The sequence below is a fragment of the Tiliqua scincoides genome, chromosome 3 (assembly GCF_035046505.1).
Source record: "Tiliqua scincoides isolate rTilSci1 chromosome 3, rTilSci1.hap2, whole genome shotgun sequence".
Classification (NCBI taxonomy): Eukaryota; Metazoa; Chordata; class Lepidosauria; order Squamata; family Scincidae; genus Tiliqua; species Tiliqua scincoides.
In genome coordinates, this window is record NC_089823.1 from 10526541 (window position 1) to 10586460 (window position 59920).

Below are 59920 nucleotides of genomic sequence, written 5' to 3' on the forward strand. Positions count from 1 at the left end.
AATGCTTCTGGGGGCTGCGTCCGGCCTGTGGGTCTTATGTTCCACACCCCTGCCTTAGAGGCTGCTACCTGATTTATAAATGCCAAGGGGTGTGACTATAATGGTGATTGGGCAGCAGTGCTCCCCCCCAAGTAGCAGTTTGTTTAAGCCTTGATGCACAGAGCCTAATCTGCCTTGTCAGTTTTGCAAAGAATCAAAAATTGAGTCATGACCCACTGGTGGGTTCCGGATCCACAGTTTGAGAATCGCTGCACTAGCTTGATGTAGCATGGTGGTTATGACTGCAAGACTATGCATGGCTACTCAGAAGTAAGTCCACCTGTGCTCAGTGGAACTTACTCTCAGGAAAACATGTTTAGAACTGCTGTCCAAGAGCACAAAAGAGGGACATGCCCTGGTCCCCTGGGGAAGTTAGTATCTCTGGGTTTAACATTCCTCAAGGAGATGTTATGAAGTTGTAGTGGGATAAGTGTCATGTACAAGCTCCGGTGTACAGGAGGTCAGGCTGAATGATGTTTTATGTAAACAGGAGGTCAGACCTCCTGTGCCCTTAAATAACTGGTTCCCAACTTGTGGTCTGTGAACCACAGGTGGTCCATGAGATCCTGAGAAGTGGTCTAGAGGTATCAGAAAAAAATTGCTTTCAGTTACTTCCAGCATCTCGCCAAGCAAGTGCTCCCCCATTGACCATTAGAAACAGCAGAGAACGGACTGTTCACAGCTGCAGCCAGCACTGAAGTGTCAGCTGCAGCTGTGGGGAGTTCATTCTCCATCCTCTCTGGTAGTCTGTGGGGGAGTGCTCATTTGGAAGACAATTCCCCATGGATTACCAGAGAGGGAGGAGAACAGACCGCGTACAGCTGCAGCTGGCAACAAAAGCAGCTACCCACAGATCTCGATAAATAATAAATCTAATCTCTAATAAATCTCCTCTAATTATTACAAATTTAACTGTACTTTGTGTGTGCGGGGGGGGGAATTCATGTGGCTCACAACAATTCCAATTTTTGCCTTGGTGGTCCGTGGACTCCAAAAGGTTGGGAACGAAGGCTTTAAATAATGGGGGAAGAAGTGCAGCTTTCTGCTGCACCTGACAAAATTTGTCCCTCTACACAACTTTGAAAAGTACAGAAGGTGTGTCCTTCCTTGCACCCTGGAGCAGTAATTCTCATATGATTGTGCCAGAAGAAATAGATTAATTAAAGCCACTTGTGAGCCCCGAAAAACCCAATGAAGGCTTCTGTGTGACTGTGTGACTAGCAGCATGTCAGTGCAGAGTGAATGGCATTGATGAGGACCAGCCCATGTCCTTCCTTGACCTGGGGCACTTGTAGCATAGCCTCATAATGGCTGAATGATGTTTTATGTAAACTGCTTTCGCCCCATGGAGCGAGGGGCCGAGATAGTTCAGCTGTTCACTTTGTTGCCTGGTCAGTCCTCCTACATATAATTGGTGCTGAGCATGCTAATTAGTTTTAATTGGCCAGTTTGCATTTCGGTTGTCAGGAGTTGTAATCATTATGCGTAATGGCTTCATGTAAGAAGTGTGGCAAGGAGCTGGCTGTGCTGTGGTCTTAATCCGATGTGCACAAACCGGATATCGTAGAGACCGGGCTGGCAACAGCACGCTAAAAACCATGTTTTCTTGCCTGAATCGACAGACAGTGAAGCCAGCCCAAGACATTTTGGTGAATTAAAATGGCCCCTTCTTCCCTGTGATCACCATAAGGGACAATCCAGTATTTGTTCTGCACAAACACAATTGCAATGAATTGGAACTGTGCAAGAGCAGAGCAAGACAGAGCAGTGGCGTACAAAGAAGATGGACAGGGAAGGGGGTCCAGCCCCAGGTGCCAGGCTGCAGGGGGGTGTCCAAGAGGCTGCCCCAAGATGGCAGAGGCAGCAGGGTTGACCCTGACTCAGTCACGATTTGGTTAGTGCTGGCTGCAGCTGCCTGCAAGAAAAGCATATTTATTGGTATGATTATATATACCAAGTTATATATAAATATACAAATATAAATATACAAACTTACAAAATTAGTACATATATATGTATATAATATGCAGGGGGGTTTCAGGTAACCGCAGAGTTGGGTCGTTGCCCCATCTGTGCCCCCCACCATCCCGAGTGGAAGGAAGGGGAGCAGGTCTCCCCTCACATCCAGAGGGTCCAGACCATGGGGGTGGGCGTTTGCCCATATCTGCGGTTTTGCCTATCTAAGGGGGTTCCAGAACCAAACCCCTACAGATATGAGGGCATGCCTGTATATACAAAGTTCCATAAAAGAAAATGTTCACTGTACTTCTTCTCTCACCATTATTATTATTCATTTCATAAATAATAATAATAATAATAATAATAATAATAATAATAATAATAATAATAATAATAACTTTATTTTTAGCCCGCCTTTCTCCCCCAAGGGACTCAAGGCGGCTTACAACAGGTTAAAACAGATTAAAAACATAATTTAAAAACAGATAAAAGCATATTAACACATATCATAAAAACAGCAGTCAGATAAAAAGTAGTAAAAAGGTAAAAAGAGCATAGAGCGGCAAGTCATAAAAGAATCAGGCCTGTAAAAAATTAAAAGATGTTGAAAAGATGTTAAAAAGGCCAAGAACTCAGAAGGCTTGTTTAAACAGAAGGGTCTTCAGGCCTCGCCGAAAAGTCTCAAGAGAGGGAGCCATTCTTAAGTCAAGGGGAAGGGAGTTCCATAGCGTTGGTGCCACTACTGAGAAGGTCCTATTTCTAGCCGCCGCCCCACATACCTCCCTAGGCGGCGGCACTTGTAAAAAGGCCTTCTCTGATGACCTAAGAGGACGAGCCGGATTGTACGGGAGTAGGCAATCTCTAAGATACCCTGGCCAGAGCAGTATAGGGCTTTAAAGGTCAAAACCAGCACCTTGAATTGGGCCTGAAAACGAATGGGCAGCCAATGTAGCCGCTGGAGAAGTAGACTGACGGAGTCAAACTGCCTACCTCCAGTAACCACACGGGCTGCCGTATTCTGCACTAATTGTAGTATCTGAACCGTCTTCAAGGGCAGCCCCACACAGAGCACGTTACAATAATCTAACCTCAATGTCACCGTGGCATGGATCACCGTGGCCAGGTCTGCATGATCCAAGTATGGCCGCAGCTGGCGCACCAGCTGAAGCTGAGCGAAGGCCCCCCTAGCCACAGCTGCCACCTGGGAATCCAGGAGCAATTGCGAGTCCAGGTGGACCCCCAAGCTGCGGACCTGCTCCTTCAGGGGGAGTGCAGCCCCATTCAGCGCAAGCCGATAGTCCAGCACCTGCATCGAGGATTTCTGAACCAGGAGAGCCTCTGTTTTATCCGGATTTAATTTCAGCTTGTTAGCCCCCATCCAGATCCTCACTGCCTCCAGACAGCACTCTGTCTGGAGCCACGGAGCCATTTCATGCCATGATGATTATTACTGAAAATAATTTTGTCATGGGGGATGCCAAAATTTTATGGGCCCTGGGGGACAAATGAACTTAGTATGCCACTGGGCACATATGCTGTTATTTTTTTAAATTGAAAAGTCGTTCTTTGTAGGAAGATGTGATCTTTTAAGATCCAAATACTGGGATTTTGTTGTGATTAAAGCCATTTCTGCCCAATGTTGTGTATACACAACAGCGGCCAAATGTGTACGCCTGTGGACTGGGCAGAAATGGGTTAAGGAGTGTCTCTAATACCTGTCTGGTAGTTCTTATATAAATACTTTTCTTGTATTCTGTACGTGAATTTATCTTCAGTAGTTGAAAATTGGTTTACTTTCTATAATTCTGCTGTGTTCTTGTAACTTCTGTTTATATGATGTTCAACTTAACTTCGTAAGGTGGCTTGAATGAAACTTCTTATAGAAAAGCAGGCTATAAATAATAGTAATAAACTTTTCAGATAGCTTGCTTCTAGCCCTCTGGCTACTACAGCACTTTCATCTGTAGACATGAGCTGATGATAACGCTTATCTCTATGGCATGGAAAAGTTCACTTGCTGATTTCTATATAGTGTATCAAGGTTCGCCTGCTGACTTCTAATGGCTTTTGTCTGTTGATAACAGGACAGGAATAGTCCAGGACAAGCTTCTTGAAGAACAAAAAGAAACAGACATCCTGGCAAAAGAAATGTAATTTTGTAAGGAATATAAAAGCGCTGAAAATCAGTGATGCCAAGAAAAGAATAGAATATGAGGTGCACATGGCCAAAAGCATCAAGGCAAACAATAAAGTTTTTTTTTTTTAATACATCAAAGCATGCAACCTGCTAGGGAGGTGACTGGACTGCCAGAAAAGACAAGGGAAGCTTAAAGTGGATATGGAGATTGCAGAGAAGCAGAATGAATTCTTTGCATCTGTCTTCAGTATAGAAGTAGGGCAGATTCCTTTGCCTGAGCCAATCGTCCTCGAGAGAGAGTCTGAAGAAATGGATTAGATAACGGTGACAAGCAATGAAGTTCTGGAGTATAGTGTCAAATTTAAAAAAATAGTCAATTACTGGGTCCAGTCAGCATCCACTCAAGAGATCTTAAGGAATTCAAATGTGAAATTGTTGGTCTTCTAACAAAACTCTGTATCTTGTCTTTTCAATCAGCCTCTGTGCCAAATTACTGGAAGCTAGCCTGCGTAAGACCTCTATTTAAAAAGGGATCCAGGGCGCATCTGGGAACCCACAGGCTGGTTAGCTTAATTTTTGTTCCAGGTAAACTAGGAGAAAGCATAATTAAACTAAAATTGTTAAGCATATAGAAGAACAAGGCTTGTTGAAGCAGAATCAGTATGGTTTCTATATAGGAAAGTCCTGCCTCACTGACCTTGTAGAGTTCTTTGAGAGCGTCAGTGTGGATGGAGGTAATCTGGTTGACACTATATATTTGGATGTTCTAAAAGCTTTTGAGAAAGCCTTTTACCAATGGCTCTTGTGTAAAGTCAGCAGTCATGGCATAAGAGGCCTTTTTATGAATTGGTAACTTGCTAAGAATAGGATAATTAGTCTGTGGAACTCCTTGCCACAGGATGTGATGATGGTAGCTGGTCTAGATGCCTTTAAAAGGAGATTTGACAGATTTTTGGAGGAAAAGTCCATCACAGGTTACAAGCTGTGATGGGTCTGTGCAACCTCCTGGCTTTAGAAATAGGCGACCACAGATTGCCAGGTGGTCAATCTGTGAGTGACAACAGAATATAGGTCTCTTGTTGTCTTGGGTGCTCTCTGAGGGCCCAATCCTTTTTAAAAAATTTTTTTTATTAATTTCAAAAACAAATATAAACACACACACACACACACACACACACACACACACACACACTTCACTAAACACACACACAAAAAAGGGTGCAGGAAATCATATATCATTATTATATATCACTAAAATTAATAAATCATTACATATCTCCTAATCAATGGGGGCCCAATCCTATCTAATTTTCCAGCGCTGATACAGCTGTGCCAACAGGATGTGTGCTGCATCCTGTGGTGAGGTGATGGTCACGGAGGCTTCCTCAAACAAAGGGAACATTTGTTCCCTTACTCCTGGGCTTGCATTGTGGCTGCATCAGCACTGGAAAGTTGATTGGTCATCTGGTGGACCACTGTGAAATGCAGGAAGCTGGCCTAGATGGGCCTTTTGGGGGCTCTACATGGGGCCTATGGGGCTCTTCTTATGTTCTTATATTCTTATGATACAGAGAATAGGAACAGATGGTCAATTTTTACAATGGAGGAAAGTAAGAAGTAGCTTCCTCAAGGATTTGACATAAGATGGGTGCTCTCTCACTTTTCCACCAATGATCTGGAGTTAGGGGAAAGCATCGAGGTGGCCAAGGCTGCACAGGACACTAAACAGGGTGGCAAAAACCAAAGCAGATTATGAAAAGCTCTCAAAAGGATCTCTCCAAATGGCATGTATGGCAAATGCAGTTCAATGCCCATAAGTGAAGCACATGAGGGTTAAAAAAAATCCCAACTTCACATATAAACTGTTGGGCACCTGAGCCGTCAGTGATGAATCAAACAAGAGATCATGGAATTGTGTGAACTGCTCAGTGTGAAGCGGCAGCTACGAAGAAGGCAAATTCCACATTGGGGTAATTAGGAAAGGTATTGAGAATAAGGCTGCCAGTGTTATATTGCCCATATACTATGTTTTTTTTTTCCCCTTTACCTTGGGGCTGCCTCATCACTGGACAGTTGGTTAGAATTTGGCTGTTATGCATGGTGTAGACAGAATGGGATTTTTCTCTCTCACACAATAATGGAACAATAGGTTAGCCAATGAAATTGATGGGAGATCCAGGACAGAAAAGAGGAGGTACAGGGCCTACTGTAAGATTGTAGGGGAGCTCTGGCAACAGCAGTCCATCTTTGTCTTCCCTCAGTACTGCTTTTCAGTTCTTGGCTGGTGTGCAGTGGCATAATTTGGGGTGTGTGTGGCATAGGTCAATTTCCCTGGGTGCCACGCCTGGGTGGGTGTCAGGGGTGCCTTTCTGAGGTTCAGGGAGGCAGTGCGTGCTCAGAAGCCCTACTGGAAGTTTTGCTAAAACCACAAGTCCTTTCTAAAGCCTCCAGAAGGCCTTCTGAAGCCCAGGAATGTTGGGCATGGCCAGCCAGAGGGCTTAGAATATAACTTCTGTTTTTTGTTGGAAGTGCTTTTCTTAGACCTTCTGGGGGTATGTTAAAATTTTTGGGCCCCAGGGTGCTGGATGTTGTAGCCACGCCACTGGTGGTGTGTCATCTGATGCTGCCTCAGGGATGGAGGCATCTAGAATGATTAAATGACGTTAGGGAAATAAGGAGAGTGGGGGGAAAAAAACAGGGCAAAACTACTGTAATTAAATGTACAAAAATGTAAGTCTTACGTAAAAAGGCAGGAAGCCCTTCCGATTTCCAGTCTGCCTCTTCTTTATGCTCCCAATCAACCCACCTGGGGATTTAGGAATTATGGGCAGCAACTGGTCCTGAGCAGAAACTCAGGAGTTGGCAGAGCAGCTGCTTCAGGAAGAGAAAAGCAAATGACAAGCAAATTTGCTTTTTATGTTTACTTGCTAAGTGGAGAGGAAAGGAGGAGACAGGGGACTGGATTGGGTGGTGCTTCCTGCTTTAAGAGCCACAAGACCAAAGAGACGCACAGAGCCAGTCCATGACTGTCAATTGTGGGCTGATCTGTTAGGGGGGCTGAAAGCAGAAGCCGGGTAGGGTCACCAGTGGACAGAAATAATTGACCTGCTTGCTCCTGTGCATCTAACAGCAGCATAATCCGCAGGTGATACTTTTCAAAGCACCTTGAGAATATTAACTCCAGCCAGTGTTTGCAAGGGAGAGTGAAAAGGGTCATTAACCCAATACTGTCAAATATCCTCTTCTCCTCCCTTGGCTTTATACTTGTTATAAACATGTGGAGTTTTTCCTCCCTCCATCATCTCTAAAGAAAAGGTGTCTGGGCCCTCCTCCAGCTAATTCATCAAGTGCGTCTCTATTTAGAGGGTGAAAGCACATTCATAAATGCTCAAGCAGCATTTGACACAAGTCAACTACTAAGTTCAACAGCCTGCCACAAATAACAAACCAATCCTTAACCCTGCTGTCAAGCTCTTCTCTCAAGAACAAACATGATGGATTATGCGGAACAACTTTGAAGATCTAGCAGATGGGCAATTTGTTGGTGCAGCTGCACAAGGGGTTTCTTTCTGCTGCTTGGCCGCCAGCCGCCAGCTAAGGTGAGCTTACGCAATGGACAGGGACATATTAGCATTCAGGTACAAGAGAGAATTAAAGGTACCACAGCCATGTCCTCCTTGGCATATGCTTTCTGTATTTCCCACTGTCCCCCCCCCCCCATTATTGTAATATGCTCTGTTGGGGGGGGTCACCCTTGAAGATGGTTTGAAAGCTGGAGTAGAAAGTGGCAACCTCTCACATGATGGACAAAGGTAATTGAGATGTTACGTCATAAACAGGATCTCAAAGGGGTATGTGTGTCCCATTTTTAATTTTAAAAAATCACAACACAACTCACTTTAGCAAACTAGCCATTGTAAAGCAGGGAAGAGAGGGAAATTATATTGGCATTGACACCCCTCAGTCTCGGGAGACTATGGTATCATGCTCTGAAAAGTGGTTCTGGAACAGCATCTAGTGTGGCTGAAAAGGCCAATTCGGGAGTGACAATCCCTTCCACACTGGGAGAAAGTGCAGTCTGTCCCTGGTCTGTCTCCCTGGCTATGGGCCTTCCTTCTTTGCCTCTTAGCCTCAGACTGTTGGCCAAGTGTCTCTTCAAACTGGGAAAGGCCATGCTGCACAGCCTGCCTCCAAGCGGGACGGTCAGAGGCCAAGGTTTCCCATTTGTTGAGGTCCACTCCTAAGGCCTTCAGATCCCTCTTGCAGATGTCCTTGTATCGCAGCTGTGGTCTACCTGTAGGGCGCTTTCTCTGCATAAGTTCTCCATAGAGGAGATCCTTTGGGATCCGGCCATCGGCCATCTGTTTCAGCAGTGCATACATGCTAGAGATTCCAGCTTGTTCCAGGACTGTGTTGTTTGGAACTTTGTCCTGCCAGGTGATACCGAGGATGTGTCTGAGGCAGTGCATATGGAAAGCATTCTGTTTCCTCTCTTGTTGTAAGCAAAGAGTCCACGACTTGCTGCAGTACAGAAGTGTACTCAAGACACAAGCTCTGTAGACCTGGATCTTGGTATGTTCCATCAGCTTCTTGTTGGACCACTTTGTGAGTCTGGAAAACGTGGTAGCTGCTTTACCGATGCGCTTGTTTAGCTCGGTATCGAGAGAAAGAGTGTCGGAGATCATTGAGCCAAGGTACACAAAGTCATGGACAATCTCCAGCTTATGCACAGAGATTGTAATGCAGGGAGGTGAGTCCACATCCTGAATCATGACCTGTGTTTTCTTAAAGCTGATTGTCAGTCCAAAGTCTTGGCAGGCCTTGCTAAAACGATCCATGAGCTGCTAAAGATCTTTGGCAGAGTGGGCAGTGACAGCTGCATCGTTGGCAAAGAGGAAGTCACGCAGACATTTCAGCTGGACTTTGGACTGGAGAGGTTGAAGAGCTTTCCGTCTGATCTGGTCCGGACAGAGATACCTTCTGCTGCAGTTCCAAAGGCCTGCTTCAGCAGGACAGCGAAGAAAATCCCAAACAAGGTCAGAGCAAGAACACAGCCCTGCTTCACTCCGCTTCGGATGTGAAAGGGGTTTGATGTGGAGCCATCAAAGACTACAGTGCCCTTCATGTCCTTGTGGAAAGACCTGATGATGCTGAGGAGTCTGGGTGGACATCCGATCTTGGGGAGAATCTTGAAGAGGCCGTCCCTGCTGACCAGGTCGAAAGCCTTCGTGAGATCTATGAAGGCTATAAAGAGTGGTTGTCGTTCCCTGCATTTCTCCTGCAGCTGTCTAGGGGAGAATACCATATCAGTGGTGGACCTGTTGGCTTGGAATCCGCACTGCGATTCTGGATAGACGCTCTCTGCAAGTACCTGGAGCCTCTTCAGTGCAACTCAGGCAAACAGCTTTCCTACAGCGCTAAGGAGAGAGATGCTGCGGTAGTTATTGCATTCATCCCTTTTGCCTTTGTTCTTGTACAGCGTGCTGATGTTTGCATCCCTCATGTCCTTTGGTACTCCACCTTCTCTCCTGCAGAGTCAGAGGATTTCATGCAGCTCAGTGGCAATGATCTCTTTGCAGCACTTTAGGACCTCAGCAGGGATGCTGTCTTTCCCAGGTGCCTTGCCAGAGGCAAGGGAGTCCAGGGCCACGTGAAGTTCTTCTAGGGTTGGTTCACTGTCCAGCTCCTCCAACACAGGCAGGCACTCAATGTTGTTAAGCAATTCTTCAGTAACTACGTTTTCTCCGGAATACAGCTCAGAGTAGTGCTGCACCTAGCGTTCCATCTGCTGTGCCTGGCCCTGGATGACCTCGCCTTTGGCAAACTTCAGAGGGGCAATTCTCTTCTGCGTTGGACCTAGGGCCTGCTTGATACCATCATACATCCCCTTTATGTTGCCCATGTCAGCTGCTATCTGTATCTGGGAACAGAGTTGGAGCCAGTAGTCGTTAGCACATCTCCTGGCAGTCTGCTGGACTTTGCTGCGAGCAGCTCAGAGGACCTGCAGGTTGCGCTCACTGGGACAGGCTTTGTATGCTGCTAGAGCTCCACTCATCAGCTCCACTCATCAGCACTGTATGCTGCAGCTCCACTCATCAGCAGGACTTGTCACTCTCATCAATGCATATGTGCCAACTCTGCCATCTCCAGCAGAAGATAAAGACAAATTCTACAGCGACCTGGCCACCACTATCAAGAAAGTCCCCAAGAAAGAATCATTGTTCATCCTTGCCGACTTCAATGCTAGAGTTGGTGCTGATCACAGTTCGTGGCCCACTTGCTTAGGTCAGTTGGGCACTGGGAAGATGAATGAAAATGGCCAACACCTGCTGGAGTTTTGCTGTCATCACGGTCTCTGTGTCAGCAACACGTTCTTCAACACGAAGCTCTGACCTGGAGTGTCTTGGAGACACCCAAGATCAAAGCACTGGCACCAGCTTGACCTGATTCTCACCAGACGCTCCAGCCTTCCCAGCATCAAGATCACACGCAGTTATCAGGGTGCTGCCTGCGACACTGACCACTCCCTGGTGTGCAGCAGAGTGAAACTGCAAACAAAGTGACTGTATCACACGAAAAAGGAAGGAAGAACTCGCATTGACACCAGCAAGACCTGGGATCAGGGAAAAGTGGAGGAATTTGCACGAGCTCTTGAGGAAATTCTTCCAGGCCTGGTCAATGCAAATGCATCCAACAGATGGGAACATTTCAAGAATGCTGTTTACAACACCGCCGTGTCTGTATTTGGCAAGAAGACCAACAAGACGGCAGACTGGTTTGAAGCTCACTCTGATGAGTTGACACCAGTCGTTGAGGAAAAGAGGAAATTATATTGGACCAAACATAACAAGAGCCTTAGTGGGTCAGAGTAAGGGTCTGCCTAGTCTAGCATCCTCTTTCCAACAGTGATGGGGAGGTATCATTTAGTTCGGGGGTAGACAACCTACGGCCGTGGGCTGGATCTGGCCCACCACCAAAAATCATCTGGCCCACAATCTCAGAAAGACCCAGCCTGCGGTGATCCTAAAAAGAGCCAGGGTGGGGTAGTGGTTTGGGAGGTGGACTTAGACCTGGATGATCCAGGTTCAAATCCCCCCTTGGCCACAAAGCTTCCTGGGTGACCTTGGGCCAGTCACTTTCTCTCAGCCTCACCTACCTCACAGGGTTGTTGTGAGGACAAGAAGGAGGGGAGGAGCAGCTGTGTAAACCGCCCTGAGCTCTTTGGAGAAAGGGCGGTATAAAAATGTGAAAAAATAAAATAAATAAAAAATAAAAAGAATTCAAGTTTGTAATTCCATCTCTGTAAGACTTGCAGTGTGAGTAGAACAAGGGCAGAAGCTTCATTTGAGTGTCATTCTCTGTCTGGTCATGTGTCTCTCTGCTCCATGCGCATGTCTTTTTTCTTAGCTCTGTGGCCTAATTGGGAGGCTCATGCGTGCGTATCAAAGGCTCATTCATTCCTATTATTGGTGGACCCAGTGTCTGGCCCCTATGCAGAAGAAGACTGGCAACCTCTAATTTAGCTGTTGTATAGCAGAATTTGCTTAATCTCCTTTTCATGTCATCTAAGCGAGTGGCCATCACTGCATCTTTTGGCACGTGGTACATGTACATGGTATTTGCTTAACTGGTATTTGCTTAACTTTGGTATTTGCATGTACATGGTACATGTACATGGTATTTGCTTAACTGGTATTTGCTTAACTTTGGTATTTGCATGATATTTGCTTAACTAGTTTGACAGTGGTTGTTAGCTGCACTGCAAGTCCTGTTCTTGGGACAGAAGGGCAGGATATCACATTTAAAAGAAATAAAAAATCTGTTGTTTCCTCCAAAGGAATTGGCCTTTAAAGCCTTTCGTGAGCATCCCATTGTTTGAGATTGTTGGTATGCAACATATGTTGGTCAGCATCCTGATGCTACTCACATGGGAAATGTGCAAAGCATGGCGTCATGGAGAGAGATTAAGCAACTTGTCTAAAGGCATAAAGAGACAAGGTAGGAATAGATCCTTATAAATTCTCTCTCCTGCTTATGTCATTGAATTCCCTCATCCATACTTGATTCCATGGATGTCTTTGCTAGATAAGATTTTCACAGTCACCAGTGTATCCATCATACAGACAGAAAACAGCTGTAAGTGTTAAGTGCCTTGGCTAGACTCAGGTCTCGATTAGACACTTCCTGGCTCCGTTTGTTGTTGGTTGTTTCAAAAATACATATGCTCTTCCTTTTTGGCAGAAGAAAGAGTAAACAAGAATGATAATGATATTCAAGTAAAGTAGATAGAAACATTGCACCCTCCTTCCTGATCTTAATCATATTTAGCATTTATATAGCACTTCTCATAGGCTGCTAGGGAACCAGAGGCATGTATTGAGTGCTGCCTGATATACTGTGCACAATGATTGTTTTGGTCAGTGGGTTGCAGCAGGGAGACTCCAACTTCACAATTCTTGGGAAACCAGGGTTGGGAAATACATCCTATCAAAAAGTGTTTCCGGTTAAGGGAACCTTGGTGGAAAACCAGAGATGCAGAACCTGATGGAGAACTCCCCTGTGAAGGTTGGAGTGGAGAATCATATGATAAGGGCACACTAGTTAGTTTCCTGTCCTCAGAGGGGCAAAGCCTCAGAAGAAAGCTCCCACACTGTTTGCTACAGGGGCTCCTGGGATTCCCACAGGAAGTCTGCCAGAGGTTGACTGGCAGTGCAGGAAAAGGGACTAGCGTGGGTTCCATTGCCCTGGATTGCACAGACTGTTCTTCTCCTGTTTGCTTCCTTGCCCCTTGGCAGGGGTTCCCTAGCTGAAATGTGCTCTGCCTGCCACAACTCAGGAACAATGTAAACAGGTGTGACGAGAGTCAATGCTATCATTAGGACAGGGTGCAGACCTCAGGGGCATAGTACCGATCTTTCAGGGGCACAGTTTTATACAAATTATTTTTTAACCCATATAAAAATGCAACTGTAATAGATGCAAACTGCAAAAATGCAATAAATATATATTTTTTTATTTTACGATCAATACCACAACATACATAAAATATGTCCTGCATGTGAATTCACAACAGAAGTCAGTGATGTTAGGAATTGTTCGCAGAACAAGAAGAAGGCAAAGAATGCACTGACTCGAGACCATCAAAACATACAAAGATGAACATCCAACAACTGGAAGAAGCTGTGCTTTGCAGGGGAGCATGGAGAGCATATGCCACCAAGTCGTGAAGAGTCAGACACGACTGAATAGATAAAACACACTCACACAAGATACACAGGCGGACCTTGATTTCTGTGGATTCAGTGACCATGGTTGGGGGGAGGGGCTGTGTCCTTGTGCCTTCTGTGCCGATTCCATTACCTTATTTTTTGTGGTTTTGTCTACAAAGCGAAACAAAGCTAAATTATTGCTGAAATGAAGAGCAATTGAACCAACCTGCATGCTAGATGGAGACTAACTGAACATGAACAGGAAGTGCTTCCTGTTAATGTTGAGTAGCAGCCCAGTCCTAAAGTTGGCGGCTCCGTTGGGTGTAGTGGCGCCAAAACGGCTACCGCAGCATCCAGCAGCATCGCCTAGGCTTCTGGAGGTTTCCTGAGGGGAAGAGGACAAAAGTCCCCTGGGGAAAACCCCAAGCCCTACAGTGGGGCTTCTCAAGTCTGTGACAGCTATTTTGCTGGCACAGACTTGAGGGACACTGTGTCAGGCTGAAAGGCCCGACATGGAGTTCATGACCCTGTGGAGCAGAGCTCCAGTGGTCCCACTATAATGCGACTTCCAGGTTCTCCCCCGAAGGAGGAGGTGCTCACTGGGGCTTCTTCTTGCCCCCAAAGAAACAGGGAGCATGAAGCTGCCAGCACCTACTCCTCTGGGGAGAATCCAGAAGTGACTGCCTTGCATCACTTGCAGTGCAAGGCAGTCACTTCAGGGTTCTCCCTGTGACAGGGGGCACATTCATGGCTTCTTCATGGGGGATGCAAAGCTGCCAGCAGCACCTTCTGCAGGGAGAACCCAGAAGGACTGCCTTCTAGTCCAAGGCAGTCCCTTCTGGGTTCTCCACGGAGGAGGGGTCCTTGCTGCAGCTGCTTCTTGCACCCTTCAAGCTGCTTCTTGCTCCCTTCAAGAGGAGCTTCCACAGGAAAAGGAAAAGGGGGTCATGAAGCCACCAGCACCACCTCCTCCAGGGAGTAACCCAAAAGTGACAGTCTTCTGTCTCTTGCAGTGCAAGGCAGTCACTTCCGGATTCTTCCTGCAGAAGGGCCGCTTGCTGCAGTGGCTTCACACCTTCGCATAGCAGCCAGGGCAGGTGGCTTCACACCCCTGTTCCTTTTCCAGTGCAGAAGGAATGGCCACAGCAGCTAGGGAAGGTGCCCCTCAATCTCCACCCTAGTTATGCCTCTGGTGTCCTGCAGGTCGTGTGCAGGCTTGTTGCTTGTTGCTCTTTAGTTCAGCAAGGATTTTGCTTTGTTTAAGGCAGAATCAACAAAACTAAGGCAATGGAATGTATGTGGGGAGCCTGGGGGGGGGCTGCTTCTGTATTTGAATAGTGTCTCCAGTATCCATGGTTTCCATATCCACAATGTGTGTGTGTAAGTAGCCTTGCATAGAGCACAAAATAGCCTGGCCCCAGCCCTGATTGTGCCTCAGTGAAGCCTGGAGGCTGGAAAAGTGGCAGATCTGCCCTTCTCATGAGTCTGACTTGGGGATTGGTCAAAATTCCTTTCTAATATTAAATTTGATGAAGTGGTTGGCCATGACTTCATAGTGACTCTTGAGCCCAGTTCCAGGGGGTCTGGGAAGGCACCTCAGCCATCCAGCTGCATCTTCCATTGAGGCATCAGGGGGTGGAGATGGTGGGCTTCCAGACAGGCTGGGGATCTCATCGCCTGCCAAAGACGAAGTGCTGCTCAGAGAGCAGAGTGAGTCCAAGGGTGTTGTGGACAAACAGGACTGGCACCTGGTAGACACAAAGTTATACCAGGCATTAGAACCAACTCACTGATGAGGTGAAATGAAGCAGAGCTGAGCACTGCAGAGAGGCTTCTCCCAAGTGTGTATGCACCCCCCCTCCGAGAACCCATAATCCTATGACATGAGCTGTGAAATGGGGTTCATCCCTGCAGGTACAGGAAGTGATGTCAGGGCTGATATAGCCTCAGAAGGGGCCAAAACATGGCAGACATAAGGCTTCTGTGATGCCAGATCCCCCACACCTACGAGGAAAGCTGTGGGTCTGAGGTTGATGCTATGGGAAAGTGCTGTGGTTCCCAAACTGAGTTGTGGCTCCCCAGGCAGACATGGAAACCGGCCTAGGGAGCCTCAGAGTCCTTGTGAAAAATCCACCACTCTGTACAATGTATAGGATTGAAGCCCTAATGGGGAGGCATGGCCAATGGCCCTCCTGCTTAAGGGAGCAGCCAGTTCCAAAAATTGGGGTACCACTGGGCTAGTGGCAAGAGGGGAGAGGCTGCCACTTACTTCCCTCTTGCAGCCCACTTCTTCTCCCGCAGTATATCTTGCAGAACATGTTGCTGTAGTTTAGAATGGAGAAGACTGAACTTGCTGCAAAGACGAGACAAAGGACCAAGTGAACTGATGTGACAAAGCCAAGAAACTGGAAGACCCTCCAGTTCCCATGAGGTCTCTGACTAAGAGAGAGGCTGCTCACCAGTCCATATAACTTTCTTTGTTGAGGACCTGGTTGTGGGGCCATGAGCCTGCAACACAAACAGGAAAAGAACAAGACACTGAGGAAATGTGGGGTGGCAGGATATCTGGTCTTCTTTTCTTTTGAATTCATACGTTGTTACTTTTCAGTTTCCGACTACCACACGTATTCCACTGCTGCTTGATTCTTAGGGGGATCCCCAGATTTGGGGGCTACTTTTCATTTGGGGGAGGTTTCCTTTCTTCCATGTAGGCTCTTAACTTTGGGTGCTGGCAGTGTGAGCTACATTTTCCATGTTTATTCCCAGTTAAAAGGGTGAAGCAGAGCGATAGGTGTCAGTCATTAACTGCTTAGGCACTCCACCTTCAAGCCCTTCTCTATTCACTTACATGTGTGAACAGTCCTAGGGGATGAACCTGAAGAGTTCTGGCAACCCTCCTTTGTGGTCCTGAGGTCTAGGCTAAAAAGCTAGTTCCTACATTCAGAAGATAACACTAGTGAACAGGTTCAGGGGAGGGCACCGGGACACAGGTTGTGTCTGTTGTCTTGTGTGCTCCTTGGGGCATCTGGTGGGCCACTGTGAGATACAGGAAACTGGACTAGATGGGCCTTTGGTCTGATCCAGCAGGGCTCTTGCTATGTACTTATGTTCTAGGTTCAGTTCCTCCTCTTTGGGTGAGTATTGACTGCAGGGAGACCCCTAAGTCAGACCAGGATTCATCTTTCTTCCCACACTGAGGCTTTCCCCTTACCCAAGAGTGGTAAACCAACCTGAAACCCCAAATGGGGAAGAGAAGCAGAAACAGGAGCTGCACCAGCCATGCAACAAAGTCATGGCAGGGCATGTCTATCACAAGCACAAACATGATGCTGCCTTGTGACCAAAGACCAAGAGCTGCTCGGGCAGTTTCTGGATCAGACCTGGACTCTCCTTGGGAAAAACCTCTGGCATCACAAAGAGCCCAGCTCTGATTGGTTCAGGGGACCCTTGTGCTGAAAACACAGCAAATTGACTGCTTTTAGGTTGCCCATAAGGACCTTCACTCCTGATCAGATAGCTGGGGGAGCAAAGAAGTAAGCTCCTCAGGGCAGAGACCAGTTTGGTTTGCTTTTTGCTGTAGTTAAGCCAACTTTTGTAAAATCACCAAGCACCTTGATGGTACAGTATATAACAGTTACACAACTTTCCTCGCCTTCTGGCAGGATGATACTGGCAACCAGCTTCACAAGTGGGTAACATGTACGTACCCTTGTAGCAGGCCAAATGGCCACCTGACTTCACCCAACATTTGCAAATGAATCCACGTTGTGGGTTTTGTGAGCCCAACTCAGTTGGAAGTTTCCTTTCTGCTTGTCCCCTACTTGGCAATGCAGCACTCCACCAGCTGAGCAGTTCAGAGGAAGGCACACAAGATAAGAAAAACCCGATAAAAAGAGCAAACAAAGTGAAAGTGTGAAGTGGCTTTGGAGGTCAAATGGGTGAAACATGAGGTCTTTGCCTGATAGCAGGCCATCTTTCCTGGAACAACCTTGGCTTGGAATGCTCTCTGCCCTTTGAAGAGATAAGTCGAATCGACCCTTGATATTGTGTTTCTTTGGCCAAGGTTTGGGAAGAAGGGAAAGGCAAAAGAGGTCTTGCATGTGTATGATTGCAAATACAAATGTGTATGATTGCAAATGATTTCTAGTATATACTAGAAAACCAGGGGTGTCAAAGCATAAGGCCCAGGGGCCGGATGCGGTCAGCGGAAGCTCTTTATCTGGCCCTCGGGCTCTCAGTTGCTGAGGTGTCACTGCTGGAAGGGCAGCCCACACAGTCATTGGGCTCTCCCACATCTTGAAAATATTTCTGTCATTTGTAGCTAATGAGTTTCTAAGTGAGGAAAAAGTATTTCTGTTTAATGACGTCACTTCCTGCCTAATGACATCACTTCTGGCCCTCAGCAGGCATCATTAATGCTATTAACTGGCCCACCTCACCCCAGCAGTGTCTGTTCTGGTGGCCGTCTGCTGATATTCATTTGCATCTTTTTAGATTGTGAGCCCTTTTGGGACAGGGAGCCATTTGGTTATTTGATTTTTCTTTGTAAACCGCTTTGTGAACTTTTAGTTGAAAAGCGGTATATAAATACTGTTAATAATAATAATAATAATAATAATAATAATAATAATAATAATAATAATAATAATAATAATGAGAGTCTGGTCCAACAAGAAGCTGATGGAACATACCAAAATCCAGGTCTACAGAGCTTGCGTCCTGAGTATACTTCTGTACTGCAGCGAGTCATGGACTCTTCGCTCACAACAGGAGAGGAAACTGAACGCATTCCACATGCACTGCCTCCGACGCATCCTCGGCATCACCTGGCAGGACAAAGTTCCAAACAACACAGTCCTGGAACGTGCTGGAATCCCTAGCATGTATTCACTGCTGAAACAGAGACGCCTGCGTTGGCTTGGTCATGTTGTGAGAATGGATGATGGCCAGATCCCAAAGGATCTCCTCTATGGAGAACTCGTGCAAGGAAAGCGCCCTACAGGTAGACCACAGCTGCGATACAAGGACATCTGCAAGAGGGATCTGAAGGCCTTAGGAGTGGACCTCAACAGGTGGGAAACCCTGGCCTCTGAGCGGCCCGCTTGGAGGCAGGCTGAACAGCATGGCCTTTCCCAGTTTGAAGAGACACTTGCCCAACAGACTGAGGCAAAGAGGCAAAGAAGGAAGGCCCATAGCCAGGAAGACAGACCACGGACAGACTGCACTTGCTCCCGGTGTGGAAGGGATTGTCACTCCCGAATTGGCCTTTTCAGCCACACTAGACGCTGTTCCAGAACCACCATCCAGAGCGCGATAACATAGTATTCCAAGACCGAAGGTTGCCAACTCAATAATAATAATAATAATAATAATAATAATAATAATAATAATAATAATAATAATAATAATAATAATAAAAAATAATTCAACCCACTGTATGAAGTGAGTTTGACATTCCTGTAGTAAACCACTGCCATTAGAGCAGTGCTTCCCAAACACCTACAAGGGAGTTGGGAGCACTGAAAGTTGTTGTGGGGGAGGTAGAAGGCAACAGCACTATCCCCAGGACTGCGCTGCTGTTGAGGACAGGAGGGTTTTTTAATCTTACTTGCAGCCAGTGCTGCAGTCCAGGGAGTCCAGGGGGGTCCAGAGAGTCCTCCATAGTGCTTAAGTCTAAAGTCTGGAGGAGGAGACACTGGTGGCTTCATGCCCCCTGTTCCTTCTCCTGTGGATGCCTTACATGTTGCACACCCCCCCCCCCCGGCATAGCATATGGGGCAGGTGCCTCTCCAGTTCCATCCTAGTTACACCTCTGAGAATGGACCACCCACAGCTGGCATTTCCAGGGTCTCATCGAGCACTCCCCACGGACTACCAGATTTTTTGAGTGCAGGGGATGGGTGGGTTGCATGTGGTCCATGATGGTTCCAATTTTTGCTTCAGTGGTCTGCAGGCTCCTAAAGGTTGGGAGCCACTGCTCGAGATGCTCTCATGTTTTTACTTACCAGCCAGTGGAGGGGCTGGGAGATGCAGAGAGGGGCAAGCTCACTCTTTAACCCTGTGTCATCACAAAAGCAAACATTTTTTCCCCTTTAAAGAAAAGGGGTAGTGGTAGAAAAAAAGAAAAGTGCATGTGGTAGGAGAGTGAATATGCCTCCCCCCCAACCCCCCCACGCCTACCCCACTGTTGGCTGCTAGTAACTCAAACATGAGAGCTTCCGAGAAGAATGCAAAATTTCTTACATGCACTGAGCCACCAACAATTCTTGGAGGCCCCAAATGGGGCTAATAGGTACATTAAAATATTTTTTATTTTAAATATTTTTTTAAATATTTGATAGGCTGGTTGATAGGACAGGGAACATTTCTCCTGCAGTCCCTCCATTCCATGACGTGTGTGATTTCCTCTCTCCTGGAGTCGTAACTGCTACTATAAGGGCATTTTGATATTCTGATCACTTAATAGAAAGATAGTCCTGTTCAAGAATACTGATGATTCAACAATTTGCACACCACATTTCAACTTTTTACCTATTGTGAGGGTACTGCAAACCAGTGGTTCTCAAGTTTTTTTAGCACCAGGGCCCACTTTTTATAATGACAATCTGTCAGGATCCAGCAGAACTGATATCATTAAACTGAAGGTAATGTCATGGCTGGAAATGACACCATCAATTTAGGCTTCAAAACAAAGCCATGATCAACCAGAGGTCCCATTGCACAGTAAGCTCTTGCTGTTATTTTGCTTAGCTCAGAACTCAAACACTCCAGCTCAAAGCAGAACACGGACTTGGATACTTCTCCAGTCACACAGCCCTCCCCCTCCTTCCCAGCAACCCATCTTCCCACCAATTCAGGGCAAAGGCCCACGCGCCTCTCCCACTGGGAGCCTGCCCTGCCCAGCAGCTATGTACCCTGTATTTTCAGCTCTGTATTTTCAATGGCATCTGATCTAGGTGCTATATGGTCCACCTGAAACTGTCTGGCAACCCACCTAGTGGGTCCCAACCCACCATTTGAAAAACACTGATGTAAACCCATTTGATTGACCAATGAGTGAGATCATTTATCTATCAAAAATAGATGCACATTTGAGAAGTTATATCCCTTTTTAATTCAAAAAACGTGTAGCTCAGCAGCACGTGTAATTCAAACTGTAGCATGAGTGAGGCAAACATAGGATTTCAGGTTAAAGAACAACCAAATGGGTTCCACTCAATCCTCCCAGCCTTATGGAAGCACTTTAAGACCAATACTAAACCAATTCCAATGGCTGCTCAAAGTTTAATTAAAATCCAAAGATTCCCAATGCATTTCAAACATAGATTCTTCTGCACATGAAAGGTCTTTAAAAATTGCACAACTCGATTGCAACCGCTTGAAAAACTGCCACTGTGACTGAGTGCCAAAGGCCAATCTCTTCTGAGTTTGTGCCACAGATCAGATTCAGGCATAACAACAAACTGTGGCTTGCCTGCTGTTATAAACACAAGCCCTGGCTTAAAAGCTCTTCCCATCCTCTTAATGTGAAATCAGTGTTTTGGACAAAATTCACAATTTTTTAAAAAATTATCCACAGTTCCCCAAGTTCAGAAGAAATGGGATTTGTGGATGGGATCAAATGGCAAAAATAACCTTCAAACTCCACCCCTTACCTGCAAAAGGAATCTCCACCCCTTACCTGTTTTTGTATAGGATCCTGAGCTAACTATAATTATCCATAAAGTTTATAGTTTGGTCTTGGGCAAGCCATTACAGCCTAATTTTGTTGTGAGGCTAGGACATAGCCCAGGGGTGTCCAAAGTTTTTGGCAGGAGGGCCACATCATCTCTCTGACATTTTGTCGGGGGCCAGGGAACATTTAAAGTTTGAATAAATTTACATAAGTTTACATAAATGAATATATTAAAGATGAACTTATATGAATGAATGAAGGTCTTGCAATAGCTCAAGACCTATAAAAGGCCTTGCACAAAGCAAGGCTGGCCTTTCCTTTGCTGCCGCTACTCCATCACAGACGTGAAACAGCAAGCAGTGGAGGGAGCCGTTATCCCACAGCTCACGCGAGAGGTCAAACAGTCACCCTCACACTGAGAGCAGTTGCATCTGGCCAGTGTGGGCTCCAACAAATCTCAGGAGGGCTAGACTCTCATTGGAGACTGGGGGCTCCCTGAGGGCTGCATCGAGAGTCCTCAAGGGCCACAAGTGGCCCCAGGGCTGGGGTTTGGACACCCCTGACATAGCCCATAGACACTGGCACTTCTTGGAATATAGAAGAAGGCACTTCTGGGGCACTTCTTCATGTGCACTTCATAGGCACTTCTTGGAATATCATTTGGAAAATTTATGGGTGCTAGACTGAAATGGCCATGTGGCATTTAACAATAGAGCACATGCAGGTAGGGGAGTGATAGTAGCTCAGTGGTAGAGCACAGGTTTTGCATGCAGAAGGTCTTAGACAAAAGCCCCAGCATCTCTAACTAGGGCTGTGAAAGACCTCTGCCTGAAACCCAGGAAGCTGTTGTTAGTATAGAAAATACCGAGCTAGGTGGATCAATGGTCCAACTCAGGTGAAGCCAAGTTTGTGTATGTGCAACCTCTTGATTCTAGAAGTGGGTTACCTCAAAATGCCAGATGCAAGGGAGGCCACCAGGATGCAGGTCTCTTGTTATCTGGTGTGCTCCCTGGGGCGTTTGGTGGGGCTGCTGTGAGATACAGGAAGCTGGACTAGATGGGCCTATGGCCTGATCCAGTGGGGCTGTTCTTATGTTGTTCCTATGCATGCAAAAGGTTTCAAATTCAGTTCCTGACATTTACGGTTCCTGTGATCTGAGGCACCGTAACTAGGGCCAGGAGAAATCTCTGCTTGAAGCTTTAAGGAGCCATTCCCAGCCAGAGTTGACAGCGAGAGATTAGATGGGCAAAGGTCTAACTTAGTACTCTAGACTGGAGTGGTATAAGTAAGACCTTATAACCTCTCCAAGTGTTACACCTACAGTCAGAAAATGGTAATGAGCGTGAGGCCTTCAAAGGAAATCTGTCTAGCCTAGCATCTATTAAAAGACGTATTATTTTATTTGTACAGTATTTGAATGTAGGATAAATCTTTCTGGTCTTCTCTATTGCTGCATTTGTTTGAGAACATAATGAATTAACGAAGAGGAATCAATTTTATGAGTAGGAATGAGACAAGCGCACCACAAAGGAAAATTGAAATGCAGCACTGAGGTCCGCAACATGTGGGTGAAGTCTTGCATATTTTCTCAGCCTGCTTTGAAAGCTGCAACCATTCTATACAGCTCAGGAACTTCATTTATCTTTGACAGTCTGCAGTACTTTTTTTTTCAGTTTTGAGCAGTGTCATGAATATGTACATGTTAGGCCTAGGTGGACAGTAGAAGCCTGAACCAAACTAAGTCAGTTCCTAGCTAGCAAGAATGTGAGTAAATAAACAAAAAGATTGTTGTCTCTCCTTTGCTGGCCAGAAAGGACAAACAACAAGAATTACAACCTATTGGAATGTTTAACACCTTAGTAGCCGGAGAGGCGCCTGATCAAGCGGTTTCTCTGTAAACCACTTTGTGAACTTTTAGTTGAAAAGCGGTATATTAATACTGTTAATAATACTGTTAATCAAGCGTGTTGGAATGCAGCTATGGATCTCCAGTTGGGAGGGGTAAGAACTAGGAGGGCTAGCAACCAAGCCAACTTCGGGAAGGTTCTGTCCTCAAAAGTTTCTGGTTGGACAGCTTAAATAAGGATGAAGTCACCTCAGTACTATTAGCATAAGAAGTATACTAATAAGTGCCCCAAGGGGTGTGTGTGTTCCTTCTTGGACAGCGTTTTTGGTTGCAACATCCTGCACGCTTGTAAGCTCCAATTGTCCACCATGGGCACCTGGCCTCACAGGTAGCCTAGAGCTAAAAGATCTACAAGAGAAGCTGACTCAGGTGAGAGATAGGGATTAATAGAGATAGCCAGCCAGTTTTATTATTTTATTGCTGATATGTTTCCTAGATGTTTATGCCTCTAGCATTTGCTGTCTTACTGTAACTTTACGTAACCTTATGTACTTAAGAAACTGAAAACTGTTTTACTAAGTTGTTTCATTGCCTGTTGGGGACAAAGGTTCAGAATCCTGCCTAGCCATTCAGCTAGCTACCAAGTGCTCATTGAGGTCTAGTAACTTGAGGACTGAAGCTTTAATTGGAGAAAGAGCTCAGTGCCTGCAAGGGATAGAGTTAAGCCTAGAGGGTCTCAGTGTCCCTGGACTGAGGCACTGGCACATACAGGGTGGTGGCAGTACTACTGGACAGAGGGGCCGTGAAGGCTTTAGGGTTCGAGAACCAAGATCTCTGAGCACACCAAAACCCCCTAAGTTTGCAACAAGCAGAGAGAAAGCAAAGTGTGCCTGTCCCATTTCTTTCCTTAGAGATGGCGGGGTGGCAGGGAGCAATGACCTCCATGTGCATTTTCAATCCCATGTGAACCAGATGACAAAATTTAAGATATTAGTCACTGGGAACTTAAACCCAGGAAACTGTGGAGGTGGCCAATGTAAATGTGATCTCAAATTCTGTTGTGGTAATACCAAATGCTCCAGAGTCATCCCCACAAGCTGGCTGAGTTAAGGAGACAGGGTGTTCTTGCTTTGGGGTCTGTTTTTCAACCTTTTGGCAAATGAGCAGATAAACAGCAATTCTCTGTCCCTGAAAAGATTGCTTTCTTTTTACGCATTGTGGGGAAAAGGGGCTTTTGGATGAGAGAAGGAGAAAGGGGTTTTTTGAAAAACAACTATATCCCATATACTCTTTGCATCATGAGGTTTATATGGTGGTAAACCAAAAATACCAATGAAAAGAAGAAAAGACGGTCTTGGTTTTTCATGTGTTGTTTCTTTGGGAGACATTTAAAGGTTTAGACCAGGGGTGTCCAAAGTTTTTGGTAGGAGGGCCACATCATCTCTCTGACACTGTGTCAGGGGCCGGGGAAAAAGAATTAATTTACACTTAAAATTTGAATAAATTTACATAAGTTTACATAAATGAATATATTAAAGATGAACTTATATGAATGAATGAAGGTTGTGAAATAGCTCAAGGCCTATAAAAGGCCTTGCACAAAGCAAGGCTGGCCTTTCCTTTGCAGCTGCTACTGCATCACGTGAAACAACAAGCAGTGGAGGGAGCCCTCATCTTACAGCTCACATGAGAGGTCAAACAGTCGCCCTCACACTGAGAGCAGTTGCACTGGGCCAGTGCAGGCTCCAACAAATCTCCGGAGGGCAGAGGCTCATTGGAGACTGGGAGCTCCCTGAGGGCCGCATCGAGAGGCCTCAAGGGCCGCCCCAGGGCCGGGGTTTGGGCACCCCTGTTTTAGACTATTTTAAATAAAATAGCAGAGGGGAAAAGAGGCCTTCAGCCCACTCTCTGAAGTGACACCCTCAAATGCCGTCTCAGCAGTTCTTTTCTGCAAAGTTGTTATCTCGAACTAATGGAATGCATAAGGAATCACTCCAAGCTCAGACTTAGCATCTGCATTGTAAAAGTGGGGAGCAGAGAGTCATCAGGAAGGCCACAGACATATTGCCCACAAAGAATGTGAGGTCGTTTGTGCTTATCTTCTTATCCTCAGCCAGACGAAGTTGAAGCTCATCATTTTCCTTTGCCAGCCTGACTCGGTTAGATGCTCACTTCAGATGGTGCCACAGGGATTGTGCATATGATGGTGATAACAGTGATAAACATATGATGTATGAAGGGTGACTAGACATCTCCAAAACAAGGCTCAGCAAAAGCTGCTCTAGAGATGCTGGTGAAACTCCCTGAATATAAGACCTGGATATAGCACTTGATAAGCTTACCTTATGAATAGTCAACCCTGACTGTTCATTGGAAGGACAGATGATGAAACTGAAGCTTCAATACTTTGGTCATCTCATGAGAAGGGAGGACTCTTTAGAAAAGACTCTGATGCTGGGAAAAATGGAAGGCAAAAGGCGAAGGGGACGACAGAGGATGAGATGGTTAGATAGCGTCACCGAGGCAATGAACATGAATTTGGACGAACTCTGGAAGTCAGTGGTAGACAGGGGGGCCTGGCGTGCTGTGGTCCATGGGGGTCACAAAGTGTTGGACACAACTTAACAACTGAACAACAAGCTTACCTCAGAGAAGAGGTGACTGTTAGAAACCTTAAATTCTTCCCTGACTCTGAATAAAATCTAAGAAAAATTTCTCTTTCTGTTTTCCCTGTGCTCCACTTACAGTTTTTGAATGTCAATTTTCTACATTGGTGGCACACATAGTCCTTTCTGGTGATTTGCTTCTTGAAAAAGTGTTTACTGCTAAGGCAAGTACTGTTTACCTGACATCAACTGTGTACTGAGTAGGTACAATGGATACCATCTTTCTGTAGTGATATCAGATATGGGAGTAGCCTGCGCTATGGACATGCTGACACTGGACTGACAAAGTCCCTGATTCACATTTTACCAGGTAGTGAGGCTATCTAGTGAGGTCATAATTGAGGTAAGCAAACAAGCGAGGTGAGATTTGAACCAGAAATGGCCATGTTCATGGCTTGCTCTATTCCACACAATAGCCTGTATAGCTCTCTTGTTATGCACCATTAAACACCCTCCCGTGTTTTACTCCAGTCCTGTCATTTTGCTATGGGATCTTGGAAAGCCACTGCCAATCAGGATAGACAGTCAAATGGACTCACGGCCTGACGGAGTAGGGCAGCTCTCTGTGTTTATCTTTTCGCTGAATTTAGAGGCTGTCCATAAAATGAATACATAACATCAAAGCATTAACTGTGACAGGACTGATTAATGACAGCTTGGTTTGAAAGGGAGCTTGGCTACTCTTTTCTGCATTATCAGAGTGCGTGTGTACTTATCACCTCTCAAAAAGCCGTCTAGTCACACGTCACAAAGGGAAAGTATTGGTGTCGTTAAGTATGTCTAGACGAGGTGGGCGGGGAAGTGTTTCTATGAAAATGTTACATACAAGAACCTATCATATCTTGACATGATGATCTACATTTGGCACTCTGACTGCACATGGGCTGCTGATTCTTCTCCTGCTTTCCACTTTAGCACAAAGCATGGTTATTCTTAATGAGCATTTCCATAGCCCCGGATATTCCATATGGTAATATCTGCTATATTTATGTGTTGCTTTTTAATGTCCTGATTGGCACCCTAAGTGGCTTCCAGTTATTAAAATGTACAATATGTGATATTGTGATACAAGTGGAGCCTCAGTATCCACGGTGAATCAGTTCTCAGACCCCCCCGCGGATACCAGAAAGATATGAAACCCAGAAAGATAATGAAACCCACTGTTTCCGCCCCTTCAAATCCACCAAAGGTGACTGGAGCTGTGCTTTCTGAAGCCCAGGAGCTTTCCTTCCATTCAGGGACTTCACCCTGCCTGAGAATGCCTTATATGGGCAAAAATTGTCACATCCAGTTTCCCTCTGGGAAACTGTGTTTTTTTGGGCCAAAACGGACATTCTGAAGTCCCCAGAGGCTGTGGGCAGATGTGTGTGGCCTCTGAGGGCTTCAGAAACTGTATGCAGTACCAAAGCATCAACTCCTGAACCTGGAACCAACTAATCACATGGACTCTCTTCCCCTTCCATGAAAGTTCTGTTTCAAACATTGGAGGTTGGATTGATGTCCCTTTGTTTCACGGGGGGCTTTTGTTCGTTACTTGAATATGTTTCCAGGATCTATCCTCAACAATCTAATGTTGGTCTGTACTACTTGAGTGGTCCACTACTTACACACCAATTCTGCCCTTCCCCTGCCAATGCAGCTGTACCCAAATGGCTTCCACTACATCCTGCCGGGGGGGGGGGGCGGTCCCTTAGTTCTGCTCTGGTTAAGGCTTATCTGGGGGGGGGGAAGACATCACGGTGCAGGTGGGTCTAGTTTAATCTGTACTAGAACAATCACTGGCACAGATCCACGTGGACCTGGCCCACAAGGTTGGGGAATGCTACTGCCACCAAACTCCTGGACCTGATCCATGCTCCCCCCACCATCTCTTGCCTCCCCTGCTGACTTATCTAGGTTGGTGGGCCAGTCCTGGGCCGTCACTGTGGGTGAGGCTGCTGCAGTCTCCACAAGCTGCTGGAGGTCATTTTGCACCTGCCATCAGGCAGTCTCCACTGGCAGAATGCTTGCTTGGACAGTGGAAAAGCCCGGTAAGAGTTGGCTGTTAGTAAACATCCTGGTTTTCTTGCCTGTTGGACTTGGAAGGGTGAAACTCCCACCCACCCATGGCCACAATTCATTGATGGGGGGTTGCATTAGGCTTGGTGAATCCCATGTTGTGCAGCTCTGTTCTTACTTCACTTTGGGCTGTCTCTAGATCCAATTGAATTTGCCTTCAGCATCCCTTACATAAACTGGGGATTATCCCATTACATATCCCTTACATAATCCCCTGGGGGTTGGGGATAAGAATAGGCCCTCAGTTTGGCTGTACTTGTCGTAAGAGGCGACTAAACAGCCACCGGGTAGATGGGACTTGTTAGCCTGGAAAGGCAGCTCATCTGAGAGAAGGAAAACTCTGATCCCAAACCTCCACTGCCTTGTGGCTACATCCAGTTATGGAAAAGGCTTCAGGAGTCAACCTCGAGGCAAAATCCAGAGCCGGAGTCCCTGAGGCAGTTCATGGCTGAACACAGTTATGTTCTGGCAACTCCTGCGACGCCGCTGGAACCAACCGTATTGGCCTCTGCCTTTCCATTGGACCATTTCAGCGACGTGGAGAAGGGGGATTTTCTGCATGGGTAACAGTCTATCCTCCATATCTACTTTACCCAGGCATTGCGCACTGGAGAGAACACTGTTCCAGAACCACTATTCAGAGCGTGATACCATAGTCTTTCAAGACTGAAGGATGCCAGCACATAAGCTGGTTAAAATCAAAAGAACTGAAGTGCGCAGCTAAGCCTGTAACCAAGTTATCTACACTGACGTTTATTTGCATCCTATGGCTCTGGTTCAGCAGTCCCTTTCAGGTGACAGCTACTCAAATGTGTCATTGCTTTATCTATGTGGGCTTGCCTTGTTTCTTCAGTGGACAGTTCCACATACCCCAAACCACCTTTGTATGAGCATCATTGCACATATGGGGTTGTACCATGAATCAGAGCAATTGATAGGAATCCATCAAGCAATCACAGAAAGTCATGGCAGCAGGTAATGAAAGGCACCTGTTGTGCAAGGTGGTACAGGGCAGTTCCATGCTTATGTATCAAACTTGGCAAGGTAGACCTGCTCTGAATTCCAAAAACAAAGATATAAAGTCTGCCGAAATAAACAAAGATACACTCAAGGCTTTAGTCCTGGAACACAATGAGTGACTTTATCATGACTTTACGTTTTAAATGTTAATTTAAATATGGAAAGATTAGAAGTAATGCCAGTTCCAAGGGTTATTTTTTCTCCCCAGTTGCCTCTTAGGACTGAAGCTCTTAACATGTGTCCCAGTATACATCCCTAACCTAAAGAGGCATTTGAGCCTTGCCAACAATAACAAAGGCAAAACAAACCCTCAGGAACCATTTCCAGACACAGAACATCATTAGGCCCTTTTTGGACTTTTTTCCCCAACTGTGTGGGAATGACCACATGCTGTGGTGAGCAAGACCCACGTGAACAGGAGAAGATTCCTGTAACGTCAGTGTGGGTGCAGTATTTTCTGGGAGTTTCCTCTACAAATATTTCTGGGCGAGAGAAACATTTGTGTCAGAATTATCTCTTAGTTATTGATATAGTGACTGGTACATGGTACTTTACAATTAAAAAAACCCCTTCCAACCCAACAACTATACAGTCTGCATTTCAACAGAGTGGGAGACAGAAAGAAGGGAGGGGATGATTGCGATGATGGAGGCAAGGATAACCCTGGAAAGGGGTGCATCGCATGTAACTGTGTTCTTTGGTGTACCTTCAGAAAAGGATCAACCAAAGACTTTGTGGAAATTGGGGGAGGAGGTTTCCAAACAGGATTTGAAAGAAAGGAGAGAAATAGCACCTTTTGCCTGCTGTGAAGTGCCTTGCATTGCTGCATCACTAGTTCTCTAGAGCTGAAGGTCACAGGTCCCAACTCTACCAACACCACTTCTCTCTTCACACCCTTTGTGTCTGGAAGCCCGTTCCAGAACAGCTATACTGCCAGGACATAAGAACATAAGAACAGCCCCACTGGATCAGGCCATAGGCCCATCTAGTCCAGCTTCCTGTATCTCACAGCGGCCCACCAAATGCCCCAGGGAGCACACTAGATAACAAGAGACCTGCATCCTGGTGCCCTCCCTTGCATCTGGCATTCTGTCATAGCCCATTTCTAAAATCAGGAGGTTGCGCATACACATCATGGCTTGTACCCCGTAATGGATTTTTCCTCCAGAAACTTGTCCAATCCCCCTTTAAAGGCATCCAGGCCAGACGCCATCACCACATCCTGTGGCAAGGAGTTCCACAGACCAACCACACGCTGAGTAAAGAAATATTTTCTTTTGTCTGTTCTAACTCTCCCAACACTCAATTTTAGTGGATGTCCCCTGGTTCTGGAACTGCTTCTGGGCTGCTGGGCAGCAATCAGGCAGTGGCAAGGCACATGCAGCAGTGTCTTCAAAAGCCTCCACTGGCACTGGTAAGTTGACTGCAGAGGTATGTCATGGTTGGCAGGGGGAGTTTCAAGTTTAGGAGGACAGGGGGCATGAAGGGGGCATGAGGGGGTGGATCTTGGCAGCACTGGCTTACACCCGATCCTATCCCCTCTTTCCTAAGCTGCCCTATCCCTTTTCCGTCCTTGGTCATACAACAGCAAAATGGCTGGCATGCATCCAAGGAGACCCATAGGCAATTGGGCAACCTATTGGGGGACTGTAAAATATTTTTACTTTCATCCTTCCGGCTGTGCAATCCCCCCTCCCTCACACTATCATTAGATGCAGCACAAGCTCTGTCAACACGGCTACACTGGTACACCACTGGCTACAATGTTGGGGGATACGATTGGGCATACAGACAGAGATATATCAGGTTATGAGATACAGGGCATGATCCTCACCAGGTCTACTCAGAAGTAAGTCCTATTTTGTTTAATGGGGCTTACTCTCAGGAAAGTGTGGTTAAGATTGCAGCCATAGAGACTGACCAGGGTAATGACTTGGAGAGCTTTGAAGGTGAGGACGAGAAATTTGTGCTGGGTACGAGACTGGACAGGAAACCGACACTGTGATTTGATGTGGAGCATCACAACATGAAAAGTGATTGATTTGGGCAGTGGCATTCTGGATAGAGGTGAAAAGGAAGACCAGATGGCTGCAGAAACAGAAGATGACAGACATGAACCAGAATCTTCATGGATGGGATTGAGAGGATTGAGAGGGAGGGCTGGATTTTCACAGTGTTGTACAGATAAAAGTTGGGGAGATGGCCACTAGCCCCAACAGGTATAAGGAGTTGTGAGGACAAATCTTCCAGTAGCTGCTGGTCATGATGGCTATATATTATCTCTAGGTTCAGAAGAACCATCCATAGTTGGCAACCTTCAGTCTCGAAAGACTATGGTATCGTGCTCTGAATGGTGGTTCTGGAACAGCGTCTAGTGTGGCTGAAAAGGCCGATTCAGGAGTGACAATCCCTTCCACACCGGGAGCAAGTGCAGTCTGTCCCTGGTCTGTCTCCCTGGCTATGGGCCTTCCTTCTTTGCCTCTTAGCCTCAGACTGTTGGCCAAGTGTCTCTTCAAACTGGGAAAGGCCATGCTGCACAGCCTGCCTCCACGCGGGCTGCTCAGAGGCCAGGGTTTCCCACCTGTTGAGGTCCACTCCTAAGGCCTTCAGATCCCTCTTGCAGATGTCCTTGTATCGCAGGTGTGGTCTACCTGTAGGGCGCTTTCCTTGCAGGAGTTCTCCATAGAGGAGATCCTTTGGGATCCGGCCATCATCCATTCTCACGACATGACCGAGCCAACACAGGCATCTCTGTTTCAGCAGTGAATACATGCTAGGGATTCCAGCACATTCCAGGACTGTGTTGTTTGGAACTTTGTCCTGCCAGGTGATGCCAAGGATGCGTCGGAGGCAGCGCATGTGGAAAGTGCTCAGAAAGGTGGAAAGGTTCAGAAGAACCAGTTGCTTGAAATCAGCAATGGAGAAAAGGGGTCCAGCTTCTGGGCTTCCCAGAGGCATCTAGTTGGCCATGGTGGGAAACAAGATGCTGGACTAAATGAACCTTTGGTCTGCGCCAGCAAGCTCTGCTGTTCTTATGAAAAATAACATGATTAGTTACTATCTCTTTTATCCCAGGCTGGAATGGATGCAGATCAAGAAACGGGGAACTGAATAATGAACAAACACTTGTATGAATCATTTGTGGTCAGAAACCCTTTTTGTTGTGTTTCCCAGGGGTTGAGTGGTCAGGCTGTTTTCCTTGAGAGAGGAAATGGGAGCAAGTTTAGCTGCTCATCACTATTGGCTTTCCCTAGATTTCCCCCCCCCCCTCGCTCTGTGTTCCACATTAGCAACAGATATGAATATTATAAAATCTCCTTGGGAACACGAGAGAGCATGTATTATGTTTCTTGGCTGTGGCTGTGTTTAATAATTTAATCCACACTGAGACCATGGGGCTTCCCACATGTTCCATAGAATTTGTCATGTCAATACGTTGTGTTTGAATTGAATTCCAAGGTTTTAATGTTTCCCATTTAACCATAAATCAGATTTAGATTAAAGATACACATGCACACACGCACAGTCAAACCGGTCTGGAGCAATCTCCATCAAGTTTTACTTGCTGTAAGAAAATACCTACTAAAGGCAATGTTTTGAACAGAATTTCAGGCTAGCCAAAAATAAGGACTGTACTTCACACAAGCATATTTGGTGTGATGAATGATGTATCCAATTCCATGCAGGGTTTATGTTGACGGATCTTACAATCCATCCATGTAAGTCCTGGAATGATGGCACAGAAGTTACTCCGTGTTCTACGAGCTGCAGCTATCAGAGCAAATGGATGGAGGCGATCGTGGCCTGTTGAACCTCTTCCATCCTGCACTGCCTCTGGTTAAGTCAGCGGGGACAGAACAGGGAAGGGCAGTTTGGAGTGAGGAGTGTGCTGAGATGGGAGTACTTGGGGGGCAGGAGGGTTGGCAATTTGCAGAGGATAAGCAACTGAAAGATCTGTGGACTCAGGAGACTTCAGTTTAAGTCTAGAGGAGGGAAGGGAAAAAAGGACAGAGTTGAGGCATGCTGACAAGGGGTGAATGCAAACCAACTCAGTTACACACAAGTAGACATTTGTCCAACTGGAAGTGCCTCTTTTATCACAAACAGTCATGAGGGCCCTAGTCCTGACTGGGACTGTGGTGTGCGGGGAACACAATTATTTCCCCTGATGCCATTTTCCACTGGAAATCCCCTGAAGCAAATAGTATCTATCAGATCTGGCCAACCCAGATGCTTCATCCTGCCTGCCAATTACTCTGGTTCCTGTTGCGCTCCCTGCACCCATCTGTGCCAGAAGAGGACTCCTGAGGCCTGTGCTTCTCCCCTTGCCTCCAACAGCTTCCTAGCATAGGTCTTAGCCTCGGGGCATGAAGTGCCCGGTTCATGCCCTATTGAAGTTGCAGTTATGTCTTTAGCAGTTATGTGTCCTGGACTGTGGCCAAAATGTCTTAGTTCTGAATCACATCAGCCTAAAGTTCAGAGAACAACGTGCAATGGAAGGATCTGACTGTTCTACACTGGGTCACACCAAGGAAAGCCTATAATTGGTTTTTTCCCATACAAATATTTTAATGAATTAAGTCCTTTGAGTTCATAGGGATCAAGATACATATTTTAGTTATTTGTCAGATATGGAAAGGCATTAGTTCAGGCTTACGAACCATATGGGCTAGAATCACCATCATTTGTTTTCAATACAGCAGTGGTTCCCAAACTTTTTAGCACAAGGACCCACTTTTTAAAACAATACTCTCTCAGGACCCGCCTAGGTTTACCAGACTTTTAGAAAAGAAGATCTAGAAAGAAATAACATTTTATTTATTTATAAGTAATAACCAGAAAAAAATACCCTCAAACTTTATCTCTATATTTACACATGCTTGCATACTGCAGGAGCTCAGCTCCTTGCAGGATAATTAGCAGCTATCTTGCAAACTGCAGGAGCTCAGCTCTTTGCAGGACAGTTAGCAGCTACAGTATCTGATTTTTCAATAGCCTCAGGACTTGAGGTAATTAGTCATCTGACTTTTCCATCACCCTTTGTCAACCCACCAAAAATCAGGTCCCGATCCACAGTTTGGGAACCACTGTAATAGACAATGTCAGGACTCAAACTCTGTTAAGCCAGAGCAGATTAAATGTCTCTCCTTGAGCTCTATAACTGCCCTTATATTAATTCTGCTCAGTTGTCTGAAACATTCAGCTCATAGGCCTCTTTTAAGGATAGTCTTAGTAGCATGGGAGCCTGTTTCCCATGGCACATTCCTGGGTAATAATTTTTAGTGTTTGTATAGTGCTTTCAGGAATTCAAATGGCTTCTCCTATAAACCTGACAAACACCCTTTATGATAAGTAAGGCCATTATCAATTCCATATTGCTGGTGAGGCCAAGGGGGAGTGACATGTCTACGGCCACCTAGTCAGTCTGTGGCAGAGGCTAGATCCAAACCAGGGAAATCATTATTATTAACAGTATTTATATACCGCTTTTCAACTAAAAGTTCACAAAGCGGTTTACAGAGAAAAATCGAATAACTAATGGCTCCCTGTCCCAAAAGGGCTCACAATCTAAAAAAATGCAAAAAGAACACCAGCAGACAGCCACTAGAAAAGACACTGCTGGGGTGATTTGTTGCTTAGTCTTTTTAGCCACTATTGCAGTCATTCCCAAACTGTGGGCTGGAACCCACCTGTGGGTCGGGACCTGATTTTTGGTGGGTCACCAAAGGGTGATGGAAAGATCAGATAACTAATTGCCTCAAGCCCCGAGGCTATTCAAAAATCAGAAACTGTAACTTTTAATTACCCTGCAAAGAGCTCAGCTCCTGCAGTTTGCAAGCATGTGTAAATATAGGGAGATGACCAGAAAAAAGTTATTATAACTTATAAATAAAATATTTTTTTTTCTAGATCACCTTTTTTTAAAGTCTGGCAAACCTATATGGGTTCCAACAGAGTGTCGTTTTAAAAAGTGTCGTTTTAAAAAGTGTTTTTTTTTGGGTGGGGCCCATAGCTCAGAGGTAGAGCACCTCCTATAGGTGCAAAAAAATTCTAAAGGCCTCTCCAGGTAAGACTTGGAAAGACACACATGAGACCCTGGAAGGGTGACCAGATACAGTGGAGAACAGAGTGCCTATACCTTTAACCAATGTATAGAAGAGGGAATTTTGTCAGGTAAAGCTTTTTAAACCCTTCCATTTTGAGCTGCACCTGCTAAAATTCCCTCTTCTATACATGGTTAAAGGTATAGGCACTCTGTTCTCCATTGTATCTGGTCACCCTGGAGAGCTGCTGTGCTGCTGCAGAGAGAATATGGCACAAGACAGACCCATGGTCTGATTCAGTATAAAGCAGCTTGGTGTGTATGTACACAACTTGAAGGCTTACCAGTAATAAGTCAAGACTATCATACCAGTCCAAAGGAGAGCTGGACTTGAATTGCCTACTGAGCTGATTTGAGTTCTCTTTTTCTTGAGTGCTTGAATTTTCCACATCATAGGAAAGAAGCAGCTAGACTTTGTTGTACATATTTTTTCTTGGAGTCTGCATATTTCATTTTACTCTGAAAGCAATACATGCAAAATGGCTTGTAGGAGTTGATAACCAGCAGGTCCCCAAGGTAACTTTGTGTCATGGGCACATTGACGAGGCTTAGGGCCAAAGCAAGAGTCTGTTCTGGGACAGAGTCCAAGACACGTCCATATATGTTGGAGTTTCCAAGCAAAATTAGCAGATCCTTTTTACAGCAGAATATCCCAGGAACCACAGGAAACCAAGTTAAAGTCAGGACCAGTAGCATTGCTAGAGAGGGTGCAAAGCACTAAGTTTTGCAAGGAGCCTCACTGCGGCGTGCAAACAGCTCCTCCCCCTCCCCTTCTGAGCCATTCTGGGTAGTGGGAGCAAAATGGAAGCGAATGCCAGAAAACACCCAGAGAAGAGGCAAACACCTCTGTTTTGCTCCCATTGCCCAGAACGGCTCCAAAGGGGAGGGGGGAGGGACTATTTGCAGGCCCTGCATACAAACTTAGTACTTTGCACCCCCTCCAGCTATTATTATTATTATTAACAGTATTTATATACCGCTTTTCAACTAAAAGTTCACAAAGCGGTTTACAGAGAAAAATCAAATAACTAAATGGCTCCCTGTCCCAAAAGGGCTCACAATCTAAAAGATGCAAAAGAATACCAGCAGACAGCCACTAGAACAGACAGTGCTGGGGTGAGGTGGGCCAGTTACTCTCCCCCTGCTAAAAAAAAGGAGCACCCACTTGAAAAAGTGCCTCTTACCCAATTAGCAGGGGTTATGCCACTGGTCAGGACTCCTATCCTGTTTGGCATCATTCCAGCTCTCCAACATGGGTCACTCAATGAACAGGGAAGCAGATGAAGCAGTTCTGGTGGGCAGAAGGTTCCTCAGTTTGGACACCGCCAAACCAGTGCTTCTTGAAAGTATTGTAATGCAAAGCCTATTCGGATGTCCCAGAAGATTGGCTTACCAGGTCCAGCAACAAATCAAGCTGAAAACTGGCCGGCATGTAGCAAGTAGGGCAGGACACAAAACTGAATAGGGCTGAAAAATTTAGCAGAGGGACTTGATGCAAAACTCTATTCACATGGTGAGGGTGAGAGGGGCAGGGTGTTCCTGTAGTTCCCCAGTCTCATACTTCATTTATTTATTGGTGTTGTGGCACGAAAAATGTTGAAGATCACTGCAATTGAGGAAAGAGCCGATGGGAACAGATCTCAAGTAGGAGGATAATTTGAGATACAGGAATATAACCGCAGTAAACTAGGCTCTGTGGAATCCTCCCCACCCCCAGCTAGCTCTGGGCCGACCACAGCTTTGACTAAGCAGTCAACCACACAATCTCTTCAGGCTGTAGTAGTAGCTAATCCAAATGCAGCCAAATTTATTAAGCCTGTTCCTTGAGACAGGATGGAACTCTGAGGGAAAGATAGTATACCAGTGACTCTGCCTTAGCTGGAGTCCTTTGACTCAGAGAGCCATTTTATTTTATTAGCCTTCTTCCAAACCCGTTCCAGTGGTGTTGGACGGAGTTGCAAGTTTCCACTCTTAAGGAAGTGCTCAGATGAACTGGATAGGCAAGAGCTGGCTGGGATGCCTGGGTGAACAAAAGAAACTAGCTCTGGGAAGCCATCAGTTGGAAGTTTGCATTCAGTGGTTTATCGAGTATTCCTGGAACATCCGGCCCCATTTCTGTCATCTTCCAAAAATAAGAGACTGAATTTTTCTCATTGACTTCCATAGAGTATATAAATCTGGTATGAATCAGAGTGAAAGTTTAGCAACTAGACCATAAAAATGACTACAACTTCATGGCGAGGCAAACCTGAGATTGGATGTGCTTTAGCTCCAGGACTGCAGTTGCCCTTAGCAGTTACTGTCAAATCTTTAAGAAACAAAAGTATATCCCACGTAAAGTCTGACCAATGGAACAGGTCATCTGTCTGTCAAGAGGAGGGTTGTACCTCCTCTTGACCAACAGAGCCTGTGGTTGACACCAGGTTCTGGAGACGCCTCAGGCAACTCCATGTGCTGGGTGTCTCTTGGAGCACTGGTGCATGCATGTGCTTTGATGCGTACGGCTCTGTTTTGCTCCCCCCGCCGGGCAGGGAGGTGCCGCTTGCCCGCCCCACTGAGCCACCCCGCCGGACTGAGCGCTTCACCCCCCTCCAGCTACACCACTGCAAAGGCAAAACTAACAGAAGTTTTCAAGCTGCAAAAGAGTGGTGTTGCCTTCGATTGCCCTTTGGAGTTCTTTGCCAGCATTGTCCAGCCAAGCGAGCTCTTCATAGTGCTATTCTAATGAAATCCCAATTCTTAGTGCCTGCAGTGTGAGAGTTTAATGTTTGCTCTACAGACTACCACTGCAGAATGGAAAAGCAAAGGACCTCAACAGATGACAGCATGTCTTTGTAATTTGGGTGAGATGAGGCGCAATGAATACTCAGAGAGTCAGGATCAGCTTGGTGTGTTACCCACAGCCAATATGACTCAAAGCCAAGCTGAGTCACTGAAAAATTTCTGTCTCTTGTCTCTCTTCCTGGCCACCTACCTCCCAGCTGGCAAAGAAGGCAGCTGCTGGAGCCTGTTCTACGTGGAGAGATTACCCTGCAAACCGCCAACCAGATCACACAAGAGGGATTCAGGGCTCGGAGGACAATGAGGTATTTACATCTGTTAAGAATAATGGGGGGAAAAACCAGATATTCACTACAAAGTTGGAGCAGGTCTCTAGCTAGAAATGTGATGCAGTTAACTATTAGGATTTGAAGCTATTTGAAGGATTTGAACTATTATATTGAAGCTTAGGGGTCTTCAATAAATCAGTGTGAAGGACAAACACTGCCCCACAGGATCAGGCCAAAGGTCTATCTAGTCCAGCTTCCTGTATCTCACAGCAGCCCACCAAATGCCCCAGGGAGCACACCAGATAACAAGAGACCTGCATCCTGGTGCCCTCCCTTGCATCTGGCATTCTGATATAGCCCAAAATAAACCTAAATAAAATGGGTCTGAATTAAAATTAGGCATAAAGCAATCCTATGTATGTTTACTTGGAAGTAAAGGTCAAACTAGGCAGGTTCATATACAAATAAATAACACTTCTGTATGTTTTTTATTTTAAATTAAAATGTCCATGCATGGGGTTGACGAGTAGTGTAGCTAGGGGTTGCAAAGCATTAAGTTTTGCCAACTAGGGGTCAGGACCCCAATTTCAGGTGGGTCCCCATTCATTTCAATATTTTATTTTAATATATTAGACTTGATGCTCCCATGGTATGCGACTGCATTTGGGGAAGTGTTACAGACCTGTACTTTTAATAAGCTACTATGTATATTCTTTTAACAATGATAATAAATGGGACTTACTCCTGGGTAAGTGTGGGAAGGATTGCAGCATAGGATTGTGAAAAATTTTCCTGCTTGATGATGTCACTTCCGGTCATGACATCACTTCTGGTGAGTCCTGACAAATTCTCATCCTAAAAAGTGGGTCCTGGTGCTAAATGTGTGAGAACCACTGTTCTAATCTAACCAATGGAAGGCTGATCTGAGCCTGGAAACAGGAAAGAAAGACAGAAAGAAATTGATTCGGGGGAACATGTAGGGTAACAGCATGAATAACCTCTCAGTGGCTAATGCTATCTCGACCCTCTAGCCATGGCACTGAAAAGGAAATATCTGACTTGCTATTTTTAAGAGTTTGTTTGTCTCTTTCTTCTCCTAGGAGGTTTTATCAACTTCAGCAGTTTGGCTGCTCACTCCAGATCTCCTCCTTGTTTCACTCCTTTCCTCATCATTTGACTCTTGGATCAACTCTGCCACTGGCTCCACTTTGAAAGTTACATCGTCCACATTAATGTTTAACTGAAACAAGCCTTAAGTCATGTGGAAGCTGTTCAGGTCCCATTTTGCACTCTTCCTCCGCACTCGTTTGGAGCAGCACTTCAAGACGGGGCTTGTTTGCCAGAAACGATTCATGTATTTGTGTTGACGTGGTTCTCCTGATAGTTGCGTATTAACTCTGCTTTTACCCCAGGCTCTGATTTGCAATCCCAGCAAACAGGACATAACCCACCAGTCATTTGCTGTGGGCTGCCAGGAGCTTGACAACACCCACCAGCCATTTGCTGTGGACTGCCAACACCCCCTTGACAACACCCCCTCTCCTCTCCTCTTACTCTTTTGGATCAGCAGCAAAACCAGGACGTTTCATGGAATTCTGGTGGATTGTGCTTGACTAGGTGAGCTACAAGCTGCACAGGTCTGGATTAGAGAGATCCACCTGGAAAAGGGTTGACATTACTCCAAAGGAAACACTTTAGGTGTTTTAATTTAGAAAAATGGTGATGGGGAGGAGGACAGCGAGACCTATCATGTTTGTAAAATTGTGTACAGTATAGGGAACATGGATGGAGAGGAACTTTTCTGCCTTTTTTATAATATTAAAATTCATGCTCTTCAGATTAAATTTCTTTGGTTGCATACAGATGAATGTATCATTCCGGCAGTAAATATGGATTTTTTGTTTCTTCCTGTATCCACAACTCTGCTGCAGGGCCGGCCCCTCCATGAGGCCAACTGAAGTAGTTGCCTCAGGCAACAGTTTGGCTGAAGTACCTCCACCCACTGCTACTCCTCCCACTCCCTGCACTGGAAAAAGGAGCAGAAAAGGAAGTATGGGGGGTGACTGGGGCTGCAATCCTAACCTCACTTTCCCGGGAGTAAGTCCCATTGAACACAATAGAACTTGTGGTTAGGATTGTGCCCTGATACATCACAAGATAACATGATTTTGGTCTGACCTGACCCCCTGAGACAAAGGGGGTGTATTCGGAGGCTCTGGAGGGGATAGCATCCTGGCTCAGTTTGCTTGCACAGATACACGCCCTCACCCCCTCCCTCCTCCAACACATCCTTCTCTTCCCTCAATCTGCCCTTTTCTACCCACCCGCACCCTTTACCAACCTTTCCTGGCTGCCACCACATACAGGGTGCTCCTTGAGATCTGTGATGGCAGCCCAGAAATGCCTAGCTATGCGCACTTCTGTGCCAATGCTCATGACCCCATAAATTCACTCTCCACTGCCAGAACACTAGTTCAGTCAGCAAAACCGAGGCATGGGACTGCGCTGTGAGTGTGCTATTTGACTCAGCCTTTCTGCAAGGGTACCAAATTGGATGCTATTCAGCGTATCTAAAAATTGTCATGGTCCCCAGGTGGAACCCACATGCTGTAGTGTCTTATCCACCCTAATTCCCTGATCCACTGTCAGTTTAAGAGAAACACACCTGCTTTCTCTAAGTGTAACTCAAGGAGCTACTCTGAATCCTTCAGATAAGGGACACAATAAAACTCAAGGAAAAATGCAACATACAACATTTAGAAAAACAAGGTTCTGTATAAAAACATTCAATGTGAAGACTGCCCCCCCGAAAACCCCAGTGTATTCAGTGGGGGAGCAGTAGAAACAAGAAAGAAGAGATGGGTGTCCATGTACCCCCCTCCCCAAACTGCTGCCTGAAGCAACCTTCAGTTGGCCTCATGGATGAGCCAGTCCTTGAAGAACCCACACTGAAGACATGCAGCTCCAGGGTGTTACTTCCCCTCCCTTCTTTAGCCTAAGGGACATAACCTTTGGTCAGAACCCCAAGCCTTTTCTACATTTTCAGCCCAACTTTTGTGTGTCTTCCATTTACCCTTTGTGCCACCTTGGGTGCCCTTCTGGGAGAAAGGCGGAATACAAAATCTAACAAACAAACAAACAAACAAACAATCTTGTCTGGTTATGGATTATTCTCTCCCTCTTTTTGTATGGGTGCAGAGTCATGAAGTTGTATGAATGCTGCTTCTGATGGGGTAGGGGGTTCTCGCATTGCTCACAAGCCTTTGCTACATCTGGACCAAAGGGTGTAACTGGGGGAATTTAATTCTGCAGGATCACTTTGGCACTGAACTTGAGAAAATTGTCACTGATTCTTAAGAGGGGATTGGACAGATTCCTGGAGGAGAAGTTCATTACTGGTTACAAGTCATAGTAGGTATGTGCAAGCTCTTAGTTTTAGAGACAGGCTGCCTCTGATTACCAGATTCAGGGGAGGGCACCAGGCCACAGGTTGTGTCTGTTGTCTTGTGAGCTCCCTCAGGCATTTGGTGGGCCACTGTGAGATACAGGAAGCTGGACTAAATGGGCCTTTGGCCTGATCCAGCGGTGCTCTTCTTATGTTCTAATTCTATTGGAATCTCTTGGATCCTCTCATCTCCCTTTTGGCAGCCAAACAGAATTCCTCCTCATTTGGCAAATGCTAAGTAAATAGTGTTTATTCATGAAGATTAATTGTTTAGATAGCAGGATGGGTTTTTTTCCCTGTAGCAATTTATTGGCCATAAAACCCTCAGAAAACAAAGTGTGATGTATTTGATTTCCCAGCAAATAAACCCAGCTTTGCGGGTCTGCTTAATTCCTTCCTGATTTTAATGTGGGAAAAACATGCAGAAACAGTGGAGTTGACTTGGGATATTTCATGACAGTCCTTATTTTAGGAATTTAAACACAGGAAGCTGCCTTATACTGAATCAGACCATTGGTCTACTAAGGGCCCAGTCGTACCCTGTATTGCTGATGCCAGAACTAGCACTCCGGCAGTGGAACGTACTTTCCAGTCACCACAAAGGCAATCTGGAAAAGCACGCTTAGCTGTGTGCTTCAGGACCACCACCAGTGGTGATGCGAAGACGTTGTGTACAACACCAGATTGAAGAAGGCCTGTCTACAGAGGTGAGTTGGCAGGTTGGGTGCAACAGGGCCGGGGAGTGGGCAGAACAGGGGGAGGGTGGAAGGCAGGTTGGAAGAGGGACGGGGTGGATCCTGACAGTGGTGTTGCTAGAGGGGGTGCAAAGCACTAAGTTTTGCAGGGAGCCTCACCACAGCCTACAAGCATCCCCTCCCTTTCCCATTCCCAGTGTGGGGAACAAAACAGAGGCATTCACTTTTAGAGAGCATCCTCTAGGCCAGGGGTGTCCAAAGTTTTTGGCAGGAGGGCCACATCATCTCTCTGATATTGTGTCGGGGGCTGGGGGGGAAGAATTAATTTACATTTAAAATTTGAATAAATTTACATAAGTTTACATAAATGAATATATTAAAGGTGAACTTATATGAATGAATGAAGGTCTTGCAATATCTCAAGGCCTATAAAAGGCCTTGCACAAAGCAAGACTGGCCTTTCCTTTGCTGCCGCTATTGCATCACAGATGTGAAACAACAAGCAGTGGAGGGAGCCCTCATCCCACAGCTCATGTGAGAGGTCAAACAGTCACACTCACGCTGAGAGCAATTGCGTCGGGCCAGTGCAGGCTCCAACAAATCTCTGGAGGGCCGGAGGCTCATTGGAGGCTGTGGGCTCCCTGAGGGCCGCATTGAGAGGCCTCGAGGGCCGCAAGTGGCCCCAGGGCTGGGGTTTGGGTACCCCTGCTCTAGGCAATAAAACATTCCCAGGTACTGGGGTGATTCTACTCATTCAGGCTGATCATTGCCCCCCCCCCTTACAGGAAGGGCTGGAAAAGCTTTTATTCAGGGTGGAATGTGAGTGAGCTATTGTCATCTTTATTGACTTTGACTTTCAGCTTGACCTCCTACTTCTGACATGTGGTTTGGCTCTTGAATCCCATTCAGTGAGTCATGACTGCCTCCAATTCACCCCTGACAGATGTTGCATCTCTGACCCCCACAATCAACAATTTAGATCTAACGGAGAATCTGTACAATATGTATTCATTTCTGATCAATTAATCAATAGCTAGGCCGGCTTATTCCTTTCTAGGCCCTGGTGTTGAGCAGACAAAACATACAACTACAAGTTCTCCAGCACCACTACAGTACAAAGCTCCAATGCAGGGCACTGTTTGTTTAAATACCTCTCAGCCTCAGGTGAGGTGCTGCACTTAAGACAACCATCACTGGATTAGAAGAGAGAAGTTTCAGCCTTTTGTTGTGTTTTAAAAGGCAGTCAAGCACCCAGCAGGCCTTTCACAGAGAGGGTGTTACCACCCTCCCATAATGTAAGGGAAACATTTTGAATACTCTGAAGTGCTATATAATTGTGTGCTATTTTTATTACTATAATTCATACCAAAGTGTGATCCCGTGCAAACTTCGTGCAGTCACCTGCAGAGAAATCAGTGCCTAGACCTCAGAGGGGCACAGTATTAACCTTGGAGAGGCATAGTTTTATACAGATTTGTCCTGTCCTAATTTTCAAATCCTGCCAACTACACCAATTTGTCCCATCCAAATATCTCAACTCCCTTCTAATGCCCGCTTTTTGGCTAATTAACACCCTCTTTATCTCTAGAACAACCACTTTGGTGTGCAAAGGAATGAACACAGAACTCCTTATCTATAGCAACTACCCAAATTTATTGCTATGAACACAGACACTCCCTGCAAGTCCTCTTGTCCAAAGGCTTTCCCTCCCCAAAATTCCACTTAACTCAGTGGGTAAAGGTCTGAAGCCTCCAATTAAAGTCCAATCTGGTCTCCAAAGCACAGTCCAGTCTTCCCAGTCTTCTGTGTCCTCCAGCAGAGTCCTGGCAGTCCCCTTCTCCTGTAGGTCTGGGTCAGGTAGCCCTCTGGGTCTGGTAACATCTCCCTCTGAGTCAGGGTCCCACTTCCAGCTGGGTTAGGGTCCTGCTTCTTTTGTCCTGCTGATGCTGCCTTTTATCCTTTGTGTCCCATTAAGTGCAAATGCAGCTCAGCTGTGAGCTACCTCCTTAGCTCATTCAAAGCCCCATCAAGGTCAAATGAAGCGCAGGTGGGTCCAACCAGATCTCCATTGGCCTTGATTGATTACAGCTGTGGAGCCAGGCCTGCCCTTCCCAAGCTGTCAACCAGCTGTCAAAACATGGAATCGCTGTCAACACCACAGCATCCACCTGATGATCTTCTGATCTTCCATTACAAGAGTAGTTTTGTGAACCCATGTAAAAATGCAACTGACACTTTATATTTTTTATTTTAAATACCACAACAGTGCTATGGAATATAATAAATTATAAAGTCATGAAAAAATGTGGGGTACAAGTAGTTAGCCTTGTCAAGGGGGCAATATAGCTTGATCCCAGGTGAATTATGTGTGCATCCTAGAGCATGCCCTATGTCCTCTGCAATGCCCAAGGGTTCTGTGGCAGATATGCAGGGGTTATTGGCAGACAAGATGCTTCCCTGAAGGTAGAAAGTGTATAAACCTTTGCTTTCTTGTGAATTCAGACCCTTACAGGCACAGAATTATAGCTTCATTTCCTGATCCAGAGTTGTGTATATGGAGCAATGTGCTGAGCATATACTACTAGGTGCAAGGTTATGTGCCTGCATATCTACACAGAAGGTGATAGGTGCTGGCAGATTTTATGCTCCTGATTATGTACACAGTATTGGAGACTGAAGGACACTGGCCTGATTCAGTCTTGTATTGGCAACCTTCAGTCTCGAAAGACTATGGTATCGCGCTCTGAAAGGTGGTTCTGGCACAGCGTCTAGTGTGGCTGAAAAGGCCAATCCGGGAGTGACAATCCCTTCCACACCGGGAGCAAGTGCAGTCTGTCCCTGGTCTGTCTCCCTGGCTATGGGCCTTCCTTCTTTGCCTCTTAGCCTCAGACTGTTGGCAAAGTGTCTCTTCAAACTGGGAAAGGCCATGCTGCACAGCCTGCCTCCAAGCGGGCCGCTCAGAGGCCAGGGTTTCCCACTTGTTGAGGTCCATCCCTAAGGCCTTCAGATCCCTCTTGCAGATGTCCTTGTATCGCAGCTGTGGTCTACCTGTAGGGCGCTTTCCTTGCACGAGTTCTCCATAGAGGAGATCCTTTGGGATCCGGCCATCATCCATTCTCACGACATGACCAAGCCAACGCAGGCGTCTCTGTTTCAGCAGTGAATACATGCTAGGGATTCCAGCACGTTCCAGGACTGTGTTGTTTGGAACTTTGTCCTGCCAGGTGATGCCGAGGATGCGTCGGAGGCAGCGCATGTGGAAAGCGCTCAGTTTCCTCTCCTGTTGTGGGCGAAGAGTCCATGACTCGCTGCAGTACAGAAGTGTACTCAGGACGCAAGCTCTGTAGACCTGGATCTTGGTATGTTCCGTCAGCTTCTTGTTGGACCAGACTCTCTTTGTGAGTCTGGAAAACGTGGTAGCTGCTTTACCGATGCGCCTGTTTAGCTCGGCATCGAGAGAATGAGTGTCGGAGATCGTTGAGCCAAGGTACACAAAGTCATGGACAACCTCCAGTTCATGCTCAGAGATTGTAATGCAGGGAGGTGAGTCCACATCCTGAACCATGACCTGTGTTTTCTTCAGGCTGATTGTCAGTCCAAAATCTTGGCAGGCCTTGCTAAAACGATCCATGAGCTGCTGGAGATCTTTGGCAGAGTGGGTAGTGACAGCTGCATCGTCGGCAAAGAGGAAGTCACGCAGACATTTCAGCTGGACTTTGGATTTTGCTCTCAGTCTGGAGAGGTTGAAGAGCTTTCCGTCTGATCTGGTCCGGAGATAGATGCCTTCTGTTGCAGTTCCAAAGGCCTGCTTCAGCAGGACAGCGAAGAAAATCCCAAACAAGGTTGGTGCAAGAACACAGCCCTGCTTCACTCCGCTTCGGATGTCAAAAGGGTCTGATGTGGAGCCATCGAAGACAACAGTGCCCTTCATGTCCTTGTGGAAGGATCTGATGATGCTGAGGAGCCTGGGTGGACATCCAATCTTGGGGAGAATCTTGAAGAGGCCGTCTCTGCTGACCAGGTCGAAAGCCTTTGTGAGATCTATGAAGGCTATAAAGAGTGGCTGTCGTTGTTCCCTGCATTTCTCCTGCAGTTGTCTAAGGGAGAATACCATATCAGTGGTGGACCTGTTGGCTCGGAATCCACACTGCGATTCTGGATAGACGCTCTCTGCAAGTACCTGGAGCCTCTTTAGTACAACTCGGGCAAACAGCTTTCCTACAACGCTAAGGAGAGAGATGCCGCGGTAGTTGTTGCAGTCACCCCTGTCACCTTTGTTCTTGTACAGCGTGATGATGTTTGCATCCCTCATGTCTTGAGGTACTCCACCTTCTCTCCAGCAGAGACAGAGGATTTCATGCAGCTCAGTGACGATGATCTCTTTGCAGCATTTTAGGACTTCAGCAGGGATGCTGTCTTTTCCAGGTGCCTTGCCAAAGGCAAGGGAGTCCAGGGCCACGTGAAGTTCTTCTAGGGTTGGTTCACTGTCAAGCTCTTCCAGCACAGGCAGGCACTCAATGTTGTTCAGTGCTTCTTCGGTGACTACATTTTCTCTGGAATATAGCTCAGAGTAGTGCTGCACCCAGCGTTCCATCTGCTGCGCCCGATCCTGGATGACCTCGCCTGTGGCAGACTTCAGAGGGGCAATTTTCTTCTGTGTTGGACCTAGGGCCTGCTTGATACCATCATACATCCCCTTGATGTTGCCCGTGTCAGCTGCTATCTGTATCTCGGAACAGAGCTGGAGCCAGTAGTCGTTAGCACATCTCCTGGCAGTCTGTTGGACTTTGCTGCGAGCAGTTCGGAGGACCTGCAGGTTGCGCTCACTGGGACAGACCTTGTATGCTGCTTGAGCTCTCCTCTTTTCCTCAATGACTGGTGTCAACTCCTCAGAGTGGGCTTCAAACCAGTCTGCCGCCTTGTTGGTCTTCTTGCCGAATATGGACAAGGCGGTGTTGTAAACGGTATTCTTGAAATGTTCCCATCTGCTGGATGCGTTTGCGTTGGCCGGGCCTGGAAGAGATTCCTCAAGCGCTTGTGCAAATTCCTCCACTTTTCTCTGATCCCGGGTCTTGCTGGTATCAATGCGAGGTCTTCCTTCCTTTTTCGTGTGATACAGTCGCTTTGTTTGCAGTTTCACTCTGCTGCACACCAGGGAGTGGTCAGTGTCGCAGGCAGCACCATGATAACTGCGTGTGATCTTGATGCTGGGAAGGCTGGAGCGTCTGGTGAGGATCAGGTCGAGCTGGTGCCAGTGCTTTGATCTTGGATGTCTCCAAGAGACTCTATGTTGGGGCTTTGTGTTGAAGAATGTGTTGCTGACACAGAGACCGTGATGACAGCAAAACTCTAGCAGGCGTTGGCCATTTTCGTTCATCCTCCCAGTGCCAAACTGACCTAAGCAAGTGGGCCATGAACTGTTATCAGCACCAACTCTAGCATTGAAATCGCCGAGGATGAACAATGGCTCTTTTACAGGGATTTTCTTGACAGTGGTGGCCAGGTCATCATAGAATTTGTCTTTGGCTTCTGCTGGAGACGACAGAGTCGGTGCATAAGCACTGATGAGAGTGATAGGTCCTGCTGATGACTGGAGCTGCAGGGACAAAATTCTTTCACTTCCCACAGTAGGTGGGATGATGGATTTCAGCAGGGTATTTCTGACCGCAAAGCCAACGCCATGTTCCCTGGTTTCGTTTGGTGGTTTTCCCTGCCAGAAAAATGAGAAATTTCTCTCCTTGACAGATCCGGAATCTGGCAGCCTAGTCTCTTGAAGGGCGACGATGTCCATCTGCAGTCTGCTCAGCTCCATGTCGATGACAGCTGTTTTGCGTGCGTCGTCTATTTCTTGCAGGTCATCAGAGAAGCCAGGTGTCATTGTCCTAACGTTCCAGGTGCCCAGCTTTAGGGCAGTAGTTTTCTGTTTTCTGTTGCATGGTGCAGAGTTGTCGATCCGCTTGTCGGTTTTCACCCTAAACCCCACGCACCCCATGAGGTTAACGGACCGTGGCGAGGCAACACCTTACTGGCTGGGGACTGCCCAGCTTAAGGCGGGCGGTAGCTGCCCAATGAGATGCAATGATCTCTCCCACCGTCGGAAGCAGCCCCTGGCGTCATGCTCTACGCCAATCGAGCAAAGACTTATAACCGGTAAACTGCTGCTTCCCGTGTTGTGCCGACGCCGTATGGCGAAGTTGGAGTGTCCTCTCCAGTGCGCGAAGCCTGGGTAAAGAAGGTATGGAGGATAGGCTGTTACCCATGCAGCAAATCCCCCCTCTCCACTTCGCTGGAATGGTCCAATGGAAAGGCAGAAGCCAATACGGTTGGTTCCAGCGGCGTCGCAGGAGTTGCCAGAACGTGACTGTGTTCAGCCATGAACTGCCTAAGGGACTCCGGCTCCTGATTTTGCCTCGAGGTTGACTCCTGAAGCCTTTTCCAGAACTGGATGTAGCCACAAGGCAGTGGAGGTTTGGGATCAGAGTTTCCTTCTCTTAGATGAGCTGCCTTCCTAGGCTGACGAGTCCCATCTACCCGGTGGCTGTTTAGTCGCCTCTTACGACAAGTACAGCCAAACTGAGGGCCTATTCTTGGCCCCCAGCCCCCAGGGCCCCCAGGCCCCCAGCCCCTGATTCAGTCTAACCACCTCCATTCAGCAATATTCCTCCTCTTCGACTAATGGGACAATCAGCTCATAGCCAAAGTAGCCTCTCCTATCGTCAGAACACCTTGTAATTCTTCATGTCAATATACGTACAGTGCTTATCTGTTCTAAGGCTGGTACTTGTTGACGCCTTAGAGTATATTATTGTCTCTTGTACCGCTTTAGTTTCCTTCCAGTGTAAACTGTGCTCATATCAGTGTTCCTTGTTTCAGAATAGATAGCAACAGATGAAGTCATTCTGCAAATGATCTGACATGGCCTAACTGTAGCAGTGCAATGCTACTTGGGAAGCACCCAGGGCTTAGAACCTTGTTGCCTGAGGGAGAGTGCTAAAAGCAGCAGCACTCTGAGGGTTTGAAAGTTAGAACTTGAGCAGCAAGGAGTCAGAGCAATGAGTGAGACACAGCAGACATTCATTCAGAGGGTTGATGCAGGGAGAGCTGAGCCGGAAATAGGATGGTATGAGATCGAGAGAGAAGTTTGTCCTCTCGGCTAGCTTCCTCAGACTTTTATTCATTCTCAAAACACATGATGCAAAGCTATGCAATAGGGAAAATTACTGAAGGTTGCTGAAATCTGCACTGCTAAACAACTTGCTGGCTCTGGCTTGACCGCAATACATTTCTAGATAAGCGCTTCTTCATAACATCCTCTGTTTACCGGCTACTGGGCTTCAGCCTTCGCATCTGGCCCACTCTGGTGTGCCTGAGTGGGGGGGGGGCAGCAGATTTGCCTGCCTGCCGGTTGCCATGTTACCAAGGCTAAGCTCAGCGCCTGTGTACAGACACTACAGTAACCTCTCAAACTGGCTATGGTTTCATGAGAGAAGGGACACGTGTTTCTGGAGTACATCAGTAGCATCGTGAGAAGGGGTGCAAAACACTAATTTTTGCAGGAAGCCTCATCGCAGCATGCAAGGCGCCCCTCCCCTTCAGAGCCAGGCATACATCTCCATCTTGCTCACACCAACCAGAATGGGTCTGGAGGGAAGGGGCCGCTTGCGCGCTGTGGTGAGGCTCCTTGCGAAACTTAGTGCTTTGTACCCCCTCTAGCTACGCCACTGGCTCTCCACAAGGCAACCACAAGGCACAAGGCAACTGGTGGCTCTCCTCTGTTGCTAAATCTAGGTTTGGATCATGCCGACTTGACAGTCACCCTCCTGCTGTATTATTTTCCTTGCAGAGCCCTTAGGGTGCCCTGAGAATCAAGTGGTTTGTCTGCAGTTGTCTAGGGTAGCCGGGATCTGCCTGACTGTCCCAAGTTCTTGGACCAGGCATGCAGGTCGCTGCTAATACATTTTCATTTCTTTCCCACGCAATTCCAAGTGCTGGTTTTGACATTTAAATCCCCCAGTCTATCTGACAATGAGGTATCTGAAGGATCACTTACACCCATATGAAATTATGAGACACTAGGGTATAGAACCTCCAGAGCCTTTGTGCCATATTTGCAGGGTTCCTGAGGGTATCTTGTTGAGAAGCAAGATTCTGGGCTAGATTAGGCTGTGGTCTGCCTGATCCAGCAGGGCTCTTCTTATGTGCAAAACCTGCCTGGCAACCTAACCTAATGGTGTCACAAGCAGAGGCTGGGTGAGCAGCTCTCCGAGTCAGGGATTTTTCCATGATTGCCCCCATATTGTGGAGCTGCCACCCAAGGAAGATCTTTCTGGTGCCAACATTGTTATCCTTTGGATGTCAGGCCTGTCCTGTTTACTTTTACTTTTATTGAGCGAGTTAACTTGTTGAACTTACTGGGTTGCCTTTTTTTTTTTTTGCCTTGGGTTTGCGTTTTGGCTGCTGACTATCCAACTTTTGTTGCAGCTATTGATGTACAATGGCTTTTCAAATTTTGTCTTCTGTTTTGTGTCCTTTATTATACTGATGGTTTATGTGATTTTGTTAAACTGCCTAAAATTCCAACTGCCGAAATGATACAGGAATTATATCAAGGGGTTAGCCAGGGCGGGCATTGGTCAAGAGCCCACACAGCTATTCACAGGGTCCACCCAAGCCCTCTGTACTGGTGGCAGTGGTAGCACCCAATGTGCCCGCAGGGGCCAGGCTGAGTGCCCAGAGCCTAGTTTTACCCCAAGGCCTCCAGCAAGCAGGCACCAACAGGTGCCATATAATTTTTAAAAATGCATAAATGCTTTGACATTGCACATAGGAGACGAATCAATTTGCTTACCAGGGCATGCAGAAGCCAACAAACCACACCAACTCAAGCTCACTTAAATGTACTGTGTACCAAAGGCAGTGTCACTAGATTCTTTCCTCTGGGCAGCAAGCGGAAGTGGGGCAATGCATTTTCCCAGTCTTCTTTTCAGGGAAAACTGGGTCAAAATTGACTTGAAGCCTTAACTCACTGCAGACCTTAAGGGGCATAACAGTGTTATGCTAATTGGTTTTAAAATGGTTGGCAACCTTCAGTCTCGAAAGACTATGGTATAAGCCTACAGCACCTGGTATTCCCAGGCGGTCTGTGCTTAGCTTCTAAGATCAGACAATATTGGGCATGTGCAGGATAAATGGTTTTATTGTTCTTGATGTTATACAGGTTTGAAGCAAATGCCTTTCTGGGTGCTTCAATGAATAGACAGGTTACTAATTATGAAACAAGTGTTTTGCACCCCCTCTAGCTTTGACACTGATCAGTTTTATGATCACTTGTTTTGTGATAATCTGATTTAAGGTGGTTGTTTTAAAGCCTTTTTTTTGTAAGCGTCTTTGATCTACTCTGGTCTTTCAGTGGCAAACCAAGGTCTGGTAGCTTGTAAAGTGCAGAAGGGCCAAAGTGAATGGTCACAGAACCTCTGAGTGACCGAAGACAGCGAAATGGAGAAACGTGGCCCAACACCCAGTTCTCTGTCATCAAGAAATCTTTGACCCATCCTCCCACAGAAACAAGATCTGCTTTTATGATACAACCTTTTTATGAAGGGCTGTTTTTCTCCTGCTTTGATTGGCTGTGTCGACAAGTGCCTTCAAGCTGCAGTATTCCTTATCTTTAATTAAAGACACGTTTGGAGAAGCCGATGGGTTCAGCTGGGGCTTGTAGCTGCTCATTCTGGACACGAAACATGGCATCTTGTTGACTCCAAGGATGCGTCAGTGATTAATTGGCAATTGGTATCAGTCCAGAGGACCACAGCAAGACTCAACTTGTTAAGCTGCATCAGAAGAGATTAGCTGACTGATACCTGGGATATTGGCGAGCCACTGTTATCGTGCGCTGCCAACTCCTTTCCGAGTTAGCAAAGATGAGAGGTTGTGCCAAAATGCACTTGCCTGCTTACCTTTCAATGCTTGCCAGAACATTCGTTTGGGCTCCTTTCTCCTTAAATTTCAAGCTTGGCTTGTGTCTTTGGAAACTCCTGTTTGATTCTGTCATTTCTTCAGGCAGGAAGATATGTATGTTATAGCCTGAATCAGGAATGACAGACAGGTATGATTTGTGTGTGTGTTTTAAGGGTAATGTTCAGCCAATGTTGTTTCAAAGATAAAGCACTTTGGTGAACTCAAACAAACGGAGGGTTGTCAAGTTGAACAATTGCGTGGCACTTTCTGGGTCTTTCCTGACAACCTCTTCATGGTGCAGTAAATGAGTTGTGTTATTCAGTTGTTGCAGGGGATTGAAATTGATTTTTTCCCTTCCATCTGTTGTGCGTGTGAGTATGTCAAACATTTTCCCAGCAGCGCTCTCTCTCTCTCTCTCTCTCTCTCTCTCTCTCTCTCTCTCTCTGTGTAAAATATTTTCCCTTTCTTCCCAGCTAATATCTTAATTGAAATGTGGATTGCTGGGCACTACTGTTTTAGAGCACCTACTGGCTGGTGCCTGTACCATCACTACTGATGTGTGATGCACTTCCTTCAGTCTGTGTTGCAAACATTTGAAATACTTTTTTTCAAAAAAAAATAAAAACAATAACATATAGAACATGATCCATCCAAAGCGAGGCACTTCTAAGTACAATCAGTTTCCATGGAAGAGATCAAAGAGCACATTGATCTCTCCCATCATTCCTAACTTTCATCCCTTCATTTTTAAAAGGCCTATTTGGGGCATCCTCGGCATCACCTGGCAGAACAAAGTTCCAAACAACACAGTCCTGGAATGAGCTGGAATTCCCAGCATGTATATACTGCTGAAACAGAGATGCCTGCGTTGGCTTGGTCATGTCGTGAGAGTGGGTGATGGTCGGATCCCAAAGGATCCCCTCTATGGAGAACTCATGCAGGGAAAGCGCCCTACAGGTAGACCACAGCTGCGATACAAGGACATCTGCAAGAGGGATCTGAAAGCCTTAGGAATGAACCTCAACAGATGGGAAACCTTGGCCTCTGAGCGGCCCGCTTGGAGGCAGGCTGTGCAGCATGGCCTTTCCCAGTCTGAAGAGACACTTTGCCAACAGACTGAGGCAAAGAGGCAAAGAAGGAAGACCCATAGCCAGGGAGACAGACCAGGGACAGACTCCCGGTGTGGAAGGGATTGTCACTCCCGAATCGGCCTTTTCAGCCACACTAGACGCTGTGCCAGAACCACCATTCAGAGCGCGATACCATAGTCTTTCGAGACTGAAGGTTGCCAACAATTTGGGGCTAAGAACTACCTGAGACCCATAAATTTTTGGTACACCCCCCATGGCAAAATTATTTTCAGGAATAGTCATGATAAGAAATGAATAGTAATAATGGTCACAGAAGAAGCACAGACAGTGAACATTTTCTTTTATTGAATTTTGCGTGTATATATAATATATATACTATATGTTTGTGTATTTATATTTGTATATTTGTGTATAACTTTGTAACTTCGTATATATAATCATACCAATAAACATACTTCTCCTGCAGGTGGCTGTAGCCAGCACTGACCAAATTGTGGCCAGCGTGTGGTTGGTTTGTGGAACTCCTTGCCACAGGATGTGGTGATGGCATCTGGCCTAGATGCCTTTAAAAGGGGATTGGATAAATTTCTGGAGGAAAAATCCGTTACGGGTTACAAGACATGATGTGTATGTGCAACCTCCTGATTTTAGAAATGGGCTATGTCAGAATGCCAGATGCAAGGGAGGGTGCCAGGATGCAGGTCTCTTGTTGTCTTGTGCGCTCCCTGGGGCATTTGCTGGGCCGCTGTGAGATGCAGGAGGCTGGACTGGATGGGCCTTTGGCCTGATCCAGCGGGGCTGTTCTTATGTGGCTGAAGTCAGGGTCACCCCCACCGCTGCCATCTTGGGGCAGATTCTCGGATACCCCCTGCAGCCTGGCACCCAGGACTGTTGCCCCCCCGGGCACTCTTCATACACCACTGCTCTTAGTTGTCCAGTTACACAGCTTGAAGATCTGAAACGCCACTGTGAAGAGGGAGGGTGGAAGGGGATGCAGCCAAGAAAGACTAAGAGCTGTGTCCGGGCCAAGCCACATATTACATGCAGCATCAAGACTGCCACATGCTACACGCAAGGAGAAGTAACTGAGAGCGGAGAAACTGTGGGAGAAGGAAAATAAATTTGAAAAAAAAATCCCCCTCCCACCCTTGATGGTTATTTTCCTGCTCCAAAATGCCTCCAGAGAAACTTTTCCAACTGTGATATTTCAAATAGGAGAGAAATTCCCATTGGGGACTGAGTGGGAAGATGGCAGGGAGGGTTAAGTTCTTCTCCAGCACTTCCCCACTCTCCATTGCCCTTTCCTCAAACAACTTTTCTATCTTAAAAGAAAGAACACAGGGTTACAATCACACACGTTTCTGTGTAATGTGTAGCTTGACATTCAGGCTAGGCTGCTTGGTGGGGAAGAGCTGGAAAAATGAATATGATGGGATTTTCAACACTTCTTTAGTTCTCTTCCCTTGTTCCTCTCCCTGTTATTTAGAACCTAAGAGGATCCTGCCTGCAGTGGGGCAGTGGGGAATGTGGGATTGCTGCAGGGCAGGACCACTGCATTGGTGTGGGGGGGGGAGGGGAAGGCTAAGTGGCATGCTCTTATCAGGGTATGGTGGCCTCACCATGCTAAGTGACATGCACAGGAAGACTCCGGCTGGAGTGTGCTTTAAGGCAGCTTTACAGCGGGCACCGCTGGCAGAACACTAGTTCCACCAATGGGGCAGCTAAATAGGATTGGGCCGTCTGGCATGTATACATAACATCAGTTAGAGCTGACAGTCCGTGAGCACCTAGAATAGGGGTGTCCAAACTTTTTGGCAGGAGGGCCAACACTGTGTCGGGAGCCAGGAAAAAAAAAGAGTTAATTTACATTTCAAATTTGAATAAATTTACATAAATGAATACATTAGAGATGGCGCTTATATGATTGAATGAAGGTCTTGCAATAGCTCCTGACCTATAAAAGGCTTTGCACAAAGCAAGGCTGGCCTTTCCTTTGCTGCCACTGCTGCATCACAGATGTGAAACAGCAAGCAGTGGAGGGAGCCCTCATCCCACAGCTCACACGAGAGGTCAAAAGTTGGCTGTCACGCTGAGAGCAGTTGCGTCGGGCCAGCACAGGCTCCAGCAAATCTCCGGAGGGCCAGAGCTCATTGGAGGCTGGGGGCTCTCACTGGGCCAGACTGGGAGTCCTCGAGGGCCGCAAGTGGCCCCAGGGCTGGGGTTTGGGCACCCTTGACCTAGAAAATAATGGGGTGATTTCTATGGGGAGCCAGCCTGGGTTTGTCAAGAACAAATTGTGCCAATTTTCATCTTCTCCTTTGACAAAGTGACTAGTCCCACTTTATCAAGTATCTTTTTTTTTTTTTTTTTTACTCAGAAGCAACCATTTGGTGTGTTTCAAGGCTGCAGGCTCTAGCAGATTGAATGGTAAGTCAATCATTAAAAGCTTTCATCAGTGGGGCAAATGTTAATTAATGCGTAGGTTGTGCTTCAAGGGTATGCTTGTTTATTTTTTGAACTTTTCTGTGGGTCTGGTGAAGTATAACAGAGAATGAAAAGGAAAACAAATTAATAAAATATTAACAAGAGATTTTCCTTCTAATTATGACTGATAGCTTTTGTTTCATAGAATAAATCATGTCACATGTTCTGCAGCCCATCAAAGGTTGCAATCCTATCCTCACTTTCTGGGGATAGACCTGTTTAGGATTATGCCCAAAGTGGGTGAATAGGTGTATTTAGTTAATCCATTAATAGCCAGATGATCAATCAACTGGTTTCCCTCATTGTGACATTTGAGTTTAAAAAGTTAACCAGAGGAACATTGCTTAGCAGTCAGGGTTAACAGTTAACCTGAAGGTGGTTGAATAGCCATTCTTGCTGGAGCTAAGCAGGTCTGGAGCTGATCAGTGGTTGGATGGGAGACTAAGAGGGATCTTGCCAGTTCCATGATAGCAGGAAAATAAGACAAACAGGTCTTTTAATGGCTTGACCCCACCTTTCAGTGTAATATGACTAAAAGGCAACACACAATTGTGAATAAATATGCCAGTAATCAATGGGCTGTCATACTATAGAAAAGTGACCAAGACCATTATTGTGGTCTGTATATCTTGCCTGTCAACAGGTATGACTGGGCAGAATGGGCAGCAAAATGGCAGATGCGCTTCAATGTCAGTAAGTGTAAAGTCATGCACATTGGAGCAAAAAATCAAAACTTTAGATATAGGCTGATGGGTTCTGAGCTGTCTGTGACAGATCAGGAGAGAGATCTTGGGGTGGTGGTGGACAGGTCGATGAAAGTGCGGCGGCAGTGAAGAAGGCCAATTCTATGCTTGGGATCATTAGGAAGGGTATTGAGAACAAAGCAGCTAATATTATAATGCCGTTGTACAAATGGATGGTAAGGCCACACCTGGAGTATTGTGTCCAGTTCTGGTCGACGCATCTCAAAAAAGACATAGTGGAAATGGAAAAGGTGCAAAAGAGAGCGACTAAAATGATTACGGGGCTGGGGCACTTTCCTTATGAGGAAAGGCTACGGCGTTTGGGCCTCTTCAGCCTAGAAAAGAGACGCCTGAGGGGGGACATGATTGAGACATACAAAATTATGCAGGGGATGGACAGAGTGGATAGGAAGATGCTCTTTACACTCTCACATAATACCAGAACCAGGGGACATCCACTAAAATTGAGTGTTGGGCGGGTTAGGACAGACAAAAGAAAATATTTCATTACTCAGTGTGTGGTTGGTCTGTGGAACTCCTTGCCACAGGATGTGGTGATGGCGTCTAGCCTAGACGCCTTTAAAAGGGGATTGGACAAGTTTCTGGAGGAAAAATCCATTATGGGTTACAAGCCATGGTGTGTAATGCGCAACCTCCTGATTTTAGAAATGGGCTATGTCAGAATGCCAGATGCAAGGGAGGGCACCAGGATGAGGTTTCTTGTTATCTGGTGTGCTCCCTGGGGCATTTGGTGGGCCGCTGTGAGATACAGGAAGCTGGACTAGATGGGCCTATGGCCTGATCCAGTGGGGCTGTTCTTATGTTCTTATGACTGATTCAGATGCATGTGCCTGGCTTGGAGATGAGTAGATTTCAGCAGTACGTTTGAACAGATATGTGAATCCACCCTTGCTTTTGTGGAGAGAAGTTATTAACCATCTGTCACCGAGGCCCATCCCGGGTGGCCAGGAGTTCCCTGGGAGCAGGGGTCTCCTCTGGAGGCGAGGCCTACTCGGGAGCAAGCCCCAAGTGTCAACAGGACTGGGGGCCTGTGCAGGGCACCTACATGGGAGTAGGGACAGGGAACAGCTGGGAACAGGAAGACACGTGGGCAGGAAGGGTGGGGCTAGGCCGACCTGAGGTAAGCCTCACAAGGGAGCTGGAGGAGGAGAGAGGTCACTCCTCTTCTGAGGGGTGGAAGGCCAGAGGGAAAGGGTGATGCCAGCCAAGGGGAAAGGAGAGAGGCCTCCATAGGGAGGGGGCTGTGGTCAGCTCTAGAAAGAGGAGGCTGAGGCAGAAACCTCTCTGACCCTGCCCAGACCCAGAGGGCGTACCCTGGAGAGATGTGGTTGTTGAGATGGGCGCTTGGTGCCAACTACAACCCAGGGGGACTAACTGATAAGGGAGCCAGCACCAAGGTACCGTGGGACCTCCCAAGGCCAGCCAGCCTGACCCCAGCCAGCCGGGGCAGTGCCCTCCAGAAGCCGGGCACAGGGCTGAGGGACTTGGGCCGGGAGGCCTGTACTACGATCTCCAAAGAGCAGGAAAGACCGGGGCCTGAGCCGCTATGACGATGATACAAGTCAGCCTAGACTGAGGTGGGCGGTGAAGTAACGAGCCACATGAATGTAAAGAGGTTGACTCAATTAAACCATCTGTGTAAAGCTACCATACCTGCTTCCTGTCCGTTAATTCACCGCCAACCACCATGCCTCGACCGGGTAAGCCCCTCGCGCTTGGTACAGACCCCAGGGCAGGGGCCTCCTCCCGCCATGGAAGTTACACCATCATAAACTAAAATTGAAACTTACACGTGTAGAGGCAGCAAAGAGCTCAACTAGATGAAACGTGGCAGGATCTCATTACAGTTTTCTTGCCTTAAAAGAAAAGTTAAAAGGATCTTGTGGGGCAGCGTTACTGGTTTGCGATGGTGGTGTTTTTTTAGCCCTTTCTCCAGTGCCATTTTCCTGATCTAAATTATATTTATTTTTCTTTATTTAGGCAATTGACAGCCCAATCCAAAGCTTCCCAGTGCCTAGGATTGAAGCAGCGCCAAAATGTCAACCGTTGTATCCAGTGGGACTGGAAAGCAGCCCCAGGTTTCCTTGGGTTAAGAGAACTTATGTTCCCAGGCGGCCCCAATGGATCTGTGCCTGCTATTGAGTGGATGCAGAATCAAGGAGACCAGTGTCGGGTTTCCCACTCCGGGAGGGGGTCAGGATATGGTGGCAGAGCCTGCTGCCATCCTCCGCCTTCCTCCCACCTCCACCATACTTCCCCCGCCTGGAACTTCTCCTCCCAGCCTCCCCCCCCCCCCATCACACATGAGGGCAGATGCAAGGGAGGGCACCAGGATGAGGTCTCTTGTTATCTGGTGTGCTCCCTGGGGCATTTGGTGGGCCGCTGTGAGATACAGGAAGCTGGACTAGACGGGCCTATGGCCTGATCCAGTGGGGCTGTTCTTATGTTCACATTTGCAACACTGAGTGCCAGTGCTGGGCTAGTGCAAGCCTTACAGGATCGGACCCTCATGCCTCAGCCTTCCAGTCGAAAGAAAGCTCAAAGATGCTCACAGGAACAAAATTGCAAGATATAATCAAATGCAGTAAAAACAAAACTGATTACAAAAGCAGCTGAAAAACCAAAACAACAGATGAAAGAGCCCCCAAAGAGCCCTCTTGCACATCAATGCCAGGTGAACCTCTGAATATGGTCTTGAAGATCCTAAATATCTCCACCCCTCAACAGCTGCTGTTTACACTGGAGGAGAAAAATAAAGATACCAGGTAGGGATGTGATGCCTGTGAACATAAGAAGAGCCCCGCTGGATCAGGCCATAGGCCCATCTAGTCCAACTTCCTGTATCTCACAGTGGCCCACCAAATGCTTCAGGGAGCACAAAACACAAGAGACCTGTATCCTGGTGCCATTCCTTGCATCTGGCATTCTGAGGTAACCCACTTCTAAAATCAGGAAAAACTCATTTCTACACATCATGGCTTGTAACGCGAAGGACTTTTCTTCCAAAAATTTGTCCAGTCCCATTTTAAAGGCATCTTTATAACTACATACTACATACAAATAACTACATACTGAGTAAAGAAATATTTTCTTTTGTCTGTCCTAACTCTCCCAACACTCAGTTTTAGTGGATGTTCCCTGGCTCTGGAGTGATGTGAAAAGGAAAAGAGCATCTCTCTATCTATCCTCTGCATAATTTTGTATGTCTCAATTATGTCCCCCCCCCTTCAGGGCTCACCTGTGGATAGCAGGTGAGAAAGCTCTCCCTATCCTGTCCTGTTTGTGAACTTCCCAGAAGTCTGTGGCTGTCCAGAATTGGAGACAGAATGCTGGGTGCTTTTGCATTCTCTGGGATACAATGCAAGCCGCAAAGGTGTGCTTCTCCGTGGTCATCGCACACTCTTTCTGTGCCTGCTGTGGCCATTGGGAAGGCAACCTTGCATGGTGGCATAGCTAGAGGGGGGCAAAGCCCTAAGTTTTGCAGGTAGTCTCACTGCACGTCTGTTTTGTTCCCCACCCCCCAACCTGGAATGGCTCCAGAGAGGAGAGGCCGCTTGCACGCTACGGTGAGGCTCCCTGCAAATCTTAGTGCTCTGCACCCCCTCTCGCTACGCCACTGCCCCTGCATTCCACAGGCCATTCATTCTCAGCTCTGGAATGCCCCCCATCCTTGTGTTCTGAACTTTGGAGCGGCTGCTGCTACCGCTGGGAGAGATTTTCCT

At 46.6% G+C, this 59920-nt stretch overlaps 1 long non-coding RNA gene across 2 annotated transcripts; it reads left to right on the forward strand.

Moving 5' to 3' along the window:
• Positions 1 to 11987: 11987 nt before the first annotated feature.
• On the forward strand, positions 11988 to 40896 carry LOC136645546 (uncharacterized). Of its 2 annotated transcripts, none has more exons than XR_010794145.1 (3): positions 11988 to 12133; positions 37694 to 37798; positions 38863 to 40896. It is a non-coding gene; the product is annotated as an uncharacterized lncRNA (long non-coding RNA). The 2 variants fall into 2 exon arrangements; XR_010794144.1 differs by lacking the exon at positions 11988 to 12133 and adding an exon at positions 29940 to 30023.
• The last annotated feature ends 19024 nt before the right edge of the window (positions 40897 to 59920 follow it).